The following is a 72089-nucleotide window of genomic DNA, read 5'->3' on the forward strand; positions in this document are numbered from 1 at the left end:
AATTGGAATTCGTAGTTCGGCTGATTTTAGAGGAATATTTGCACGTTTCAAAAATGGAAAATTAGAAACTTTTCTGCTGAAAACCACACAATGGATTCCTTAGGAAGAAAATACAAGTTACTGGTAAGTACGCTTAGAACTACTTTTCAGGGTCAATGCTGGTCTAAAAGATGCAGCTCTGGGTTCTCTCCTGATAACAGGTGAGTAAATCGGATCTCGTAGTTCGGCTGATTTTAGAGGAATATTTGTACCTTTCAAAAATGGACACTTAGAAACGTTTCTGGTGATAACCACACAATGGTTGCCTATGGAAGGAAATACAAGTTACTGGTAAGTATGCTTAGAATTACTTTCCAGGGTCAGTGCTGGGCTAAAAGATGCAGCCCTGGGTTCTCTCCTGATAACAGGTTAGTAAATCGGAATTCGTAGTTCGACGGATTTTGGAGGAATATTTGTACGTTTCAAAAATGGACACTTAGAAACTTTTCTGCTGAAACACACACATTGGATTCCAATGGAAGGAAATACAAGTTACTGGTAAGTACGCTTAGAATTACATTTCAGGGTCAGTGCTAGGCTAAAAGATGCAGCACTGGGTTCTCTCCTGAAAACAGGTGATTAAATCGGAATTCGTAGTTCGGCTGATTTTAGAGGAATATTTGTACGTTTCAAAAATGGACAATTAGAAACTTTTCAGCTGAAAACCACACAATGGATTCATATGGAAGAAAATACAAGTTACTGGCAAGTATGCTTAGAATTACTTTTCAGGGTCAGTGCTGGGCTCAAAGAGGCAGCACTGGGTTCTCTCCTGATAACAGGTGAGTAAATCGGAATTCGTAGTTCGGCTGATTTTAGAGGAATATTTGTACGTTTCAAAAATGGACACTTGGAAACTTTTCTGCTGAAAACCACACAATGGATTCTTATGGAAGGAAAGACAAGTTACTGGTAAGTTCGCTTAGGATTACTTTTCAGGGTCAGTGCTGGGCTAAATAATGCAGCACTGGGTTCTCTCCTGACAACAATTGAGTAAATCGGAATTCGTAGTTTGAATAATTTTAAAGGAATATTTGGACGTTTCAAAAATGGACACTTAGAAACTTTTCTGCTGAAAACCACAGAATGGTTTCCTATGGAAGGAAATACAAGTTACTGGTAAGTACGCTTAAAATTAATTTTCAGGGTCAGTGCTGAGCTAAAAGATGTAGCACTGGGTTCTCTCCTGATAACAGAAGAGTAAATTGGAATTCGTAGTTAGGCTGATTTTAGAGGAATATTTGTACGTTTCAAAAATGGACACTTAGAATATTTTCTGGAGAAAACCACACAATGGATTCCTATGGAAGGAAATACAAGTTACTGGTAAGTACGCTTAGAATTACTTTTCAGGGTCAGTGCTGGGCTAAAAGATGCAGCACTGGGTTCTCTCCTGATAGCAGGTGAATAAATCGGAATTCGTACTTCGGCTGATTTTAGAGGAATATATGTACATTTCAAAAATGGTCACTTAGAAAGTTTTCTGCTGAAAACCACACAATGGAATACTATGGAAGTAAATACAAGGTACTGGTAAGTACGCTTCGAATTACTTTTCAGGGTCAGTGCTGGGCTAACTGATGCAGCACTGGATCCTCTCCTGACAACAATTGAGTAAATCGGAATTCGTAGTTTGGCTGATTTTAGAGGAATATTTGTACTTTTCAAAAATGGACAGTTGGAAACTTTTCTGCTGAAAACCACAGAATGGTTTCCTATGGAAGGAAATACAAGTTACTGGTAAGTACGCTTAAAATTACTTTTCAGGGTCAGTGCTGGGCTAAAAGATGCAGCACAGGGTTCTCTCCTAATAACAGGTGAGTAAATCGGAATTCGTAGTTCGACTGATTTTGGAGGAATATTTGTACGTTTCAAAAATGGACGTTTAGAAACTTTTCTGCTGAAAACCACACAATGGATTCCCATGGAAGGAAATACAATTTACTGGTAAGTACGCTTAGAATTACTTTTCAGGGTCAGTGCTGGGCTAAATGATGCAGCACTGGGTTCTCTCCTGACAACAATTGAGTAAATCGGAATTTGTAGTTCGAATAATTTTAGAGGAATATTTGGACGTTTCAAAAATGGACACTTAGAAACTTTTCTGCTGAAAACCACAGAATGGTTTCCTATGGAAGGAAATACAAGTTACTGGTAAGTACGCTTAAAATTACTTTTCAGGGTCAGTGCTGGGCTAAAAGATGCAGCACAGGGTTCTCTCCTAATAACAGGTGAGTAAATCGGAATTCTTAGTTCGGCTGATTTTAGAGGAATATTTGTACGTTTCAAAAATGGACACTTGGAAACTTTTTTGGTGAAAACCACACAATGGATTCTTATGGTAAGAAAAACAAGTTACTGGGAAGTACGCTTAGGATTACTTTTCAGGGTCATTGCTAGGCTAAAAAATGCAGCACTGAGTTCTCTCCTGATAACAGGTGAGTAAATCGGAATTCGTAGTTCGACTGATTTTGGAGGAATATTTGTACGTTTCAAAAATGGACGTTTAGAAACTTTTCTGCTGAAAACCACACAATGGATTCCCATGGAAGGAAATACAATTTACTGGTAAGTACGCTTAGAATTACTTTTCAGGGTCAGTGCTGGGCTAAATGATGCAGCACTGGGTTCTCTCCTGACAACAATTGAGTAAATCGGAATTCGTAGTTCGGCTGATTTTAGAGGAATATTTATACTTTTCAAAAATGGACTCTTGGAAACTTTTCTGGTGAAAACCACACAATGGATTCCTATGAAAGGATTTACAAGTTACTGGTAAGTACGCTTACATTTACTTTTCAGGGTCAGTGCTGAGCTAAAAGATGTAGCACTGGGTTCTCTCCTGATAACAGAAGAGTAAATTGGAATTCGTAGTTCGGCTGATTTTAGAGGAATATTTGTACGTTTCAAAAATGGACACTTAGAATATTTTCTGGAGAAAACCACACAATGGATTCCTATGGAAGGAAATACAAGTTACTGGTAAGTACGCTTAGAATTACTTTTCAGGGTCAGTGCTGGGCTAAAAGATGCAGCACTGGGTTCTCTCCTGATAGCAGGTGAATAAATCGGAATTCGTACTTCGGCTGATTTTAGAGGAATATATGTACATTTCAAAAATGGTCACTTAGAAAGTTTTCTGCTGAAAACCACACAATGGAATACTATGGAAGTAAATACAAGGTACTGGTAAGTACGCTTCGAATTACTTTTCAGGGTCAGTGCTGGGCTAACTGATGCAGCACTGGATCCTCTCCTGACAACAATTGAGTAAATCGGAATTCGTAGTTTGGCTGATTTTAGAGGAATATTTGTACTTTTCAAAAATGGACAGTTGGAAACTTTTCTGCTGAAAACCACACAATGGATTCTTATGGTAAGAAAGACAAGTTACTGGTAAGTACGCTTAGGATTACTTTTCAGGGTCAGTGCTAGGCTAAAAAATGCAGCACTGGGTTCTCTCCTGATAACAGGTGAGTAAATCGGAATTCGTAGTTCGACTGATTTTGGAGGAATATTTGTACGTTTCAAAAATGGACGTTTAGAAACTTTTCTGCTGAAAACCACACAATGGATTCCCATGGAAGGAAATACAATTTACTGGTAAGTACGCTTAGAATTACTTTTCAGGGTCAGTGCTGGGCTAAATGATGCAGCACTGGGTTCTCTCCTGACAACAATTGAGTAAATCGGAATTTGTAGTTCGAAAAATTTTAGAGGAATATTTGGACGTTTCAAAAATGGACACTTAGAAACTTTTCTGCTGAAAACCACAGAATGGTTTCCTATGGAAGGAAATACAAGTTACTGGTAAGTACGCTTAAAATTACTTTTCAGGGTCAGTGCTGGGCTAAAAGATGCAGCACAGGGTTCTCTCCTAATAACAGGTGAGTAAACCGGAATTCTTAGTTCGGCTGATTTTAGAGGAATATTTGTACGTTTCAAAAATGGACACTTGGAAACTTTTTTGGTGAAAACCACACAATGGATTCCTATGAAAGGATTTATAAGTTACTGGTAAGTACGCTTAGATTTACTTTTCAGGGTCAGTGCTGAGCTAAAAGATGTAGCACTGGGTTCTCTTCTGACAACAATTGAGTAAATCGGAATTCGTAGTTCGGCTGATTTTGGAGGAATATTTGTACGTTTCAAAAATGGACACTTAGAATATTTTCTGGAGAAAACCACACAATGGATTCCTATGGAAGGAAATACAAGTTACTGGTAAGAACGCTTAGAATTACTTTTCAGGGTCAGTGCTGGGCTAAAAGATGCAGCACTGCGTTCTCTCATGATAGCAGGTGAATAAATCGGAATTCGTTGTTCGGCTGATTTTAGAGGAATATATGTACGTTTCAAAAATGGTCACTTAGAAAGTTTTCTGCTGAAAACCACACAATGGATTACTATGGAAGGAAATACAAGGTACTGGTAAGTACGCTTCGAATTTCTTTCCAGGGTCAGCGCTGTGCTAAAAGATGCAGCACTGGGTTCTCTCCTGATAACAGGTGAGTAAATCGAAATTTGGAGTTCAGATGATTTTAGAGGATTATTTGTACGTTTCAAAAATGGACACTTAGAAACTTAACTGCTGAAAACTACACAATGGATTCCTATGGAAGGAATTACAAGTTACTGGTAAGTACGCTTAGAATTACTTTCCAGGGTCAGTGCTGGGCTAAAAGATGCAGCACTGGGTTCTCTCCTGATAACAGGTGAGTAAATTGGAATTCATAGTTCGACTGATTTTAGAGAAATATTTGTACGTTTCAAAAATGGCCACTTAGAAACTTTTCTGCTGAAAACCACACAATGTAATCCTAAGGAAGGAAATACAAGTTACTGGTAAGTACGCTTAGAATTACTTTCCAGAGTCAGTGCTGGGCTAAAAGATGCAGCACTGGGTTCTCTCCTGATAACAGGTGAGTAAATTGGAATTCATAGTACGACTGATTTTAGAGAAATATTTGTACGGTTCAAAAATGGCCACTTAGAAACTTTTCTGCTGAAAACCACACAATGTAATCCTAAGGAAGGAAATACAAGTTACTGGTAAGTACGCTTAGAATTACTTTCCAGAGTCAGTGCTGGGCTAAAAGATGCAGCACTGGGTTCTCTCCTGATAACAGGTGAGTAAATCGGAATTCGTAGTTTGGCTGATTTTAGAGGAATATTTGACGTTTCAAAAATGGACACTTGGAAACTTTTCTGGTGAAAACCACACAATGGATTCCTATGAAAGGATTTATAAGTTACTGGTAAGTACGCTTAGATTTACTTTTCAGGGTCAGTGCTGAGCTAAAGGATGTAGCACTGGGTTCTCTCCTGATAACAGGTGAGTAAATCAGAATTCGTAGTTCGGCTGATTTTAGAGGAATATTAGTAAGTTTCAAAAATGGACACTTGGAAACTTTTCTGGTGAAAACCACACAATGGATTCCTATGAAAGGATTTACAAGTTACTGATAAGTATGCTTAAATTTACTTTTCAGGGTCAGTGCTGAGCTAAAAGATGTAGCACTGGGTTCTCTCCTGATAACAGAAGAGTAAATTGGAATTCGTAGTTCGGCTGATTTTAGAGGAATATTTGTACGTTTCAAAAATGGACACTTAGAATATTTTCTGGAGAAAACCACACAATGGATTCCTATGGAAGGAAATACAAGTTACTGGTAAGTACGCTTAGAATTACTTTTCAGGGTCAGTGCTGGGCTAAAAGATGCAGCACTGGGTTCTCTCCTGATAGCAGGTGAATAAATCAGAATTCGTACTTCGGCTGATTTTAGAGGAATATATGTACATTTCAAAAATGGTCACTTAGAAAGTTTTCTGCTGAAAACTACACAATGGATTACTGTGGAAGGAAATACAAGGTACTGGTAAGTACGCTTCGAATTGCTTTCCAGTGTCAGCGCTGGGCTAAAAGATGCAGCACTGGGTTTTCTCCTGATAACAGGTGAGTAAATCGGAATTCGTAGTTCGGCTGACTTTAGAGGAATATTTGTACGTTTCAAAAAAGGACACTTGGAAACTTTTCTGGTGAAAACCACACAATGGATTCCTATGAAAGAATTCATAAGTTAATGGTAAGTACGCTTAGAATTACTTTTCAGGGTCAGTGCTGGTCTGAAAGTTGCAGCACTGGGTTCTCTCCTGATAACAGGTGAGTAAATCGAAATTTGGAGTTCGGCTGATTTTAGAGGAATATTTGTATGTTTCAAAAATGGACACTTAGAAACTTAACTGCTGAAAACTACACAATGGATTCCTATGGAAGGAAATACAAGTTACTGGTAAGTACGCTTAGAATTACTTTCCAGGGTCAGTGCTGGGCTAAAAGATGTAGCACTGGGTTCTCTCCAGATGACAGGTGATTAAATTGGAATTCGTAGTTCGACTTATTTTAGAGGAATATTTGTACGTTTCAAAAATGGACACTTAAAAACTTTTTTGCTGAAAACCACACAATGGATTCCTATGGAAGGAAATACAAGTTACTGGTAAGTACGCTTAGAATTACTTTCTAGGGTCAGTGCTGGGCTAAAAGATGCAGCCCTGGGTTCTCTCCTGATAACAGGTGAGTAAATAGGAATTCTTAGTTCGGCTGACTTTAGAGGAATATTTGTACATTTCAAAAAAGGACACTTGGAAACTTTTTTGGTGAAAACCACACAATGGATTCTTATGGTAAGAAAAACAAGTTACTGGGAAGTACGCTTAGGATTACTTTTCAGGGTCAGTGCTAGGCTAAAAAATGCAGCACTGGGTTCTCTCCTGATAACAGGTGAGTAAATCGGAATTCGTAGTTCGACTGATTTTGGAGGAATATTTGTACGTTTCAAAAATGGACGTTTAGAAACTTTTCTGCTGAAAACCACACAATGGATTTCCATGGAAGGAAATACAATTTACTGGTAAGTACGCTTAGAATTACTTTTCAGGGTCAGTGCTGGGCTAAATGATGCAGCACTGGGTTCTCTCCTGACAACAATTGAGTAAATCGGAATTTGTAGTTCGAATAATTTTAGAGGAATATTTGGACGTTTCAAAAATGGACACTTAGAAACTTTTCTGCTGAAAACCACAGAATGGTTTCCTATGGAAGGAAATACAAGTTACTGGTAAGTACGCTTAAAATTACTTTTCAGGGTCAGTGCTGGGCTAAAAGATGCAGCACAGGGTTCTCTCCTAATAACAGGTGAGTAAATCGGAATTCTTAGTTCGGCTGATTTTAGAGGAATATTTGCACGTTTCAAAAATGGACACTTGGAAACTTTTTTGGTGAAAACCACACAATGGATTCCTATGAAAGGATTTATAAGTTACTGGTAAGTACGCTTAGATTTACTTTTCAGGGTCAGTGCTGAGCTAAAAGATGTAGCCCTGGGTTCTCTCCTGACAACAATTGAGTAAATCGGAATTCGTAGTTCGGCTGATTTTGGAGGAATATTTGTACGTTTCAAAAATGGACACTTAGAATATTTTCTGGAGAAAACCACACAATGGATTCCTATGGAAGGAAATACAAGTTACTGGTAAGAACGCTTAGAATTACTTTTCAGGGTCAGTGCTGGGCTAAAAGATGCAGCACTGCGTTCTCTCATGATAGCAGGTGAATAAATCGGAATTCGTTGTTCGGCTGATTTTAGAGGAATATATGTACGTTTCAAAAATGGTCACTTAGAAAGTTTTCTGCTGAAAACCACACAATGGATTACTATGGAAGGAAATACAAGGTACTGGTAAGTACGCTTCGAATTGCTTTCCAGGGTCAGCGCTGTGCTAAAATATGCAGCACTGGGTTCTCTCCTGATAACAGGTGAGTAAATCGAAATTTGGAGTTCAGATGATTTTAGAGGATTATTTGTACGTTTCAAAAATGGACACTTAGAAACTTAACTGCTGAAAACTACACAATGGATTCCTATGGAAGGAATTACAAGTTACTGGTAAGTACGCTTAGAATTACTTTCCAGGGTCAGTGCTGGGCTAAAAGATGCAGCACTGGGTTCTCTCCTGATAACAGGTGAGTAAATTGGAATTCATAGTTCGACTGATTTTAGAGAAATATTTGTACGTTTCAAAAATGGCCACTTAGAAACTTTTCTGCTGAAAACCACACAATGTAATCCTAAGGAAGGAAATACAAGTTACTGGTAAGTACGCTTAGAATTACTTTCCAGAGTCAGTGCTGGGCTAAAAGATGCAGCACTGGGTTCTCTCCTGATAACAGGTGAGTAAATTGGAATTCATAGTACGACTGATTTTAGAGAAATATTTGTACGTTTCAAAAATGGCCACTTAGAAACTTTTCTGCTGAAAACCACACAATGTAATCCTAAGGAAGGAAATTCAAGTTACTGGTAAGTACGCTTAGAATTACTTTCCAGAGTCAGTGCTGGGCTAAAAGATGCAGCACTGGGTTCTCTCCTGATAACAGGTGAGTAAATCGGAATTCGTAGTTTGGCTGATTTTAGAGGAATATTTGACGTTTCAAAAATGGACACTTGGAAACTTTTCTGGTGAAAACCACACAATGGATTCCTATGAAAGGATTTATAAGTTACTGGTAAGTACGCTTAGATTTACTTTTCAGGGTCAGTGCTGAGCTAAAAGATGTAGCACTGGGTTCTCTCCTGATAACAGGTGAGTAAATCAGAATTCGTAGTTCGGCTGATTTTAGAGGAATATTAGTAAGTTTCAAAAATGGACACTTGGAAACTTTTCTGGTGAAAACCACACAATGGATTCCTATGAAAGGATTTACAAGTTACTGATAAGTATGCTTAAATTTACTTTTCAGGGTCAGTGCTGAGCTAAAAGATGTAGCACTGGGTTCTCTCCTGATAACAGAAGAGTAAATTGGAATTCGTAGTTCGGCTGATTTTAGAGGAATATTTGTACATTTCAAAAATGGACACTTAGAATATTTTCTGGAGAAAACCACACAATGGATTCCTATGGAAGGAAATACAAGTTACTGGTAAGTACGCTTAGAATTACTTTTCAGGGTCAGAGCTGGGCTAAAAGATGCAGCACTGGGTTCTCTCCTGATAGCAGGTGAATAAATCAGAATTCGTACTTCGGCTGATTTTAGAGGAATATATGTACATTTCAAAAATGGTCACTTAGAAAGTTTTCTGCTGAAAACCACACAATGGATTACTATGGAAGGAAATACAAGGTACTGGTAAGTACGCTTCGAATTGCTTTCCAGGGTCAGCGCTGGGCTAAAAGATGCAGCTCTGGGTTCTCTCCTGATAACAGGTGAGTAAATCGGAATTCGTAGTTCGACTTATTTTAGAGGAATATTTGTACGTTTAAAAAATGGACACTTAAAAACTTTTTTGCTGAAAACCACACAATGGATTCCTATGGAAGGAAATACAAGTTACTGGTAAGTACGCTTAGAATTACTTTCTAGGGTCAGTGCTGGGCTAAAAGATGCAGCCCTGGGTTCTCTTCTGATAACAGGTGAGTAAATAGGAATTCTTAGTTCGGCTGACTTTAGAGGAATATTTGTACGTTTCAAAAAAGGACACTTGGAAACTTTTCTGGTGAAAACCACACAATGGATTCCTATGAAAGGATTCATAAGTTAATGGTAAGTACGCTTAGAATTACTTTTCAGGGTCAGTGATGGGCTAAAAGTTGCAGCACTGGGTTCTCTCCTGATAACAGGTGAGTAAATCGAAATTTGGAGTTCGGCTGATTTTAGAGGAATATTTGTACGTTTCAAAAATGGACACTTAGAAACTTAACTGCTGAAAACTACACAATGGATTCCTATGGAAGGAAATACAAGTTACTGGTAAGTACGCTTAGAATTACTTTCCAGGGTCAGTGCTGGGCTAAAAGATGCAGCACTGGGTTCTCTCCAGATGACAGGTGATTAAATTGGAATTCGTAGTTCGACTTATTTTAGAGGAATATTTGTACGTTTCAAAAATGGAAAATTAGAAACTTTTCTGCTGAAAACCACACAATGGATTCCTTAGGAAGAAAATACAAGTTACTGGTAAGTACGCTTAGAATTGCTTTTCAGGGTCAGTGCTGGGCTAATAGATGCAGCACTGGGTTCTCTCCTGATAACAAGTGACTAAATAGGAATTTGTAGTTCGGCTGATTTTAGAAGAATATTTGTAAGTTTCAAAAATGGACACTTAGAAACGTTTCTGGTGAAAACCACACAATGGTTTCCTATGGAAGGAAATACAAGTTACTGGTAAGTACGCTTAGAATTACTTTTCAGGGTCAGTGCTGGGCTAAAAGATGCAGCACTGGGTTCTCTCCTGATAACAGGTGAGTAAATCAGAATTCGAAGTTCGGCTGATATTAGAGGAATATTTGTACGTTTCAAAAATGGACACTTGGAAACTTTTCTGGTGAAAACTACTCAATGGATTCCTATGGAAGGAAATACAAGTTACTTGTAAGTACGCTTAGAACTACTTTTCAGGGTCAATGCTGGTCTAAAAGATGCAGCTCTGGGTTCTCTCCTGATAACAGGTGAGTAAATCGGATCTCGTAGTTCGGCTGATTTTAGAGGAATATTTGTACCTTTCAAAAATGGACACTAAGAAACGTTTCTGGTGATAACCACACAATGGTTGCCTATGGAAGGAAATACAAGTTACTGGTAAGTATGCTTAGAATTACTTTCCAGGGTCAGTGCTGGGCTAAAAGATGCAGCCCTGGGTTCTCTCCTGATAACAGGTTAGTAAATCGGAATTCGTAGTTCGACGGATTTTGGAGGAATATTTGTACGTTTCAAAAATGGACACTTAGAAACTTTTCTGTTGAAACACACACATTGGATTCCAATGGAAGGAAATACAAGTTACTGGTAAGTACGCTTAGAATTACATTTCAGGGTCAGTGCTAGGCTAAAAGATGCAGCACTGGGTTTTCTCCTGAAAACAGGTGATTAAATCGGAATTCGTAGTTCGGTTGATTTTAGAGGAATATTTGTACGTTTCAAAAATGGACAATTAGAAACTTTTCAGCTGAAAACCACACAATGGATTCATATGGAAGAAAATACAAGTTACTGGCAAGTATGCTTAGAATTACTTTTCAGGGTCAGTGCTGGGCTCAAAGAGGCAGCACTGGGTTCTCTCCTGATAACAGGTGAGTAAATCGGAATTCGTAGTTCGGCTGATTTTAGAGGAATATTTGTACGTTTCAAAAATGGATACTTGGAAACTTTTCTGGTGAAAACCACACAATGGATTCCTATGAAAGGATTTATAAGTTACTGGTAAGTACGCTTAGATTTACTTTTCAGGGTCAGTGCTGAGCTAAAAGATGTAGCACTGGGTTCTCTCCTGACAACAATTGAGTAAATCGGAATTCGTAGTTCGGCTGATTTTGGAGGAATATTTGTACGTTTCAAAAATGGACAATTAGAAACTTTTCAGCTGAAAACCACAGAATGGATTCATATGGAAGAAAATACAAGTTACTGGCAAGTATGCTTAGAATTACTTTTCAGGGTCAGTGCTGGGCTCAAAGAGGCAGCACTGGGTTCTCTCCTGATAACAGGTGAGTAAATCGGAATTCGTAGTTCGGCTGATTTTAGAGGAATATTTGTACGTTTCAAAAATGGACACTTGGAAACTTTTCTGCTGAAAACCACACAATGGATTCTTATGGAAGGAAAGACAAGTTACTGGTAAGTTCGCTTAGGATTACTTTTCAGGGTCAGTGCTGGGCTAAATAATGCAGCACTGGGTTCTCTCCTGACAACAATTGAGTAAATCGGAATTCGTAGTTCGAATAATTTTAAAGGAATATTTGGACGTTTCAAAAATGGACACTTAGAAACTTTTCTGCTGAAAACCACAGAATGGTTTCCTATGGAAGGAAATACAAGTTACTGGTAAGTACGCTTAAAATTACTTTTCAGGGTCAGTGCTGGGCTAAAAGATGCAGCACAGGGTTCTCTCCTAATAACAGGTGAGTAAATCGGAATTCTTAGTTCGGCTGATTTTAGAGGAATATTTGTACGTTTCAAAAATGGACACTTGGAAACTTTTCTGGTGAAAACCACACAATGGATTCCTATGAAAGGATTTATAAGTTACTGGTAAGTATGCTTAGATTTACTTTTCAGGGTCAGTGCTGAGCTAAAAGATGTAGCACTGGGTTCTCTCCTGACAACAATTGAGTAAATCGGAATTCGTAGTTCGGCTGATTTTGGAGGAATATTTGTACGTTTCAAAAATGGACACTTAGAATATTTTCTGGAGAAAACCACACAATGGATTCCTATGGAAGGAAATACAAGTTACTGGTAAGAACGCTTAGAATTACTTTTCAGGGTCAGTGCTGGGCTAAAAGATGCAGCACTGCGTTCTCTCATGATAGCAGGTGAATAAATCGGAATTCGTTGTTCAGCTGATTTTAGAGGAATATATGTACGTTTCAAAAATGGTCACTTAGAAAGTTTTCTGCTGAAAACCAAACAATGGATTACTATGGAAGGAAATACAAGGTACTGGTAAGTACGCTTCGAATTGCTTTCCAGGGTCAGCGCTGTGCTAAAAGATGCAGCACTGGGTTCTCTCCTGATAACAGGTGAGTAAATTGGAATTCATAGTTCAGCTGATTTTAGAGGATTATTTGTACGTTTCAAAAATGGCCACTTAGAAACTTTTCTGCTGAAAACCACACAATGTAATCCTAAGGAAGGAAATACAAGTTACTGGTAAGTACGCTTAGAATTACTTTCCAGAGTCAGTGCTGGGCTAAAAGATGCAGCACTGGGTTCTCTCCTGATAACAGGTGAGTAAATCGGAATTCGTAGTTTGGCTGATTTTAGAGGAATATTTGACGTTTCAAAAATGGACACTTGGAAACTTTTCTGGTGAAAACCACACAATGGATTCCTATGAAAGGATTTATAAGTTACTGGTAAGTACGCTTAGATTTACTTTTCAGGGTCAGTGCTGAGCTAAAAGATGTAGCACTGGGTTCTCTCCTGATAACAGGTGAGTAAATCAGAATTCGTAGTTCGGCTGATTTTAGAGGAATATTTGTAAGTTTCAAAAATGGACATTGGAAACTTTTCTGGTGAAAACCACACAATGGATTCCTATGAAAGGATTTACAAGTTACTGGTAAGTACGCTTAAATTTACTTTTCAGGGTCAGTGCTGAGCTAAAAGATGTAGCACTGTGTTCTCTCCTGATAACAGAAGAGTAAATTGGAATTCGTAGTTCGGCTGATTTTAGAGGAATATTTGTACGTTTCAAAAATGGACACTTAGAATATTTTCTGGAGAAAACCAAACAATGGATTCCTATGGAAGGAAATACAAGTTACTGGTAAGTACGCTTAGAATTACTTTTCAGGGTCAGTGCTTGGCTAAAAGATGCAGCACTGGGTTCTCTCCTGATAACAAGTGAGTAAATCGGAATTCGTAGTTCGGCTGATTTTAGAGGAATATTTGTACGTTTCAAAAATGGACACTTGGAAACTTTTCTGGTGAAAACCAAACAATGGATTCCTATGAAAGGATTTACAAGTTACTGGTAAGTACGCTTAAATTTACTTTTCAGGGTCAGTGCTGAGCTAAAAGATGTAGCACTGGGTTCTCTCCTGATAACAGAAGAGTAAATTGGAATTCGTAGTTCGACTGATTTTAGAGGAATATTTGTACGTTTCAAAAATGGACACTTAGAATCTTTTCTGCTGAAAACCACACAATGGATTCCTATGGAAGGAAATACAAGTTACTAGTAAGTACGCTTAGAATTACTTTTCAGGGTCAGTGCTGGGCTAAAAGATGCAGCACTGGGTTCTCTCCTGATAGCAGGTGAATGAATCAGAATTCGTACTTCGGCTGACTTTAGAGGAATATTGGTACGTTTCAAAAAAGGACACTTGGAAACCTTTCTGGTGAAAACCACACAATGGATTCCTATGAAAGGATTCATAAGTTAATGGTAAGTACGCTTAGAATTACTTTTCAGGGTCAGTGCTGGTCTAAAAGTTGCAGCACTGGGTTCTCTCCTGATAACAGGTGAGTAAATCGAAATTTGGAGTTCGGCTGATTTTAGAGGAATATTTGTACGTTTTAAAAATGGACACTTAGAAACTTAACTGCTGAAAACTACACAATGGATTCCTATGGAAGGAAATACAAGTTACTGGTAAGTACGCTTAGAATTACATTCCAGGGTCAGTGCTGGGCTAAAAGATGCAGCACTGGGTTCACTCCAGATGACAGGTGATTAAATTGGAATTCGTAGTTCGACTTATTTTAGAGGAATATTTGTACGTTTCAAAAATGGATGTGAGAAGTTGGCCTGATGTATGATGTCACTAGTTCTAGTGTACACCTTATATCAGTCCAAATACCCTTATGGTGATTGGTTGTAAAGTCAACTTTATAGACCAGCTATCCTAGTGGTAGCATGGACAAGAGCAGTCTTAGGCTAAACTCTGAATGGCATGTGAAGCCAGCTGTGATACCATATATAATCCCTTGAATACCAAATGAAAGGACACCACAACAGATATATATATAAAATAAAGTGTATTTATTCTAGACAAACCCTCAGCACTCTTTATGAGATTAGAGGTAAGTACAACACAGTCTTATTTATGCATACATTAAGTCACACAGGTAAGTAATACAGTTAGGCCCTAGGGGCCACGCAAACCATATACTAAGTAAGTGGTATAAGGGCCACTGTCACGGAAATAGGATAGGCCTAGGCCTAGGGAATCTCTGGGGCTACACTATACTACCAAAGGTTAGGAAGTGGGAGGCCCACGGGATTCAGGTGCAGAGTGGAAACACTCACGCGTAATGCGTAAAAGTCAATAGCAATAGTACAGTTTAGAAATAGATAGATTTAGGACACTTCCGGAGTAGCTAGGAAGTCTAGACTTGAAAACTAGACACTAGGATAGTCACTATCCTGATGAGCACCGGAGTACCCAAGTTACCTAGCCCACAGGCTGCGGGTGCATAGGGGTGAAGTTGCGTCGGGTTTCGTCGTCAACTCCTATGGATGCCTGAAGAAAGATGCTGACAGGCAGTCAGTGAAGAGTGTCCGGTGGATCCCAAGGCTGGGATCAAGAAGAGAGGAGACCTGCAAGCAGAAGGGACAGAGTCAAGGTCGCTAGCCAGTGACCACGTGGAACCAGGAAGGAACCAGGCGATGTCGTGAAGATTGCAGGTGAAGTTGAAGCTTGTCGCTGCAGCCACGAGGACCAGGAAGCGTCGAGGACGACCAGGACCAGGAGGCGAGCTGTCCCACGAAGGCTCTTGCTGTCGGCGGCGTCGAAGTTGGACTAGGACTCACCAAGCCTTGGCAAGCGGAACCCACAAAGAACTGAGGACTTGCTTCTGGTGCAGACCAGGAAGGTCTGGGGTGCTTCTTCTTTGCAGAGAAGCGGGAGCCAGTCTGGAGGAGCCAAACCAGCACTGAAGATTTCAGGGTGCGTTGTCTCAAAGGCCACTAGCCAGCGGGCAAGCAACTGGACAGACGCGGCAAGCAGGAAAATGCAGAAGGGCCCCACGCAGGACTCGTGGAGTGTGGGGGGCTGGTCTTCGGTGCAGATGGTGCTTGGGGTTGGGGCTTCTCAATCCCCGGTGCACAACTTCGAGGGTGCCTCAGAAGCTGCGCTTGAAGATACTAGCCACTTTTCCCAGGTAGCCGGTCCCACGTCTCTCGTCACCTCCACGGATCTCAGCACGGCTGTGGATGTGGATCAGGTCTCGGCGAAGTCTGGAAGTCAAGGCTCTGGTCGGGCTCTGCAGTCGGTCCCTCGTAGAACTTGGGCAAAGCAAAGGGTAGTCTCTTGATGGTGCTTGTTTGCACAGGGTAGCCACTCCTTGGCCACAAGGGAGATTCTTCAGTCTTCTTCTTTTTCGTCGAATGTCGAAGGTCCAGAGTTTCTGTTCAAGTTTGCAGGTTCAGGATAATCTAAAGTCTTGAGGCCCAACTCCCACTCTTATACTAATCTGGGGGGCTGGGATACCTTCTAGGTCACGCCTTATGGGTGGGACCTGGGAGGGGGTGGTTACACCCACTTCCCTTTGTCCAGTTTCGTGCCAGAGCTGGGGCTGGAGTGCCCCAGCGCCGGTTTGAACTGGACTATGCAAGGAACACCTTGTGTGCCCCAGGCATGTCTCATTCCTTTCAGCCCACCCTGCCCCAATACACTAAAGGCTGTCTGGGGAGGTGCTAGCACCTCCCCAAGCAGGAAACCTATTGTCCAGGCCTCCCTGGCTGGGATCACCCCCAGCTACAGGAGGTCAGACTTGTGTCGTGGCAGCAGCATCCATTTTGTGATGCTGAGGCTTTGGTCAGAGGCTAACAGTAAAGTATGATTTTAACATGTCTTTCCCTCTAGAAGGGGGGAATAATATCCTCATGTCCAGAAATGGTATGGGGGTATTATTCCAAAGTGTTAGACACCTTACACGACATGTTTTGATAAAGCCAAACCATAGTTACCATAACCGTTTAAGATTATAAGGCACTTTAAGAGTATATGGTAGGCTATATCATAGAACAGCTATAAGGACATGGTTCCGAAAGCTGCAGACAGGCTCAGCTCATGCTAGAGCACCATCTCACATGTTACCAAGCACTCTGCCTCCAGGATTGTTAAGGCCTGCCATAGGAGTGACTGATAGGTACACATGTGTCTATATATAAGGGTAGATATAGGCATACTATATTTAAGCAAGGGGTGATTACACGACCTTGCCCCAGCTGAGTGATCAGCCAGTTGTGTCTGATTGGAAGGCCAGACCAGGGGTGGCATAATACATGCTGCAGCCCCTGGGAGGCCTAGGGTACACCCATGCCCTGGGTACCTAGGGTACACTGTACAGGGTCCAATAAGGTGATCCTTACCAATTGGTTATGTACCTAGGGTACATGGAGTCCATTTTAAAGAGAGAGCAGACAGCCTGAGACCCTGAATGGCAGGATCTCAGGCCAACTAAGTCGAAAAACCAGCTAGACACTAGGCAAAAAGTTGGGGGTAACCATAGTCAGATATCCACCTTCCTACACAACCCCCCCCAAACAAAAGGAGATAAGGCTGGCCTTGACAAGGTAAGCCTCTATTGCCTAAGTGGCCATATAAGGAAGAACCAGCACTGGCATGGTTACCCCCTGTCTCATGGTCCACTAAGCAATCCCTCATCCTAAAGGTATCATAGGGTCTCCACCATAGGGAATCTCTACCTTTGGGGTGTCTTCGCAAAGTAAAAGGCTGGTGTTGAGATGGAGTACTGAAGTGAGTGTCCTCAAAGTGAGGCCTCAGCTTCCTCCAATCATCCTCCACCATGGATGCCTTTCTTTCTTTCACTGAGTTGCACTGTGCTCTCAGGGTCAGCCTCTGGCTACCTAAAGCTGGAGGCTGGGTCCCTTTTGTGGGCTTACTGGAGGGACAGGTCAGGTTTGGGGCCCTAAGGTCCCAGGTTTGCCTGTGCCCAACAGAATCCCTTGGGGGGAGGTCCCTAACTACCTGTAAAGGGGATCCCTCAGGAATGTTTTTACCCATCACCTGGCTAGGGCTACTAGCCAGGCAATCCTCATTCTTTTGATGGGGGGGTTCTTGTGGACAGGGGCCCTCTTGGGGTCCACTGGCCTCCCTGACCTCTGCAGCCCTGGGCTGACTGAGGCAGGGTAGAGAGAGGCAGGCTACCTGCACCAGACTGGGTCCCACCTTGGAAGGGGCCACTGACATCAGAGGCTCTGCCAGGCCAGGCCTGGCTACCTCTGGGGCAGTTCCTTCACAAGGGGTGAGGTCAGTTCCCTGAGGAGGCTGAACTTTTCCTAATGTCTGGGGAGAGGGAGACTTTTCTTCCTCCGCACTACTCTCTGTTTGTGTGGAGTGATCCATAGTTTCAGGCTTCACTAAACCTATGTCAGTCTGAGTATGGGCTGAGACCATTACAGCCTTGCCAACCTTTTCAGGGATGCACTCAGTTTGGGTTTGAGCTGTGACTGTCACAGCTCTGCCAGTCTCTACAGGGAAGTCTGTCTTTGCCTGGGCTGTGGCTACCACTGCCCTTCCAACCTTTTCAGGGAGGAAATCTACTTGGACAGGGGTTGTGGCTGGCACAACCCCACTACCCTTTTGTGAAAGGCCTACCATTTTAGAATGGGTGTCTTGTTCAACTTCAGCCCAAGCTGAGAGTTCTAAGTCATTCCCCAGTAAGCAGTCCACAGGCAAGGTTGGAGACACTGCTACCCTTTTAGGGCCAGTGACCCCTCCCCAGCTGAGACATACCTCTGCCATGGGATGACTGTTCTGTTTGCCATCAATGTTAGTTACCTGGTATGAGAAACCAGGCAAAAGCTGCTCAGAGGGAACTAGCCTATGGGCCACCATAGTGATGCTAGCTCCAGTGTCTCTGTAGGCCTCAGCTTTTCTACCATTGATGTAGGGCTCCTGTCTGTACCTACCCAAAGTGTTGGGACAGGCAGTGAAGTTGGCAAACCCCATGCCACCACAAGCTACAAGAGTAGCTGCTGTAGGGGAATTGGCTAAGCCAGGGTCCCCCTGTGTTCCCCAAGAAAACCCAACCAAATTTTTGGGGGCACTCCCACCACCTGGGGGATTACTGCTGACTGTTTTAGGTGGTGTGACAGGAGTAGTTGGAGGAACAGTTTTGTTTTTAGCCTTTGGGCAACTGCTGTCAGTTTTCCAATGCCCAGGAGCTTTACACTCATGGCAGTAAGGCTTTTTAACTGTGGTAGAGGAGGGAGCTTGGGACCCACCACCCTGTGTGGAGTTTTGGGGCCCTGAGGAAGATTTCTCTTTTGTTTTATCCCCACCCTTCTCTTGAGGCTTGGTGGTATCTTTCTTTTGGTCACCACCCTGATTTTTAGGCCTAATCCTGGTCCTGACCCATTTATCTGCCCTCTTTCCCAATTCTTGGGGAGAGGTCAAATCTGAGTCTACCAGGTGTTGATGGAGAAGCTGGTTCTGACAATTACTAAGGATCTGCTCCCTCATAATCAAGTTGTACAATCCTGTATAGTCCTGCACCTTGCTGCCAGTTAACCAACCTTCCAAAGCCTTAGTGGCACAATCCACAAAATCAGACCAGTCCTGTGTCTGTGTCTTCTGGGTGTCTCTGAACAACAACCTATATTGCTCAGTGGTTAAGCCAAACCCATCTATCAGAGCACTCTTCAGGACTTTGTAATTGTTAACATCCTCATCACTGACTGTGAGGAGCTTGTCTCTACCTTTGTCAGAAAAGGAGAGCCACAAGATAGCTGCCCACTGACTCTGGGGTACCTGCTGTACTTTGCAGGCCCTCTCCAAAGCAGTCATCCACTTGTGGATGTCATCCCCATTCTGATATGGGGCACTATCTTGCTTAGGTTTCTATGGTCATAAGACCTATCCCTATCTCTAGGAATGTTGCTGCCACCAGTGGGTTCTGACCCACACAATTTTTGCTCTCTAGCCAGAGCAAGCTTCTCCTTGGCAAGGGCAAGTTCTTCCCTCTGAATCCTCAGATTAGCTTCCCTCATTCTGGCTTCATGCTCCTTTCTCTCAGGGGAAGTCATTCCCCTGTGAGAGGAAGCATTAGAGATGCTAGAGACATGGGAGTGGATGGATTCCCTTGAAGGGGATCTGTCCCTCCTGCTTCTCTGTGTAAGCCTACTTGGGGGTCTGTATGGGGGGACCCCATGCAAACTCCCATGTAAGATTAGGTTAGCCTGGCTAAGTCTTCCTACTTGGCCCTGGCTGTCTACCTCTTCATCTGAAGTCCCATCTGACTCCTCTGTGGTGGGTAGACCCTTATCTACAGCTATGGCACCATACTTGGCAGCTCTTTCAGCATCATAGGCCTCCAGAAGCTCCACTAGCTGTCTAAGGGTAGGGTTGGAACCCTGTTTTAATCTCCTGGAGGTACACAGTTGTCTCATCTCCTGGAAAGTGAATGCATCATATCTAGAGGGAACCTGTCTAGGATTCTCCTCTCCTGAGGGAGCATCAGTGTGATCTCCATTCAGGGACATGATTCTAGTGAGGGTGTGGTGTGTGCACCTACCTACACTAGTTGTATCTACTAAACCTCTCTAGTAGTTGTAGTCAGGGTGTGTTACTCCCTTCAACCTACAACTACTAAGTCCAGTAGGACTTAAGTATTATAATCTATGTTATATGTACCTAGACAATATCTGTGTGATCTTTCAATTTAGTATCTTAAGATTACAATGGTATTACAACAGCAAGCTCAGATCCCATCGCTGCCACCAATGTGAGAAGTTGGCCTGATGTATGATGTCCCTAATTCTAGTGTACACCTTATATCAGTCCAAATACCCTTATGGTGATTGGTTGTAAAGTCAACCTTATAGACCAGCTATCCTAGTGGTAGCATGGACAAGAGCAGTCTTAGGCTAAACTCTGAATGGCATGTGAAGCCAGCTGTGATACCATATATAATCCCTTGAATACCAAATGAAAGGACACCACAACAGATATATATATAAAATAAAGTGTATTTATTCTAGACAAACCCTCAGCACTCTTTATGAGATTAGAGGTAAGTACAACACAGTCTTATTTATGCATACATTAAGTCACACAGGTAAGTAATACAGTTAGGCCCTAGGGGCCACGCAAACCATATACTAAGTAAGTGGTATAAGGACCACTGTCACGGAAATAGGATAGGCCTAGGCCTAGGGAATCGCTGGGGCTACACTATACTACCAAAGGTTAGGAAGTGGGAGGCCCACGGGATTCAGGTGCAGAGTGGAAACACTCACGCGTAATGCGTAAAAGTCAATAGCAATAGTACAGTTTAGAAATAGATAGATTTAGGACACTTCCGGAGTAGCTAGGAAGTCGAGACTTGAAAACTAGACACTAGGATAGTCACTATCCTGATGAGCACCGGAGTACCCAAGTTACCTAGCCCACAGGCTGCGGGTGCATAGGGGTGAAGTTGCGTCGGGTTTCGTCGTCGACTCCTATGGATGCCTGAAGAAAGATGCTGACAGGCAGTCAGTGAAGAGTGTCCGGTGGATCCCAAGGCTGGGATCAAGAAGAGAGGAGACCTGCAAGCAGAAGGGACAGAGTCAAGGTCGCTAGCCAGTGACCAAGTGGAACCAGGAAAGAACCAGGCGATGTCGTGAAGATTGCAGGTGAAGGTGAAGCTTCTCGCTGCAGCCACGAGGACCAGGAAGCGTCAAGGACAACCAGGACCAGGAGGCGAGCTGTCCCACAAAGGCTCTTGCTGTCGGCGGCGTCGAAGTTGGACTAGGACTCACCAAGCCTTGGCAAACGGAACCCATGAAGAACGGAGGACTTGCTTCTGGTGCAGACCAGGAAGGTCTGGGGTGCTTCTTCTTTGCAGAGAAGCGGGAGCCAGTCTGGAGGAGCCAAACCAGCGCTGAAGATTTCAGGGTGCGTCGTCTCAAAGGCCACTAGCCAGCGGGCAAGCAACCGGACAGACGCGGCAAGCAGGAAAATGCAGAAGGGCCCCACGCAGGACTCGTGGAGTGTGGGGGGCTGGTCTTCGGTGCAGATGGTGCTTGGGGTTGGGGGTTCTCAATCCCCGGTGCACAACTTCGAGGGTGCCTCAGAAGCTGCGCTTGAAGATACTAGCCACTTTTCCCAGGTAGCCGGTCCCACGTCTCTCGTCGCCTCCACGGATCTCAGCACGGCTGTGGATGTGGATCAGGGTCGGAGAAGTCTGGAAGTCAAGGCTCTGGTCGGGCTCTGCAGTCGGTCCCTCGTAGAACTTGGGCAAAGCAAAGGGTAGTCTCTTGATGGTGCCTGTTTGCACAGGGTAGCCACTCCTTGGCCACAAGGGAGATTCTTCAGTCTTCTTCTTTCGTCGAATGTCGAAGGTCCAGAGTTTCTGTTCAAGTTTGCAGGTTCAGGATAATCTAAAGTCTTGAGGCCCAACTCCCACTCTTATACTAATCTGGGGGTCTGGGATACCTGCTAGGTCACGCCTTATGGGTGGGACCTGGGAGGGGGTGGTTACACCCACTTCCCTTTGTCCAGTTTCGTGCCAGAGCTGGGGCTGGAGTGCCCCAGCGCCGGTTTGAACTGGACTATGCAAGGAACACCTTGTGTGCCCCAGGCATGTCTCATTCCTTTCAGCCCAGCCTGCCCCAATACACTAAAGGCTGTCTGGGGAGGTGCTAGCACCTCCCCAAGCAGGAAACCTATTGTCCAGGCCTCCCTGGCTGGGATCACTCCCAGCTACAGGAGGTCAGACTTGTGTCGTGGCAGCAGCATCCATTTTGTGATGCTGAGGCTTTGGTCAGAGGCTAACAGTGAAGTATGATTTTAACATGTCTTTCCCTCTAGAAGGGGGGAATAATATCCTCATGTCCAGAAATGGTATGGGGGTATTATTCCAAAGTGTTAGACACCTTACACGACATGTTTTGATAAAGCCAAACCATAGTTACCATAACCGTTTAAGATTATAAGGCACTTTAAGAGTATATGGTAGGCTATATCATAGAACAGCTATAAGGACATGGTTCCGAAAGCTGCAGACAGGCTCAGCTCATGCTAGAGCACCATCTCACATGTTACCAAGCACTCTGCCTCCAGGATTGTTAAGGCCTGCCATAGGAGTGACTGATAGGTACACATGTGTCTATATATAAGGGTAGATATAGGCATACTATATCTAAGCAAGGGGTGATTACCTGACCTTGCCCCAGCTGAGTGATCAGCCAGTTGTGTCTGATTGGAAGGCCAGACCAGGGGTGGCATAATACATGCTGCAGCCCCTGGGAGGCCTAGGGTACACCTATGCCCTGGGTACCTAGGGTACACTGTACAGGGTCCAATAAGGTGATCCCTACCAATTGGTTATGTACCTAGGGTACATGGAGTCCATTTTAAAGAGAGAGCAGACAGCCTGAGACCCTGAATGGCAGGATCTCAGGCCAACTAAGTCGAAAAACCAGCTAGACACTAGGCAAAAAGTTGGGGGTAACCATAGTCAGATATCCACCTTCCTACAATGGACACTTAAAAACTTTTTTGCTGAAAACCACACAATGGATTCCTATGTAAGGAAATACAAGTTACTGGTAAGTACGCTTAGAATTACTTTCTAGGGTCAGTGCTGGGCTAAAAGATGCAGCCCTGGGTTCTCTCCTGATAACAGGTGAGTAAATAGGAATTCTTAGTTCGGCTGACTTTAGAGGAATATTTGTACGTTTCAAAAAAGGACACTTGGAAACTTTTCTGGTGAAAACAACACAATGGATTCCTATGAAAGGATTCATAAGTTAATGGTAAGTACGCTTAGAATTACTTTTCAGGGTCAGTGCTGGGCTAAAAGTTGCAGCACTGGGTTCTCTCCTGATAACAGGTGAGTAAATCGAAATTTGGAGTTCGGCTGATTTTAGAGGAATATTTGTACGTTTCAAAAATGGAAACTTAGAAACTTAACTGCTGAAAACTACACAATGGATTCCTATGGAAGGAAATACAAGTTACTGGTAAGTACGCTTAGAATTACTTTTCAGGGTCAGTGCTGGGCTAAAAGTTGCAGCACTGGGTTCTCTCCTGATAACAGGTGAGTAAATCGAAATTTGGAGTTCGGCTGATTTTAGAGGAATATTTGTACGTTTCAAAAATGGACACTTAGAAACTTAACTGCTGAAAACTACACAATGGATTCCTATGGAAGGAAATACAAGTTACTGGTAAGTACGCTTAGAATTACTTTCCAGGGTCAGTGCTGGGCTAAAAAATGCAGCACTGGGTTCTCTCCAGATGACAGGTGATTAAATTGGAATTCGTAGTTCGACTTATTTTAGAGGAATATTTGTACGTTTCAAAAATGGAAAATTAGAAACTTTTCTGCTGAAAACCACACAATGGATTCCTTAGGAAGAAAATACAAGTTACTGGTAAGTACGCTTAGAATTGCTTTTCAGGGTCAGTGCTGGGCTAATAGATGCAGCACTGGGTTCTTTCCTGATAACAAGTGACTAAATAGGAATTTGTAGTTCGGCTGATTTTAGAAGAATATTTGTAAGTTTCAAAAATGGACACTTAGAAACGTTTCTGGTGAAAACCACACAATGGTTTCCTATGGAAGGAAATACAAGTTACTGGTAAGTACGCTTAGAATTACTTTTCAGGGTCAGTGCTGGGCTAAAAGATGCAGCACTGGGTTCTCTCCTGATAACAGGTGAGTAAATCCGAATTCAAAGTTCGGCTGATTTTAGAGGAATATTTGTACATTTCAAAAATGGACACTTGGAAACTTTTCTGGTGAAAACTACTCAATGGATTCCTATGGAAGGAAATACAAGTTACTTGTAAGTACGCTTAGAACTACTTTTCAGGGTCAATGCTGGGCTAAAAGATGCAGCTCTGGGTTCTCTCCTGATAACAGGTGAGTAAATCGGAATTCGTAGTTCGGCTGATTTTAGAGGAATATTTGTACCTTTCAAAAATGGACACTTAGAAACATTTCTGGTGATAACCACACAATGGTTGCCTATGGAAGGAAATACAAGTTACTGGTAAGTATGCTTAGAATTACTTTCCAGGGTCAGTGCTGGGCTAAAAGATGCAGCCCTGGGTTCTCTCCTGATAACAGGTTAGTAAATCGGAATTCGTAGTTCGACGGATTTTGGAGGAATATTTGTACGTTTCAAAAATGGACACTTAGAAACTTTTCTGCTGAAACACACACAATGGATTCCAATGGAAGGAAATACAAGTTACTGGTAAGTACGCTTCGAATTACATTTCAGGGTCAGTGCTAGGCTAAAAGATGCAGCACTGGGTTCTCTCCTGAAAACAGGTGATTAAATCGGAATTCGTAGTTCGGCTGATTTTAGAGGAATATTTGTAAGTTTCAAAAATGGACAATTAGAAACTTTTCAGCTGAAAACCACACAATGGATTCATATGGAAGAAAATACAAGTTACTGGCAAGTATGCTTAGAATTACTTTTCAGGGTCAGTGCTGGGCTCAAAGAGGCAGCACTGGGTTCTCTCCTGATAACAGGTGAGTAAATCGGAATTCGTAGTTCGGCTGATTTTAGAGGAATATTTGTACGTTCCAAAAATGGACACTTGGAAACTTTTCTGCTGAAAACCACACAATGGATTCTTATAGAAGGAAAGACAAGTTACTGGTAAGTTCGCTTAGGATTACTTTTCAGGGTCAGTGCTAGGCTAAAAAATGCAGCACTGGGTTCTCTCCTGATAATAGGTGAGTAAATCGGAATTCGTAGTTCGACTGATTTTGGAGGAATATTTGTACGTTTCAAAAATGGACATTTAGAAACTTTTCTGGTGAAAACCACACAATGGATTCCCATGGAAGGAAATACAATTTACTGGTAAGTACGCTTAGAATTACTTTTCAGGGTCAGTGCTGGGCTAAATGATGCAGCACTGGGTTCTCTCCTGACAACAATTGAGTAAATCGGAATTCGTAGTTCGACTAATTTTAGAGGAATATTTGGACGTTTCAAAAATGGACACTTAGAAACTTTTCTGCTGAAAACCACAGAATGGTTTCCTATGGAAGGAAATACAAGTTACTGGTAAGTACGCTTAAAATTACTTTTCAGGGTCAGTGCTGGGCTAAAAGATGCAGCACAGGGTTCTCTCCTGATAACAGGTGAGTAAATCGGAATTCGTAGTTCGGCTGGTTTTAGAGGAATATTTGTACTTTTCAAAAATGGACACTTGGACACTTTTCTGGTGAAAACCACACAATGGATTCCTATGAAAGGATTTATAAGTTACTGGTAAGTACGCTTAGATTTACTTTTCAGGGTCAGTGCTGAGCTAAAAGATCTAGCACTGGGTTCTCTCCTGATAACAGAAGAGTAAATCGGAATTCGTAGTTCAGCTGATTTTAGAGGAATATTTGTACGTTTCAAAAATGGACACTTGGAATATTTTCTGGAGAAAACCACACAATGGATTCCTATGGAAGGAAATACAAATTACTGGTAAGTATGCTTAGAATTACTTTTCAGGGTCAGTGCTGGGCTAAAAGATGCAGCACTGCGTTCTCTCATGATAGCAGGTGAATAAATCGAAATTCGTAGTTCGGCTGATTTTAGAGGAATATATGTACGTTTCAAAAATGGTCACTTAGAAAGTTTTCTGCTGAAAACCACACAATGGATTACTATGGAAGGAAATACAAGGTACTGGTAAGTACGCTTCGAATTGCTTTCCAGGGTCAGCGCTGGGCTAAAAGATGCAGCACTGGGTTCTCTCCTGATAACAGGTGAGTAAATCGAAATTTGGAGTTCGGCTGATTTTAGAGGATTATTTGTACGTTTCAAAAATGGACACTTAGAAACTTAACTGCTGAAAACTACACAATGGATTCCTATGGAAGGAAATACAAGTTACTGGTAAGTACGTTTAGAATTACTTTACAGGGTCAGTGCTGGGCTAAAAGATGCAGCACTGGGTTCTCTCCTGATAACAGGTGAGTAAATTGGAATTCATAGTTCGACTGATTTTAGAGAAATATTTGTATGTTTCAAAAATGGCCACTTAGAAACTTTTCTGCTGAAAACCACACAATGGAATCCTAAGGAAGGAAATACAAGTTACTGGTAAGTACGCTTAGAATTACTTTCCAGAGTCAGTGCTGGGCTAAAAGATGCAGCACTGGGTTCTCTCCTGATAACAGAAGAGTAAATCGGAATTCGTAGTTCGGCTGATTTTAGAGGAATATTTGTACGTTTCAAAAATGGACACTTGGAATATTTTCTGGAGAAAACCACACAATGGATTCCTATGGAAGGAAATACAAGTTACTGGTAAGTATGCTTAGAATTACTTTTCAGGGTCAGTGCTGGGCTAAAAGATGCAGCACTGCATTCTCTCATGATAGCAGGTGAATAAATCGGAATTCGTAGTTCGGCTGATTTTAGAGGAATATATGTACGTTTCAAAAATGGTCACTTAGAAAGTTTTCTGCTAAAAAACAGACAATGGATTACTATGGAAGGAAATACAAGGTACTGGTAAGTACGCTTCGAATTGCTTTCCAGGGTCAGCGCTGGGCTAAAAGATGCAGCACTGGGTTCTCTCCTGATAACAGGTGAGTAAATCGAAATTTAGAGTTCGGCTGATTTTAGAGGATTATATGTACGTTTCAAAAATGGACACTTAGAAACTTAACTGCTGAAAACTACACAATGGATTCCTATGGAAGGAAATACAAGTTACTGGTAAGTACGCTTAGAATTACTTTCCAGGGTCAGTGCTGGGCTAAAAGATGCAGCACTGGGTTCTCTCGTGATAACAGGTGAGTAGATTGGAATTCATAGTTCGGCTGATTTTAGAGAAATATTTGTACGTTTCAAAATTGGACACTTAGAAACTTTTCATTCGAAAACCACACAATGGACATCTACGGAAAGAAAAATACAGGTTACTGGTAAGTACGCTTAGAATAACTTTTCAGGGTGAGTGCTGGGCTAAAATATGCAGCACTGGGATCTCTCCTGAAAACAGGTGAGTAAATCGGAATTTGTAGTTCGGCTGATTTTAGAGGAATATTTGTATGTTTCAAAAATGGCCACTTAGAAACTTTTCAGCTGAAAACAACAAGATGGAGTCCTATGGAATGAGATACAAGTTACTGGTAAGTACACTTAGATGTACTTTCCAGGGTCAGTGCTGGGCTAAAAGATGCAGCACTGGGTTCTCTCCTGATAAAAGGTGAGTAAATTGGAATTCATAGTTCGACTGATTTTAGAGAAATATTTGTATGTTTCAAAAATGGCCACTTAGAAACTTTTCTGCTGAAAACCACACAATGGAATCCAAACGAAGGAAATACAAGGTACTGGTAAGTACGCTTCGAATTGGTTTCCACGGTCAGCGCTGGGCTAAAAGATACAGCACTTGGTTATCTCCTGATAAAAGGTGAGTAAATCAGAATTCGTAGTTCGGCTGATTTTAGAGGAATATTTGTACGTTTCAAAAATGGACACTTGGAAACCTTTCTGGTGAAAACAACACAAGTTATTCCTATGAAATGATTCACAAGTTAATGGTAAGTATGCTTAGAATTACTTTTCAGGGTCAGTGCTGGGCTAAAAGATGCAGCACTGGGTTCTCTCCTGATAACAGGTGAGTAAATAGGAATTCTTAGTTCGGCTGATTTTAGAGGAATATTTGTACGTTTCAAAAATGGACAATTAGAAACTTTTCTGCTGAAAACCACACAATGGATTCCTTAGGAAGGAAAAACAAGTTACTGGTAAGTACGCTTAGAATTGCTTTTCAGGGTCAGTGCTGGGCTAAAAGATGCAGCACTGGGTTCTCTCCTGATAACAGATGAGTAAATCGGAATTCGTGGTTCGGCTGATTTTAGAGGAATATTTGTACGTTTCAAAAATGGACACTTGGAAACTTTTCTGGTGAAAACCACTCAATGGATTCCTATGGAAGGAAATACAAGTTACTTGTAAGTGCGCTTAGAATTACTTTTCAGGGTCAATGCTGGGCTAAAAGATGCAGCTCTGGGTTCTCTCCTGATAACAGGTGAGTAAATCGGAATTCGTAGTTCGGCTGATTTTAGAGGAATATTTGTACCTTTCAAAAATGGACACTTAGAAACGTTTCTGGTGATAACCACACAATGGTTGCCTATGGAAGGAAATACAAGTTACTGGTAAGTATGCTTAGAATTACTTTCCAGGGTCAGTGCTGGGCTAAAAGATGCAGCCCTGGGTTCTCTCCTGATAAGAGGTTAGTAAATCGGAATTCGCAGGTCGTTGGATTTTGGCGGAATATTTGTACGTTTCAAAAATGGACAATTCGAAACTTTTCAGCTGAAAACCACACAATGGATTCATATGGAAGAAAATACAAGTTACTGGTAAGTACGCTTAGGATTACTTTTCAGGGTCAGTGCTAGGCTAAAAAATGCAGCACTGGGTTCTCTCCTGATGACAGGTGAGTAAATCGGAATTCGTAGTTCGACTGATTTTGGAGGAATATATGTACGTTTCAAAATGGACATTTAGAAACTTTTCTGCTGAAAACCACACAATGGATTCCCATGGAAGGAAATACAAGTTACTGGTAAGTACGCTTAGAATTACTTTTCAGGGTCAGTGCTGGGCTAAATGATGCAGCACTGCGTTCTCTCATGATAGCAGGTGAATAAATCGGAATTCGTAGTTCGGCTGATTTTAGAGGAATATATGTACGTTTCAAAAATGGTCACTTAGAAAGTTTTCTGCTGAAAACCACACAATGGATTACTATGGAAGGAAATACAAGTTACTGGTAAGTATGCTTAGATTTACTTTTCAGGGTCAGTGCTGAGCTAAAAGATGTAGCACTGGGTTCTCTCCTGATAACAGGTGAGTAAATCAGAATTCGTAGTTCGGCTGATTTTAGAGCAATATTTGTACGTTTCAAAAATGGACACTTGGAAACTTTTCTGGTGAAAACCACACAATGGATTCCTATGAAAGGATTTACAAGTTACTGGTAAGTACGCTTAAATTTACTTTTCAGGGTCAGTGCTGAGCTAAAAGATGTAGCACTGGGTTCTCTCCTGATAACAGAAGAGTAAATTGGAATTCGTAGTTCGGCTGATTTTAGAGGAATATTTGTACGTTTCAAAAATGGACACTTAGAATATTTTCTGGAGAAAACCACACAATGGATTCCTATGGAAGGAAATAAAAGTTACTGGTAAGTACGCTTAGAATTACTTTCCAGAGTCAGTGCTGGGCTAAAAGATGCAGCACTGGGTTCTCTCCTGATAACAGGTGAGTAAATCGGAATTCGTAGTTTGGCTGATTTTAGAGGAATATTTGTACGTTTCAAAAATGGACACTTGATAACTTTTCTGGTGAAAACCACACAAAGATTCCTATGAAAGGATTTATAAGTTACTGGTAAGTACGCTTAAATTTACTTTTCAGGGTCAGTGCTGAGCTAAAAGATGTAGCACTGGGTTCTCTCCTGATAACAGGTGAGTAAATCGGAATTCATAGTTCGACTGACTTTAGAGGAATATTTGTACGTTTCAAAAATGGACACTTGGAAACTTTTCTGGTGAAAACCACACAATGGATTCCTATGAAAGGATTTACAAGTTACTGGTAAGTACGCTTAAATTTACTTTTCAGGGTCAGTGCTGAGCTAAAAGATGTAGCACTGGGTTCTCTCCTGATAACAGAAGAGTAAATTGGAATTCGTAGTTCGGCTGATTTTAGAGGAATATATGTACATTTCAAAAATGGACACTTAGAATATTTTCTGGAGAAAACCACACAATGGATTCATATGGAAGGAAATAAAAGTTACTGGTAAGTACACTTAGAATTACTTTTCAGGGTCAGTGCTGGGCTAAAAGATGCAGCACTGGGTTCTCTCCTGATAACAGGTGAGTAAATCGGAATTCGTAGTTCGGCTGATTTTAGAGGAATATTTGTACGTTTCAAAAATGGACACTTGGAAACTTTTCTGGTGAAAACCACACAATGGATTCCTATGAAAGGATTTACAAGTTACTGGTAAGTACGCTTAAATTTACTTTTCAGGGTCAGTGCTGAGCTAAAAGATGTAGCACTGGGTTCTCTCCTGATAACAGAAGAGTAAATTGGAATTCGTAGTTCGGCTGATTTTAGAGGAATATTTGTACGTTTCAAAAATGGACACTTAGAATATTTTCTGGATAAAACCACACAATGGATTCCTCTGGAAGGAAATACAAGTTACTGGTAAGTACGCTTAGAATTACTTTTCAGGGTCAGTGCTGGGCTAAAAGATGCAGCACTGGGTTCTCTCCTGATAACAGGTGAGTAAATCGGAATTCGTAGTTCGGCTGATTTTAGAGGAATATTTGTACGTTTCAAAAATGGACACTTGGAAACTTTTCTGGTGAAAACCACACAATGGATTCCTATGAAAGGATTTACAAGTTACTGGTAAGTACGCTTAAATTTACTTTTCAGGGTCAGTGCTGAGCTAAAAGATGTAGCACTGGGTTCTCTCCTGATAACAGAAGAGTAAATTGGAATTCGTAGTTCGGCTGATTTTAGAGGAATATTTGTATGTTTCAAAAATGGACACTTAGAATATTTTCTGGAGAAAACCACACAATGGATTCCTATGGAAGGAAATACAAGTTACTGGTAAGTACGCTTAGAATTAATTTTCAGGGTCATTGCTGGGCTAAAAGATGCAGCACTGGGTTCTCTCCTGATAGCAGGTGAATAAATCGGAATTCGTACTTCGGCTGATTTTAGAGGAATATATGTACATTTAAAAAATGGTCCCTTAGAAAGTTTTCTGCTGAAAACTACACAATGGATTACTATGGAAGGAAATACAAGGTATTGGTAAGTACGCTTCGAATTGCTTTCCAGGGTCAGCGCTGGGCTAAAAGATGCAGCACTGGGTTCTCTCCTGATAACAGGTGAGTAAATCGAAATTTGGAGTTCGGCTGATTTTAGAGGATTATTTGTACGTTTCAAAAATGGACACTTAGAAACTTAACTGCTGAAAACTACACAATGGATTCCTATGGAAGGAAATACAAGTTACTGGTAAGTACGCTTAGAATTACTTTCCAGAGTCAGTGCTGGGCTAAAAGATGCAGCACTGGCTTCTCTCCTGATAACAGAAGAGTAAATCGGAATTCGTAGTTCGACTGATTTTAGAGGAATATTTGTACGTTTCAAAAATGGACACTTGGAATATTTTCTGGAGAAAACCACACAATGGATTCCTATGGAAGGAAACACAAGTTACTGGTAAGTATGCTTAGAATTACTTTTCAGGGTCAGTGCTGGGCTAAAAGATGCAGCACTGCATTCTCTCATGATAGCAGGTGAATAAATCGGAATTCGTAGTTCGGCTGATTTTAGAGGAATATATGTACGTTTCAAAAATGGACACTTAGAAACTTAACTGCTGAAAACTACACAATGGATTCCTATGGAAGGAAATACAAGTTACTGGTAAGTACGCTTCGAATTGCTTTCCAGGGTCAGCGCTGGGCTAAAAGATGCAGCACTGGGTTCTCTCCTGATAACAGGTGAGTAAATCGAAATTTGGAGTTCGGCTGATTTTAGAGGATTATTTGTACGTTTCAAAAATGGACACTTAGAAACTTAACTGCTGAAAACTACACAATGGATTCCTATGGAAGGAAATACAAGTTACTGGTAAGTACGCTTAGAATTACTTTCCAGGGTCAGTGCTGGGCTAAAAGATGCAGCACTGGGTTCTCTCCTGATAACAGGTGAGTAGATTGGAATTCATAGTTCGGCTGATTTTAGAGAAATATTTGTACGTTTCAAAATTGGACACTTAGAAACTTTTCATTCGAAAACCACACAATGGACATCTACGGAAAGAAAAATACAGGTTACTGGTAAGTACGCTTAGAATGACTTTTCAGGGTGAGTGCTGGGCTAAAATATGCAGCACTGGGATCTCTCCTGAAAACAGGTGAGTAAATCGGAATTTGTAGTTCGGCTGATTTTAGAGGAATATTTGTATGTTTCAAAAATGGCCACTTAGAAACTTTTCAGCTGAAAACAACAAGATGGAGTCCTATGGAATGAGATACAAGTTACTGGTAAGTACACTTAAATGTACTTTCCAGGGTCAGTGCTGGGTTAAAAGATGCAGCACTGGGTTCTCTCCAGATAACAGGTGAGTAAATTGGAATTCATCGTTCGACTGATTTTAGAGAAATATTTGTATGTTTCAAAAATGGGCACTTAGAAACTTTTCTGCTGAAAACCACACAATGGAATCCAAACGAAGGAAATACAAGGTACTGGTAAGTACGCTTCAAATTGGTTTCCACGGTCAGCGCTGGGCTAAAAGATACAGCACTTGGTTCTCTCCTGATAAAAGGTGAGTAAATCGGAATTCGTAGTTTGGCTGATTTTAGAGGAATATTTGTACGTTTCAAAAATGGAAACTTTTTTGCTGAAAACCACACAATGGATTCCTATGGAAGGAAATACAAGTTACTGGTATGTATGCTTAGAATTACTTTCTAGGGTCAGTGCTGGGCTAAAAGATGCAGCCCTGGGTTCTCTCCTGATAACAGGTGACTAAATAGGAATTCTTAGTTCGGCTGACTTTAGAGGAATATTTGTAAGTTTCAAAAAAGGACACTTGGAAACTTTTCTGGTGAAAACCACACAATGGATTCCTATGAAAGGATTCATAAGTTAATGGTAAGTACGCTTAGAATTACTTTCCAGGGTCAGTACTGGGGCTAAAAGATGCAGCACTGGGTTCTCTCCAGATGACAGGTGATTAAATTGGAATTCGTAGTTCGACTTATTTTAGAGGAATAATTGTACGTTTCAAAAATGGAAAATTAGAAACTTTTCTGCTGAAAACCACACAATGGATTCCTTAGGAAGAAAATACAAGTTACTGGTAAGTACGCTTAGAATTGCTTTTCAGGGTCAGTGCTGGGCTAATAGATGCAGCACTGGGTTCTCTCCTGATAACAAGTGACTAAATAGGAATTTGTAGTTCGGCTGATTTTAGAAGAATATTTGTAAGTTTCAAAAATGGACACTTAGAAACGTTTCTGGTGAAAACCACACAATGGTTTCCTATGGAAGGAAATACAAGTTACTGGTAAGTACGCTTAGAATTACTTTTCAGGGTCAGTGCTGGGCTAAAAGATGCAGCACTGGGTTCTCTCCTGATAACAGGTGAGTAAATCAGAATTCGAAGTTCGGCTGATTTTAGAGGAATATCTGTACGTTTCAAAAATGGACACTTGGAAACTTTTCTGGTGAAAATTACTCAATGGATTCCTATGGAAGGAAATACAGGTTACTTGTAAGTACGCTTAGAACTACTTTTCAGGGTCAATGCTGGGCTAAAAGATGCAGCTCTGGGTTCTCTCCTGATAACAGGTGAGTAAATCGGAATTCGTAGTTCGGCTGATTTTATAGGAATATTTGTACCTTTCAAAAATGGACACTTAGAAACGTTTCTGGTGATAACCACACAATGGTTGCCTATGGAAGGAAATACAAGATACTGGTAAGTATGCTTAGAATTACTTTCCAGGGTCAGTGCTGGGCTAAAAGATGCAGCCCTGGGTTCTCTCCTGATAACAGGTTAGTAAATCGGAATTCGTAGTTCGAGGGATTTTGGAGGAATATTTGTACGTTTCAAAAATGGACACTTAGAAACTTTTCTGCTGAAACACACACAAAGGATTCCAATGGAAGGAAATACAAGTTACTGGTAAGTACGCTTAGAATTACATTTCAGGGTCAGTGCTAGGCTAAAAGATGCAGCACTGGGTTCTCTCCTGAAAACAGGTGATTAAATCGGAATTCATAGTTCGGCTTATTTTAGAGGAATATTTGTACGTTTCAAAAATGGACAATTAGAAACTTTTCAGCTGAAAACCACACAATGGATTCATATGGAAGAAAATACAAGTTACTGGCAAGTATGCTTAGAATTACTTTTCAGGGTCAGTGCTGGGCTCAAAGAGGCAGCACCGGGTTCTCTCCTGATAACAGGTGAGTAAATCGGAATTCGTAGTTCGGCTGATTTTAGAGGAATATTTGTACGTTTCAAAAATGGACACTTGGAAACTTTTTTGCTGAAAACCACACAATGGTTTCTTATGGAAGGAAAGACAAGTTACTGGTAAGTACGCTTAGGATTACTTTTCAGGGTCAGTGCTAGGCTAAAAAATGCAGCACTGGGTTCTCTCCTGATAACAGGTCAGTAAATCGGAATTCGTAGTTCGACCGATTTTGGAGGAATATATGTACGTTTCAAAAATGGACATTTAGAAACTTTTCTGCTGAAAACCACACAATGGATTCCCATGGAAGGAAATACAAGTTACTGGTAAGTACGCTTAGAATTACTTTTCAGGGTCAGTGCTGGGCTAAATGATGCAGCACTGGGTTCTCTCCTGACAACAATTGAGTAAATCGGAATTCGTGGTTCGACTAATTTTAGAGGAATATTTGGACGTTTCAAAAATGGACACCTAGAAACTTTTCTGCTGAAAACCACAGAATGGTTTCCTATGGAAGGAAATACAAGTTACTGGTAAGTACGCTTAAATTTACTTTTCAGGGTCAGTGCTGGTCTAAAAGATGCAGCACAGGGTTCTCTCCTGATAACAGGTGAGTAAATCGGAATTCTTAGTTCGGCTGATTTTAGAGGAATATTTGTACGTTTCAAAAATGGACACTTGGAAACTTTTCTGGTGAAAACCACACAATGAATTCCTATGAAAGGATTTATAAGTTACTGGTAAGTACGCTTACATTTACTTTTCAGGGTTAGTGCTGAGCTAAAAGATGTAGCACTGGGTTCTCTCCTGATAACAGAAGAGTAAATCGGAATTCGTAGTTCGGCTGATTTTAGAGGAATATTTGGACGTTTCAAAAATGGACACCTAGAAACTTTTCTGCTGAAAACCACAGAATGGTTTCCTATGGAAGGAAATACAAGTTACTGGTAAGTACGCTTAAATTTACTTTTCAGGGTCAATGCTGGTCTAAAAGATGCAGCACAGGGTTCTTTCCTGGTAACAGGTGAGTAAATCGGAATTCTTAGTTCGGCTGATTTTAGAGGAATATTTGTACGTTTCAAAAATGGACACTTGGAAAATTTTCAGGAGAAAACCACACAATGGATTCCTATGGAAGGAAATACAAGTTAATGGTCAGTACGCTTAGAATTACTTTTCAGGGTCAGTGCTGGGCTAAAAGATGCAGCACTGCGTTCTCTCATGATAGCAGGTGAATAAATCGGAATTCGTAGTTCGGCTGATTTTAGAGGAATATATGTACGTTTCAAAAATGGACACTTAGAAACTTTTCTGCTGAAAACCACACAATGGATTACTATGGAAGGAAATACAAGGTACTGGTAAGTACGCTTCGAATTGCTTTCCAGGGTCAGCGCTGGGCTAAAAGATGCAGCACTGGGTTCTCTCCTGATAACAGGTGAGTAAATCGAAATTTGGAGTTCGGCTGATTTTAGAGGATTATTTGTACGTTTCAAAAATGGACACTTAGAAACTTAACTGCTGAAAACTACACAATGGATTCCTATGGAAGGAAATACAAGTTACTGGTAAGTACGCTTAGAATTACTTTCCAGGGTCAGTGCTGGGCTAAAAAATGCAGCACTGGGTTCTCTCCTGATAACAGGTGGGTAAATTGGAATTCATAGTTCGACTGATTTTAGAGAAATATTTGTACGTTTCAAAAATGGACAATTAGAAACTTTTCAGCTGAAAACCACACAATGGATTCATATGGAAGAAAATACAAGTTACTGGTAAGTACGCTTAGAATTACATTTCAGGGTCAGTGCTAGGCTAAAAGATGCAGCACTGGGTTCTCTCCTGAAAACAGGTGATTAAATCGGAATTCGCAGTTCAGCTGATTTTAGAGGAATATTTGTACGTTTCAAAAATGGACAATTAGAAACTTTTCAGCTGAAAACCACACAATGGATTCATATGGAAGAAAATACAAGTTACTGGCAAGTATGCTTAGAATTACTTTTCAGGGTCAGTGCTGGGCTCAAAGAGGCAGCCCTGGGTTCTCTCCTGATAACAGGTTAGTAAATCGGAATTCGCAGTTCGACGGATTTTGGATCAATATTTGTACGTTTCAGAAATGGACACTTAGAAACTTTTCTGCTGAAACACACACAATGGATTCCAATGGAAGGAAATACAAGTTACTGGTAAGTACGCTTAGAATTACATTTCAGGGTCAGTGCTAGGCTAAAAGATGCAGCACTGGGTTCTCTCCTGAAAACAGGTGATTAAATCGGAATTCGTAGTTCGGCTGATTTTAGAGGAATATTTGTACGTTTCAAAAATGGACAATTAGAAACTTTTCAGCTGAAAACCACACAATGGATTCATATGGAAGAAAATACAAGTTACTGGCAAGTATGCTTAGAATTACTTTTCAGGGTCAGTGCTAGGCTCAAAGAGGCAGCACCGGGTTCTCTCCTGATAACAGGTGAGTAAATCGGAATTTGTAGTTCGGCTGATTTTAGAGGAATATTTGTACGTTTCAAAAATGGACACTTGGAAACTTTTCTGCTGAAAACCACACAATGGTTTCTTATGGAAGGAAAGACAAGTTACTGGTAAGTACGCTTAGGATTACTTTTCAGGGTCAGTGCTAGGCTAAAAAATGCAGCACTGGGTTCTCTCCTGATAACAGGTGAGTAAATCGGAATTCGTAGTTCGGCTGATTTTAGAGGAATATGTGTACGTTTCAAAAATGGACACTTGGAAACTTTTCTGCTGAAAACCACACAATGGTTTCTTATGGAAGGAAAGACAAGTTACTGGTAAGTACGCTTAGGATTACTTTTCAGGGTCAGTGCTAGGCTAAAAATTGCAGCACTGGGTTCTCTCCTGATAACAGGTGAGTAAATCGGAATTCGTAGTTCGACTGATTTTGGAGGAATATATGTACGTTTCAAAATGGACATTTAGAAACTTTTCTGCTGAAAACCACACAATGGATTCCCATGGAAGGAAATACAAGTTACTGGTAAGTACGCTTAGAATTAATTTTCAGGGTCAGTGCTGGGCTAAATGATGCAGCACTGGGTTCTCTCCTGACAACAATTGAGTAAATCGGAATTCGTGGTTCGACTAATTTTAGAGGAATATTTGGACGTTTCAAAAATGGACACCTAGAAACTTTTCTGCTGAAAACCACAGAATGGTTTCCTATGGAAGGAAATACAAGTTACTGGTAAGTACGCTTAAATTTACTTTTCAGGGTAAGTGCTGAGCTAAAAGATGTAGCACTCGGTTCTCTCCTGATAACAGAAGAGTAAATCGGAATTCTTAGTTCGGCTGATTTTAGAGGAATATTTGTACGTTTCAAAAATTGACACTTGGAATATTTTCAGGAGAAAACCACACAATGGATTCCTATGGAAGGAAATACAAGTTACTGGTCAGTACGCTTAGAATTACTTTTCAGGGTCAGTGCTGGGCTAAAAGATGCAGCACTGCGTTCTCTCATGATAGCAGGTGAATAAATCGGAATTCGTAGTTCGGCTGATTTTAGAGGAATATATGTACGTTTCAAAAATGGTCACTTAGAAAGTTTTCTGCTGAAAACCACACAATGGATTCCTATGGAAGGAAATACAAGTTACTGGTAAGTACGCTTAGAATTACTTTCCAGGGTCAGTGCTGGGCTAAAAGATGCAGCCCTGGGTTCTCTCCTGATAACAGGTTAGTAAATCGGAATTCGCAGTTCGACGGATTTTGGAGGAATATTTGTACGTTTCAAAAATGGACACTTAGAAACTTTTCTGCTGAAAATTACACAATGGATTCCTATGGAAGGAAATACAAGTTACTGGTAAGTACGCTTAGAATTACATTTCAGGGTCAGTGCTAGGCTAAAAGATGCAGCACTGGGTTCTCTCCTGAAAACAGGTGATTAAATCGGAATTCGTAGTTCGGCTGATTTTAGAGGAATATTTGTACGTTTCAAAAATGGACAATTAGAAACTTTTCAGCTGAAAACCACACAATGGATTCATATGGAAGAAAATACAAGTTACAGGCAAGTATGCTTAGAATTACTTTTCAGGGTCAGTGCTGGGCTCAAAGAGGCAGCACCGGGTCCTCTCCTGATAACAGGTGAGTAAATCGGAATTCGTAGTTCGACTGATTTTGGAGGAATATATGTACGTTTCAAAATGGACATTTAGAAACTTTTCTGCTGAAAACCACACAATGGATTCCCATGGAAGGAAATACAAGTTACTGGTAAGTACGCTTAGAATTAATTTTCAGGGTCAGTGCTGGGCTAAATGATGCAGCACTGGGTTCTCTCCTGACAACAATTGAGTAAATCGGAATTCGTGGTTCGACTAATTTTAGAGGAATATTTGGACGTTTCAAAAATGGACACCTAGAAACTTTTCTGCTGAAAACCACAGAATGGTTTCCTATGGAAGGAAATACAAGTTACTGGTAAGTACGCTTAAATTTACTTTTCAGGGTAAGTGCTGAGCTAAAAGATGTAGCACTCGGTTCTCTCCTGATAACAGAAGAGTAAATCGGAATTCTTAGTTCGGCTGATTTTAGAGGAATATTTGTACGTTTCAAAAATTGACACTTGGAATATTTTCAGGAGAAAACCACACAATGGATTTCTATGGAAGGAAATACAAGTTACTGGTCAGTACGCTTAGAATTACTTTTCAGGGTCAGTGCTGGGCTAAAAGATGCAGCACTGCGTTCTCTCATGATAGCAGGTGAATAAATCGGAATTCATAGTTCGGCTGATTTTAGAGGAATATATGTACGTTTCAAAAATGGTCACTTAGAAATTTTTCTGCTGAAAACCACACAAAGGATTACTATGGAAGGAAATACAAGGTACTGGTAAGTACGCTTCAAATTGCTTTCCAGGGTCAGCGCTGGGCTAAAAGATGCAGCACTGGGTTCTCTCCTGATAACAGGTGAGTAAATCAAAATTTGGAGTTCGGCTGATTTTAGAGGATTATTTGTACGTTTCAAAAATGGACACTTAGAAACTTAACTGCTGAAAACTACATAATGGATTCCTATGGAAGGAAATACAAGTTACTGGTAAGTACGCTTAGAATTACTTTTCAGGGTCAGTGCTAGGCTAAAAGATGCAGCACTGTGTTCTCTCCTGAAAACAGGTATTTAAATCGGAATTCGTAGTTCGGCTGATTTTAGAGGAATATTTGTACGTTTCAAAAATGGACATTTAGAAACTTTTCAGCTGAAAACCACACAATGGATTCATATGGAAGAAAATACAAGTTACTGGCAAGTATGCTTAGAATTACTTTTCAGGGTCAGTGCTGGGCTCAAAGAGGCAGCACCGGGTTCTCTCCTGATAACAGGTGAGTAAATCGGAATTCGTAGTTCGGCTGATTTTAGAGGAATATTTGTACGTTTCAAAAATGGACACTTGGAATCTTTTCTGCTGAAAACCACACAATGGTTTCTTATGGAAGGAAAGACAAGTTACTGGTAAGTACGCTTAGGATTACTTTTCAGGGTCAGTGCTAGGCTAAAAAATGCAGCACTGGGTTCTCTCCTGATAACAGGTGAGTAAATCGGAATTCGTAGTTCGAATGATTTTGGAGGAATATATGTACGTTTCAAAAATGGACATTTAGAAACTTTTCTGCTGAAAACCACACAATGGATTCCCATGGAAGGAAATACAAGTTACTGGTTAGTACGCTTAGAATTACTTTTCAGGGTCAGTGCTGGGCTAAATGATGCAGCACTGGGTTCTCTCCTGACAACAATTGAGTAAATCGGAATTCGTGGTTCGACTAATTTTAGAGGAATATTTGGACGTTTCAAAAATGGACACCTAGAAACTTTTCTGCTGAAAACCACAGAATGGTTTCCTATGGAAGGAAATACAAGTTACTGGTAAGTACGCTTAAATTTACTTTTCAGGGTCAGTGCTGGTCTAAAAGATGCAGCACAGGGTTCTCTCCTGATAACAGGTGAGTAAATCGGAATTCTTAGTTCGGCTGATTTTAGAGGAATATTTGTACGTTTCAAAAATGGACACTTGGAAAATTTTCAGGAGAAAACCACACAATGGATTCCTATGGAAGGAAATACAAGTTAATGGTCAGTATGCTTAGAATTACTTTTCAGGGTCAGTGCTGGGCTAAAAGATGCAGCACTGCGTTCTCTCATGATAGCAGGTGAATAAATCGGAATTCGTAGTTCGGCTGATTTTAGAGGAATATATGTACGTTTCAAAAATGGTCACTTAGAAAGTTTTCTGCTGAAAACCACACAATGGATTACTATGGAAGGAAATACAAGGTACTGGTAAGTACGCTTCGAATTGCTTTCCAGGGTCAGCGCTTGGCTAAAAGATGCAGCACTGGGTTCTCTCCTGATAACAGGTGATTAAATCGGAATTCGTAGTTCGGCTGATTTTAGAGGAATATTTGTACGTTTCAAAAATGGACAATTAGACACTTTTCAGCTGAAAACCACACAATGGATTCATATGGAAGAAAATACAAGTTACTGGCAAGTATGCTTAGAATTACTTTTCAGGGTCAGTGCTGGGCTCAAAGAGGCAGCACCGGGTTCTCTCCTGATAACAGGTGAGTAAATCGGAATTCGTAGTTCGGCTGATTTTAGAGGAATATTTGTACGTTTCAAAAATGGACACTTGGAAACTTTTCTGCTGAAAACAACACAATGGTTTCTTATGGAAGGAAAGACAAGTTACTGGTAAGTACGCTTAGGATTACTTTTCAGGGTCAGTGCTAGGCTAAAAAATGCAGCACTGGGTTCTCTCCTGATAACAGGTGAGTAAATCGGAATTCGTAGTTCGACTGATTTTGGAGGAATATATGTACGTTTCAAAAATGGACATTTAGAAACTTTTCTGCTGAAAACCACACAATGGATTCCCATGGAAGGAAATACAAGTTACTGGTAAGTACGTTTAGAATTACTTTTCAGGGTCAGTGCTGGGCTAAATGATGCAGCACTGGGTTCTCTCCTGACAACAATTGAGTAAATCGGAATTCGTGGTTCGACTAATTTTAGAGGAATATTTGGACGTTTCAAAAATGGACACCTAGAAACTTTTCTGCTGAAAACCACAGAATGGTTTCCTATGGAAGGAAATACAAGTTACTGGTAAGTACGCTTAAATTTACTTTTCAGGGTCAGTGCTGGTCTAAAAGATGCAGCACAGGATTCTCTCCTGATAACAGGTGAGTAAATCGGAATTCTTAGTTCGGCTGATTTTAGAGGAGTATTTGTACGTTTCAAAAATGGACACTTGGAAACTTTTCTGGTGAAAACCACACAATGGATTCCTATGAAAGGATTTATAAAATACCGGTAAGTACGCTTACATTTACTTTTCAGGGTCAGTGCTGGTCTAAAAGATGCAGCACAGGGTTCTCTCCTGATAACAGGTGAGTAAATCGGAATTCTTAGTTCGGCTGATTTTAGAGGAATATTTGTACGTTTCAAAAATGGACACTTGGAAAATTTTCAGGAGAAAACCACACAATGGATTCCTATGGAAGGAAATACAAGTTAATGGTCAGTACGCTTAGAATTACTTTTCAGGGTCAGTGCTGGGCTAAAAGATGCAGCACTGCGTTCTCTCATGATTGCAGGTGAATAAATCGGAATTCGTAGTTCGGCTGATTTTAGAGGAATATATGTACGTTTCAAAAATGGTCACTTAGAAAGTTTTCTGCTGAAAACCACACAATGGATTACTATGGAAGGAAATACAAGGTACTGGTAAGTACGCTTCGAATTGCTTTCCAGGGTCAGCGCTGGGCTAAAAGATGCAGCACTGGGTTCTCTCCTGATAACAGGTGAGTAAATCGAAATTTGGAGTTCGGCTGATTTTAGAGGATTATTTGTACGTTTCAAAAATGGACACTTAGAAACTTAACTGCTGAAAACTACACAATGGATTCCTATGGAAGGAAATACAAGTTACTGGTAAGTACGCTTAGAATTACTTTCCAGAGTCAGTGCTGGGCTAAAAGATGCAGCCCTGGGTTCTCTCCTGATAACAGGTTAGTAAATCGGAATTCGCAGTTCGACGGATTTTGGAGGAATATTTGTACGTTTCAAAAATGGACAATTAGAAACTTTTCAGCTGAAAACCACACAATGGATTCATATGGAAGAAAATACAAGTTACTGGCAAGTATGCTTAGAATTACTTTTCAGGGTCAGTGCTGGGCTCAAAGAGGCAGCACCGGGTCCTCTCCTGATAACAGGTGAGTAAATCGGAATTCGTAGTTCGGCTGATTTTAGAGGAATATTTGTACGTTTCAAAAATGGACACTTGGAAACTTTTCTGCTGAAAACCACACAATGGATTCTTATGGAAGGAAAGACAAGTTACTGGTAAGTACGCTTAGGATTACTTTTCAGGGTCAGTGCTAGGCTAAAAAATGCAGCACTGGGTTCTCTCCTGATAACAGGTGAGTAAATCGGAATTCGTAGTTCGACTGATTTTGGAGGAATATATGTACGTTTCAAAAATGGACATTTAGAAACTTTTCTGCTGAAAACCACACAATGGATTCCCATGGAAGGAAATAAAAGTTACTGGTAAGTACGCTTAGAATTACTTTTCAGGGTCAGTGCTGGGCTAAATGATGCAGCACTGGGTTCTCTCCTGACAACAATTGAGTAAATCGGGATTCGTAGTTCGGCTGATTTTAGAGGAATATTTTACGTTTCAAAAATGGACACTTCGAATCTTTTCTGCTGAAAACCACAGAATGGTTTCCTATGGAAGGAAATACAAGTTACTGGTAAGTACGCTTAAATTTACTTTTCAGGGTCAGTGCTGGGCTAAAAGATGCAGCACAGGGTTCTCTCCTGATAACAGGTGAGTAAATCGGAATTCTTAGTTCGGCTGATTTTAGAGGAATATTTGTACGTTTCAAAAATGGACACTTGGAAACTTTTCTGGTGAAAACCACACAATGAATTCCTATGAAAGGATTTATAAGTTACTGGTAAGTACGCTTACATTTACTTTTCAGGGTCAGTGCTGAGCTAAAAGATGTAGCACTGGGTTCTCTCCTGATAACAGAAGAGTAAATCGGAATTCGTAGTTCGGCTGATTTTAGAGGAATATTTGTACGTTTCAAAAATGGACACTTGGAATATTTTCAGGAGAAAACCACACAATGGATTCCTATGGAAGGAAATACAAGTTACTGGTCAGTACGCTTAGAATTACTTTTCAGGGTCAGTGCTGGGCTAAAAGATGCAACACTGCGTTCTCTCATGATAGCAGGTGAATAAATCGGAATTCGTAGTTCGGCTGATTTTAGAGGAATATATGTACGTTCAAAAATGGTCGCTTAGAAAGTTTTCTGCTGAAAACCACACAATGGATTACTATGGAAGGAAATACAAGGTACTGGCAAGTACGCTTCTAATTGCTTTCCAGGGTCAGCGCTGGGCTAAAAGATGCAGCACTGGGTTCTCTCCTGATAACAGGTGAGTAAATCGAAATTTGGAGTTCGACTGATTTTAGAGGATTATTTGTACGTTTCAAAAATGGACACTTAGAAACTTAACTGCTGAAAACTACACAATGGATTCCTATGGAAGGAAATACAAGTTACTGGCAAGTATGCTTAGAATTACTTTTCAGGGTCAGTGCTGGGCTCAAAGAGGCAGCCCTGGGTTCTCTCCTGATAACAGGTTAGTAAATCGGAATTCGCAGTTCGACGGATTTTGGAGGAATATTTGTACGTTTCAAAAATGGACACTTAGAAACTTTTCTGCTGAAACACACACAATGGATTCCAATGGAAGGAAATACAAGTTATTGGTAAGTACGCTTAGAATTACATTTCAGGGTCAGTGCTAGGCTAAAAGATGCAGCACTGGGTTCTCTCCTGAAAACAGGTGATTAAATCGGAATTCGTAGTTCGGCTGATTTTAGAGGAATATTTGTACGTTTCAAAAATGGACAATTAGAAACTTTTCAGCTGAAAACCACACAATGGATTCATATGGAAGAAAATACAAGTTACTGGCAAGTATGCTTAGAATTACTTTTCAGGGTCAGTGCTGGGCTCAAAGAGGCAGCACCGGGTTCTCTCCTGATAACAGGTGAGTAAATCGGAATTCGTAGTTCGGCTGATTTTAGAGGAATATTTGTACGTTTCAAAAACGGACACTTGGAAACTTTTCTGCTGAAAACCACACAATGGTTTCTTATGGAAGGAAAGACAAGTTACTGGTAAGTACGCTTAGGATTACTTTTCAGGGTCAGTGCTAGGCTAAAAAATGCAGCACTGGGTTCTCTCCTGATAACAGGTGAGTAAATCGGAATTCGTAGTTCGACTGATGTTGGAGGAATATATGTACGTTTCAAAAATGGACATTTAGAAACTTTTCTGCTGAAAACCACACAATGGATTCCCATGGAAGGAAATAAAAGTTACTGGTAAGTACGCTTAGAATTACTTTTCAGGGTCAGTGCTGGGCTAAATGATGCAGCACTGGGTTCTCTCCTGACAACAATTGAGCAAATCGGAATTCGTGGTTCGACTAATTTTAGAGGAATATTTGGACGTTTCAAAAATGGACACTTAGAATCTTTTCTGCTGAAAACCACAGAATGGTTTCCTATGGAAGGAAATACAAGTTACTGGTAAGAACGCTTAAATTCACTTTTCAGGGTCAGTGCTGGGCTAAAAGATGCAGCACAGGGTTCTCTCCTGATAACAGGTGAGTAAATCGGAATTCTTAGTTCGGCTGATTTTAGAGGAATATTTGTACGTTTCAAAAATGGACAATTGGAAACTTTTCTGGTGAAAACCACACAATGGATTCCTATGAAAGGATTTATAAGTTACTGGTAAGTACGCTTACATTTACTGTTCAGGGTCAGTGCTGAGCTAAAAGATGTAGCACTGGGTTCTCTCCTGATAACAGAAGAGTAAATCGGAATTCGTAGTTCGTCTGATTTTAGAGGAATATTTGTATGTTTCAAAAATGGACACTTGGAATATTTTCAGGAGAAAACCACACAATGGATTCCTATGGAAGGAAATACAAGTTACTGGTCAGTACGCTTAGAATTACTTTTCAGGGTCAGTGCTGGGCTTAAAGATGCAGCACTGCGTTCTCTCATGATAGCAGGTGAATAAATCGGAATTCGTAGTTCGGCTGATTTTAGAGGAATATATGTACGTTTTAAAAATGGTCACTTAGAAAGTTTTCTGCTGAAAACCACACAATGGATTACTATGGAAGGAAATACAAGGTACTGGTAAGTATGCTTCTAATTGCTTTCCAGGGTCAGCGCTGGGCTAAAAGATGCAGCACTGGGTTCTCTCCTGATAACAGGTTAGTAGATTGGAATTCATAGTTCCACTGATTTTAGAGAAATATTTGTACGTTTCAAAAATGGACACGTAGAAACTTTTCATTCGAAAACCACACAATGGACATCTACGTAAAGAAAAATACAGATTACTGGTAAGTACGCATAGAATGACTTTTCAGGGTGAGTGCTGGGCTAAAATATGCAGCACTGGGATCTCTCCTGAAAACAGGTGAGTAAATCGGAATGTGTAGTTCGGCTGATTTTAGAGGAATATTTGTATGTTTCAAAAATGGCCACTTAGAAACTTTTCAGCTGAAAACCACAAGATGGAGTCCTATGGAATGAGATACAAGTTACTGGTAAGTACACTTAGAATTACTTTCCAGGGTCAGTGCTGGGTTAAAAGATGCAGCACTGGGTTCTCTCCTGATAACAGGTGAGTGAATTGGAATTCATAGTTCGACTGATTTTAGAGAAATATTTGTATGTTTCAAAAATGGCCACTTAGAAACTTTTCTGCAGAAAACCACACAATGGAATCCAAAGGAAGGAAATACAAGGTACTGGTAAGTACGCTTCTAATTGGTTTCCAGGGTCAGCGCTGGGCTAAAAGATGCAGCACTTGGTTCTCTCCTGATAACAGGTGAGTAAATCGGAATTCGTAGTTCGGCTGATTTTAGAGGAATATTTGTACGTTTCAAAAATGGACACTTGGAAACTTTTCTGGTGAAAACCACAAAAGGTATTCCTATGAAAGGATTCACAAGTTAATGGTAAGTACGCTTAGAATTACTTTTTAGGGTCAGTGCTGTGCTAAAAGATTCAGCACTGGGTTCTCTCCTGATAACAGGTGAGTAAATAGGAATTCTTAGTTCGGCTTATTTTAGAGGAATATTTGTAAGTTTCAAAAATGGACAATTAGAAACTTTTCTGCTGAAAACCACACAATGGATTCCTTAGGAAGGAAAAACAAGTTACTGGTAAGTACGCTTAGAATTGCTTTTCAGGGTAAGTGCTGGGCTAAAAGATGCAGCACTGGGTTCTCTCCTGATAACAAGTGACTAAATAGGAATTTGTAGTTCGGCTGATTTTAGAAGAATATTTGTACGTTTCAAAAATAGGCACTTAGAAACGTTAATGGTGAAAACCACACAATGGATGCCTATGGAAGGAAATACAAGTTACTGGTAAGTACGCTTAGCATTACTTTCTAGGGTCAGTGCTGGGCTAAAAGATGCAGCCCTGGGTTCTCTCCTGATAACAGGTGAGTAAATAGGAAATCGTAGTTCGACTAATTTTAGAGGAATATTTTTACGTTTCAAAAATGGACACTTAGAAGCTTTTCTGCTGAAAACCACACAATGGTTTCCTCTGGAAGGAAATACAAGTTACTGGTAAGTACGCTTAGAATTACTTTCCAGGGTCAGTGCTGGGCTAAAAGATGCAGCCCTGGGTTCTCTCCTGATAACAGGTGAGTAAATCGGAATTCGTAGTTCGGCTGATTTTAGAGGAATATTTGTACGTTTCAAAAATAGACAGAAACTTTTCTGCTGAAACACACACAATGGATTCCAATGGAAGGAAATACAAGTTACTGGTAAGTACGCTTAGAATTACATTTCAGGGTCAGTGCTAGGCTAAAAGATGCAGCACTGGGTTCTCTCCTGAAAACAGGTGATTAAATCGGAATTCGTAGTTCGGCTGATTTTAGAGGAATATTTGTACGTTTCAAAAATGGACAATTAGAAACTTTTCAGCTGAAAACCACACAATGGATTCATATGGAAGAAAATACAAGTTACTGGCAAGTATGCTTAGAATTACTTTTCAGAGTCAGTGCTGGGCTCAAAGAGGCAGCACCGGGTTCTCTCCTGATAACAGGTGAGTAAATCGGAATTCGTAGTTCGGCTGATTTTAGAGGAATATTTGTATGTTTCAAAAATGGACACTTGGAAACTTTTCTGCTGAAAACCACACAATGGATTCTTATGGAAGGAAAGACAAGTTACTGGTAAGTACGCTTAGGATTACTTTTCAGGGTCAGATCTAGGCTAAAAAATGCAGCACTGGGTTCTACCCTGATAACAGGTGAGTAAATCGGAATAAGTAGTTCGACTGATTTTGAAGGAATATTTGTACGTTTCAAAAATGGACTTTTAGAAACTTTTCTGCTGAAAACCACACAATGGATTCCCATGGAAGGAAATACAAGTTACTGGTAAGTACGCTTAGAATTACTTTTCAGGGTCAGTGCTGGGCTAAATGATGCAGCACTGGGTTCTCTCCTGACAACAATTGAGTAAATCGGAATTCGTGGTTCGACTAATTTTAGAGGAATATTTGGACGTTTCAAAAATGGACACTTAGTAACTTTTCTGCTGAAAACCACAGAATGGTTTCCTATGGAAGGAAATACAAGTTACTGGTAAGTACGCTTAAATTGACTTTTCAGGGTCAGTGCTGGGCTAAAAGATGCAGCACAGGGTTCTCTCCTGATAACAGGTGAGTAAATCGGAATTCTTAGTTCGGCTGATTTTAGAGGAATATTTGTACGTTTCAAAAATGGACACTTGGAAACTTTTCTGGTGAAAACCACACAATGGATTCCTATGAAAGGATTTATAAGTTACTGGTAAGTACGCTTACATTTACTTTTCAGGGTCAGTGCTGAGCTAAAAGATGTAGCACTGGGTTCTCTCCTGATAACAGAAGAGTAAATCGGAATTCGTAGTTCGGCTGATTTTAGAGGAATATTTGTACGTTTCAAAAATGGACACTTGGAATATTTTCAGGAGAAAACCACACAATGGATTCCTATGGAAGGAAATACAAGTTACTGGTCAGTACGCTTAGAATTACTTTTCAGGGTCAGTGCTGGGCTAAAAGATGCAGCACTGCGTTCTCTCATGATAGCAGGTGAATAAATCGGAATTCGTAGTTCGGCTGATTTTAGAGGAATATATGTACGTTTCAAAAATGGTCACTTAGAAAGTTTTCTGCTGAAAACCACACTATGGATTACTATGGAAGGAAATACAAGGTACTGGTAAGTACGCTTCGAATTGCTTTCCAGGGTCAGCGCTGGGCTAAAAGATGCAGCACTGGGTTCTCTCCTGATAACAGGTGAGTAAATCGAAATTTGGAGTTCGACTGATTTTAGAGGATTATTTGTACGTTTCAAAAATGGACACTTAGAAACTTATCTGCTGAAAACTGCACAATGGATTCCTATGGAAGGAAATACAAGTTACTGGTAAGTACGCTTAGCATTACTTTCCAGGGTCAGTGCTGGGCTAAAAGATGCAGCCCTGGGTTCTCTCCTGATAATAGGTTAGTAAATCAGAATTCGCAGTTCGACGGATTTTAAAGAAATATTTGTACGTTTCAAAAATGGCCACTTATAAACTTTTCTGCTGAAAACCACACAATGGAATCCTAAGGAAGGAAATACAAATTACTGGTAAGTACGCTTAGAATTACTTTCCAGAGTCAGTGCTGGGCTAAAAGATGCAGCACTGGGTTCTCTCCTGATAACAGGTGAGTAAATCGGAATTCATAGTTCGGCTGATTTTAGAGGAATATTTGCACGTTTAAAAAATGGACACTTGGAAACTTTTCTGGTGAAAACCACACAATGGATTCCTATGAAAGTATTCATAAGTTAATGGTAAGTATGCCTAGAATTACTTTTCAGGGTCAGTGCTGGGCTAAAAGATGCAGCACTGGGTTCTCTCCAGATGACAGGTGATTAAATTGGAATTCGTAGTTCGACTTATTTTAGAGGAATATTTGTACGTTTCAAAAATGAAAACTTAAAAACTTTTTTGCTGAAATCCACACAATGGATTCCTATGGAAGGAAATACAAGTTACTGGTAAGTACGCTTAGAATTACTTTCCAGGGTCAGTGCTGGGCTAAAAGATGCAGCACTGGGTTCTCTCCTGATAACAGGTGAGTAAATCGGAATTCGTAGTTCGGCTGATTTTAGAGGAATATTTGTACGTTTCAAAAATGGACACTTGGAAACTTTTCGGGTGAAAACCACACAATGGATGCCTATTGAAGGAAATACAAGTCACTGGTAAGTACGCTTAGCATTACTTTCTAGGGTCAGTGCTGGGCTAAAAGATGCAGCCCTGGGTTCTCTCCTGATAACAGGTGAGTAAATAGGAAATCGTAGTTCGACTAATTTTAGAGGAATATTTTAACGTTTCAAAAATGGACACTTAGAAACTTTTCTGCTGAAAACCACACAATGGTTTCCTATGGAAGGAAATATAAGTTACTGGTAAGTACGCTTAGAATTACTTTTCAGGGTCAGTGCTGGGCTAAAAGATGCAGCACTGGGTTCTCTCCTGATAACAGGTGAGTAAATCGGAATTCGTAGTTCGGCTGATTTTAGAGGAATATTTGTACCTTTCAAAAATGGACACTTAGAAACGTTTCTGGTGATAACCACACAATGGTTGCCTATGGAAGGAAATACAAGTTACTGGTAAGTATGCTTAGAATTACTTTCCAGGGTCAGTGCTGGGCTAAAAGATGCAGCCCTGGGTTCTCTCCTGATAACAGGTTAGTAAATCGGAATTCGCAGTTCGACGGATTTTGGAGGAATATTTGTACGTTTCAAAAATGGACATTTAGAAACTTTTCTGCTGAAAACCACACAATGGATTCCCATGGAAGGAAATACAAGTTACTGGTAAGTACGCTTAGAATTACATTTCAGGGTCAGTGCTAGGCTAAAAGATGCAGCACTGGGTTCTCTCCTGAAAACAGGTGATTACATCGGAATTCGTAGTTCGGCTGATTTTAGAGAAATATTTGTACGTTTCAAAAATGGACAATTAGAAACTTTTTAGCTGAAAACCACACAATGGATTCATATGGAAGAAAATACAAGTTACTGGCAAGTATGCTTAGAATTACTTTTCAGGGTCAGTGCTGGGCTCAAAGAGGCAGAACCGGGTTCTCTCCTGATAACAGGTGAGTAAATCGGAATTCGTAGTTCGGCTGATTTTAGAGGAATATTTGTACGTTTCAAAAATGGACACTTGGAAACTTTTCTGCTGAAAACCACACAATGGATTCTTATGGAAGGAAAGACAAGTTACTGGTAAGTACGCTTAGGATTACTTTTCAGGGTCAGTGCTAGGCTAAAAAATTCAGCACTGGGTTCTCTCCTGATAACAGGTGAGTAAATCGGAATTCGTAGTTCGACTGATTTTGGAGGAATATTTGTACGTTTCAAAAATGGACATTTAGAAACTTTTCTGCTGAAAACCACACAATGGATTCCCATGGAAGGAAATACAAGTTACTGGTAAGTACGCTTAGAATTACTCTTCAGGGTCAGTGCTGGGCTAAAAGATGCAGCTCTGGGTTCTCTCCTGATAACAGGTGAGTAAATCGGAATTCGTAGTTCGGCTGATTTTAGAGGAATATTTGTACCTTTCAAAAATGGACACTTAGAAACGTTTCTGGTGATAACCACACAATGGTTGCCAATGGAAGGAAATACAAGTTACTGGTAAGTATGCTTAGAATTACTTTCCAGGGTCAGTGCTGGGCTCAAAGATGCAGCCCTGGGTTCTCTCCTGATAACAGGTGAGTAAATCGGAATTCGTAGTTCGACTGATTTTGGAGGAATATTTGTACGTTTCAAAAAATGGACATTCAGAAACTTTTCTGCTGAAAACCACACAATGGATTCCCATGGAAGGAAATACAAGTTACTGGTAAGTACGCTTAGAATTACTTTTCAGGGTCAGTGCTGGGCTAAATGATGCAGCACTGGGTTCTCTCCTGACAGCAATTGAGTAAATCGGAATTCGTGGTTCGACTAATTTTAGAGGAATATTTGGACGTTTCAAAAATGGACACTTAGAAACTTTTCTGCTGAAAACCACAGAATGGTTTCCTATGGAAGGAAATACAAGTTACTGGTAAGTACGTTTATAATTACTTTTCAGGGTCAGTGCTGGGCTAAAAGATGCAGCACAGGGTTCTCTCCTGATAACAGGTGAGTAAATCAGAATTCTTAGTTCAGCTGATTTTAGAGGAATATTTGTACGTTTCAAAAATGGATACTTGGAAACTTTTCTGGTGAAAACCACACAATGGATTCCATGAAAGGATTTATAAGTTACTGGTAAGTACGCTTACATTTACTTTTCAGGGTCAGTGCTGAGCTAAAAGATGTAGCACTGGGTTCTCTCCTGATAACAGAAGAGTAAATCGGAATTCGTAGTTCGGGTGATTTTAGAGGGATATTTGTACGTTTCAAAAATGGACACTTGGAAACTTTTCTGGTGAAAACAACACAATGGATTCCTATGAAAGTATTCATAAGTTAATGGTAAGTACGCTTAGAATTACTTTTCAGGGTCAGTGCTGGGCTAAAAGATGCAGCACTGGGTTATCTCCTGATAACAGGTGAGTAAATCGAAATTTGGAGTTCGGCTGATTTTAGAGGAATATTTGTACGTTTCAAAAATGGACACTTAGAAACTTAACTGCTGAAAACTACACAATGGATTCCTATGGAAGGAAATACAAGTTACTGGTAAGTATTGCTAAGAATTACTTTCCAGGGTCAGTGCTGGGCTAAAAGATGCAGCACTGGGTTCTCTCCAGATGACAGGTGATTAAATTGGAATTCGTAGTTCGACTTATTTTAGAGGAATATTTGTACGTTTCAAAAATGGACACTTAAAAACTTTTTTGCTGAAAACCACACAATGGATTCCTATGGAAGGAAATACAAGTTACTGGTAAGTACGCTTAGAATTACTTTCTAGGGTCAGTGCTGGGCTAAAATATGCAGACCTGGGTTCTCTCCTGATAACAGGTGAGTAAATAAGAATTCTTAGTTCGGCTGATTTTAGAGGAATATTTGTACATTTCAAAAATGGACAATTAGAAACTTTTCTGCTGAAAACCACACAATGGATTCCTTAGGAAGGAAATACAAGTTACTGGTAAGTACGCTTAGAATTGCTTTTCAGGGTCAGTGCTGGGCTAAAAGATGCAGCACTGGGCTCTCTCCTGATAACAAGTGACTAAATAGGAATTTGTAGTTCGGCTGATTTTAGAAGAATATTTGTACGTTTCAAAAATAGACACTTAGAAACGTTTCTGGTGAAAACCACACAATGGATGCCTATGGAAGGAAATACAAGTTACTGGTAAGTACGCTTTGCATTACTTTCTAGGGTCAGTGTTGGGCTAAAAGATGCAGCCCTGGGTTCTCTCCTGATAACAGGTGAGTAAATAGGAAATCGTAGTTCGGCTGATTTTAGAGGAATATTTGTACGTTTCAAAAATGGACACTTGGAAACTTTTCTGGTGAAAACCACTCAATGGATTCCTATGGAAGGAAATACAAGTTACTGGTAAGTACGCTTAGAATTACTTTTCAGGGTCAGTGCTGGGCTAAAAGATGCAGCACTGGGTTCTCTCCTGATAACAGGTGAGTAAATCGGAATTCGTAGTTCGGCTGATTTTAGAGGAATATTTGTATGTTTCAAAAATGGACACTTGGAAACTTTTCTGGTGAAAACCACTCAATGGATTCCTATCGAAGGAAATACAAGTTACTTGTAAGTGCGCTTAGAATTACTTTTCAGGGTCAATGCTGGGCTAAAAGATGCAGCTCTGGGTTCTCTCCTGATTACAGGTGAGTAAATCGGAATTCGTAGTTCTGCTGATTTTAGAGGAATATTTGTACCTTTCAAAAATGGACACTTAGAAACGTTTCTGGTGATAACCACACAATGGTTGCCTATGGAAGGAAATACAAGTTACTGGTAAGTATGCTTAGAATTACTTTCCAGGGTCAGTGCTGGGCTAAAACATGCAGCACTGGGTTCTCTCCTGATAACAGGTGAGTAAATCGGAATTCGTAGTTCGACTGATTTTGGAGGAATATTAGTACGTTTCAAAAATGGACACTTAGAAACTTTTCTGCTGAAACACACACAATGGATTTCAATGGAAGGAAATACAAGTTACTGGTAAGTACGCTTAGAATTAAATTTCAGGGTCAGTGCTAGGCTAAAAGATGCAGCACTGGGTTCTCTCCTGAAAACAGGTGATTAAATCGGAATTCGTAGTTCGGCTGATTTTAGAGGAATATTTGTACGTTTCAAAAATGGACAATTAGAAACTTTTCAGCTGAAAACCACACAATGGATTCATATGGAAGAAAATTCAAGTTACTGGCAAGTATGCTTAGAATTACTTTTCAGGGTCAGTGCTGGGCTAAAACATGCAGCACTGGGTTCTCTCCTGATAACAGGTGAGTAAATCCGAATTCGTAGTTCGACTGATTTTGGAGGAATATATGTACGTTTCAAAAATGGACATTTAGAAACTTTTCTGCTGAAAACCACACAATGGATTCCCATGGAAGGAAATAAAAGTTACTGGTAAGTACGCTTAGAATTACTTTTCAGGGTCAATGCTGAGCTAAAATATGTAGCACTGGGTTCTCTCCTGATAACAGAACAGTAAATCGGAATTCGTAGTTCGGCTGATTTTAGAGGAATATTTGTAAGTTTCAAAAATGGACACTTGGAATATTTTCAGGAGAAAACCACACAATGGATTCCTATGGAAGGAAATACAAGTTACTGGTCAGTACGCTTAGAATTACTTTTCAGGGTCAGTGCTGGGCTGAAAGATGCAGCACTGCGTTCTCTCATGATAGCAGGTGAATAAATCGGAATTCGTAGTTCGGCTGATTTTAGAGGAATATTTGTACATTTCAAAAATGGACACTTGGAAACTTTTCTGCTGAAACACACACAATGGATTCCAATGGAAGGAAATACAAGGTACTGGTAAGTACGCTTCGAATTACTTTTCAGGGTCAGTGCTGGGCTAAATGATGCAGCACAGGGTTCTCTCCTGACAACAATTGAGTAAATCGGAATTCGTGGCTCGACTAATTTTAGAGGAATATTTGGACGTTTCAAAAATGGACACTTAGAAATTTTTCTGCTGAAAACCACAGAATGGTTTCCTATGGAAGGAAAAACAAGTTACTGGTAAGTACGCTTAAATTTACTTTTCAGGGTCAGTGCTGGGCTAAAAGATGCAGCACAGGGTTCTCTCCTGATAACAGGTGAGTAAATCAGAATTCTTAGTTCGGCTGATTTTAGAGGAATATTTGTACGTTTCAAAAATGGACACTTGGAAACTTTTCTGGTGAAAACCACACAATGGATTCCTATGAAAGGATTTATAAGTTACTGGTAAGTACGCTTACATTTACTTTTCAGGGTCAATGCTGAGCTAAAATATGTAGCACTGGGTTCTCTCCTGATAACAGAAGAGTAAATCGGAATTCGTAGTTCGGCTGATTTTAGAGGAATATTTGTAAGTTTCAAAAATGGACACTTGGAATATTTTCAGGAGAAAACCACACAATGGATTCCTATGGAAGGAAATACAAGTTACTGGTCAGTACGCTTAGAATTTTTTTTCAGGGTCAGTGCTGGGCTAAAAGATGCAGCACTGCGTTCTCTCATGATAGCAGGTGAATAAATCGGAATTCGTAGTTCGGCTGATTTTAGAGGAATATATGTACGTTTCAAAAATGGTCACTTAGAAAGTTTTCTGCTGAAAACCACACTATGGATTACTATGGAAGGAAATACAAGGCACTGCTAAGTACGCTTCAAATTGCTTTCCAGGGTCAGTGCTGGGCTAAAAGATGCAGCACTGGGTTCTCTCCTGATAACAGGTGAGTAAATCGGAATTCGTAGTGCGGCTGATTTTAGAGGAATATTTGTACGTTTAAAAAATGGACACTTGGAAACTTTTCAGCTGAAAACCACACAATGGATTCCTATGAAAGGATTCATAAGTTAATGGTAAGTACGCTTAGAATTACTTTTCAGGGTCAGTGCTGGGCTAAATGATGCAGCACTGGGTTCTCTCCTGACAACAATTGAGTAAATCGGAATACGTGGTTCGGATCATTTTAGAGGAATATGTGGACGTTTCAAAAATGGACACTTAGAAACTTTTCTGGTGAAAACCACACAATGGTTTCCTATGGAAGGAAATACAAGTTACTGGTAAGTACGCTTAAAATTACTTTTCAGGGTCAGTGCTGGGCTAAAAGATGCAGCACAGGGTTCTCTCCTGATAACTGGTGAGTAAATCAGAATTCTTAGTTCGGCTGATTTTAGAGGAATATTTGTACGTTTCAAAAATGGACACTTGGAAACTTTTCTGGTGAAAACCACCCAATGGATTCCTACGAAAGGATTTATAAGTTACTGGTAAGTACGCTTACATTTACTTTTCAGGGTCAGTGCTGAGCTAAAAGATATAGCACTGGGTTCTCTCCTGATAACAGAAGAGTAAATCGGAATTCGTAGTTCAGCTGATTTTAGAGAAATATTTGTACGTTTCAAAAATGGATACTTGGAAACTTTTCTGGTGAAAACCACACAATGGATTCCATGAAAGGATTTATAAGTTACTGGTAAGTACGCTTACATTTACTTTTCAGGGTCAGTGCTGAGCTAAAAGATGTAGCACTGGGTTCTCTCCTGATAACAGAAGAGTAAATCGGAATTCGTAGTTCGGGTGATTTTAGAGGGATATTTGTACGTTTCAAAAATGGACACTTGGAAACTTTTCTGGTGAAAACAACACAATGGATTCCTATGAAAGTATTCATAAGTTAATGGTAAGTACGCTTAGAATTACTTTTCAGGGTCAGTGCTGGGCTAAAAGATGCAGCACTGGGTTATCTCCTGATAACAGGTGAGTAAATCGAAATTTGGAGTTCGGCTGATTTTAGAGGAATATTTGTACGTTTCAAAAATGGACACTTAGAAACTTAACTGCTGAAAACTACACAATGGATTCCTATGGAAGGAAATACAAGTTACTGGTAAGTATTGCTAAGAATTACTTTCCAGGGTCAGTGCTGGGCTAAAAGATGCAGCACTGGGTTCTCTCCAGATGACAGGTGATTAAATTGGAATTCGTAGTTCGACTTATTTTAGAGGAATATTTGTACGTTTCAAAAATGGACACTTAAAAACTTTTTTGCTGAAAACCACACAATGGATTCCTATGGAAGGAAATACAAGTTACTGGTAAGTACGCTTAGAATTACTTTCTAGGGTCAGTGCTGGGCTAAAATATGCAGCCCTGGGTTCTCTCCTGATAACAGGTGAGTAAATAAGAATTCTTAGTTCGGCTGATTTTAGAGGAATATTTGTACATTTCAAAAATGGACAATTAGAAACTTTTCTGCTGAAAACCACACAATGGATTCCTTAGGAAGGAAAAACAAGTTACTGGTAAGTACGCTTAGAATTGCTTTTCAGGGTCAGTGCTGGGCTAAAAGATGCAGCACTGGGCTCTCTCCTGATAACAAGTGACTAAATAGGAATTTGTAGTTCGGCTGATTTTAGAAGAATATTTGTACGTTTCAAAAATAGACACTTAGAAACGTTTCTGGTGAAAACCACACAATGGATGCCTATGGAAGGAAATACAAGTTACTGGTAAGTACGCTTTGCATTACTTTCTAGGGTCAGTGTTGGGCTAAAAGATGCAGCCCTGGGTTCTCTCCTGATAACAGGTGAGTAAATAGGAAATCGTAGTTCGGCTGATTTTAGAGGAATATTTGTACGTTTCAAAAATGGACACTTGGAAACTTTTCTGGTGAAAACCACTCAATGGATAACTATGGAAGGAAATACAAGTTACTGGTAAGTACGCTTAGAATTACTTTTCAGGGTCAGTGCTGGGCTAAAAGATGCAGCACTGGGTTCTCTCCTGATAACAGGTGAGTAAATCGGAATTCGTAGTTCGGCTGATTTTAGAGGAATATTTGTATGTTTCAAAAATGGACACTTGGAAACTTTTCTGGTGAAAACCACTCAATGGATTCCTATGGAAGGAAATACAAGTTACTTGTAAGTGCGCTTAGAATTACTTTTCAGGGTCAATGCTGGGCTAAAAGATGCAGCTCTGGGTTCTCTCCTGATAACATGTGAGTAAATCGGAATTCGTAGTTCGGCTGATTTTAGAGGAATATTTGTACGTTTCAAAAATGGACACTTAGAAACTTTTCTGCTGAAACACACACAATGGATTCCAATGGAAGGAAATACAAGTTACTGGCAAGTATGCTTAGAATTACTTTTCAGGGTCAGTGCTGGGCTAAAACATGCAGCACTGGGTTCTCTCCTGATAACAGGTGAGTAAATCGGAATTCGTAGTTCGACTGATTTTGGAGGAATATATGTACGTTTCAAAAATGGACATTTAGAAACTTTTCTGCTGAAAACCACACAATGGATTCCCATGGAAGGAAATAAAAGTTACTGGTAAGTACGCTTAGAATTACTTTTCAGGGTCAATGCTGAGCTAAAATATGTAGCACTGGGTTCTCTCCTGATAACAGAACAGTAAATCGGAATTCGTAGTTCGGCTGATTTTAGAGGAATATTTGTAAGTTTCAAAAATGGACACTTGGAATATTTTCAGGAGAAAACCACACAATGGATTCCTATGGAAGGAAATACAAGTTACTGGTCAGTACGCTTAGAATTACTTTTCAGGGTCAGTGCTGGGCTGAAAGATGCAGCACTGCGTTCTCTCATGATAGCAGGTGAATAAATCGGAATTCGTAGTTCGGCTGATTTTAGAGGAATATTTGTACATTTCAAAAATGGACACTTGGAAACTTTTCTGCTGAAACACACACAATGGATTCCAATGGAAGGAAATACAAGGTACTGGTAAGTACGCTTCGAATTACTTTTCAGGGTCAGTGCTGGGCTAAATGATGCAGCACAGGGTTCTCTCCTGACAACAATTGAGTAAATCGGAATTCGTGGCTCGACTAATTTTAGAGGAATATTTGGACGTTTCAAAAATGGACACTTAGAAATTTTTCTGCTGAAAACCACAGAATGGTTTCCTATGGAAGGAAAAACAAGTTACTGGTAAGTACGCTTAAATTTACTTTTCAGGGTCAGTGCTGGGCTAAAAGATGCAGCACAGGGTTCTCTCCTGATAACAGGTGAGTAAATCAGAATTCTTAGTTCGGCTGATTTTAGAGGAATATTTGTACGTTTCAAAAATGGACACTTGGAAACTTTTCTGGTGAAAACCACACAATGGATTCCTATGAAAGGATTTATAAGTTACTGGTAAGTACGCTTACATTTACTTTTCAGGGTCAATGCTGAGCTAAAATATGTAGCACTGGGTTCTCTCCTGATAACAGAAGAGTAAATCGGAATTCGTAGTTCGGCTGATTTTAGAGGAATATTTGTAAGTTTCAAAAATGGACACTTGGAATATTTTCAGGAGAAAACCACACAATGGATTCCTATGGAAGGAAATACAAGTTACTGGTCAGTACGCTTAGAATTTTTTTTCAGGGTCAGTGCTGGGCTAAAAGATGCAGCACTGCGTTCTCTCATGATAGCAGGTGAATAAATCGGAATTCGTAGTTCGGCTGATTTTAGAGGAATATATGTACGTTTCAAAAATGGTCACTTAGAAAGTTTTCTGCTGAAAACCACAGAATGGTTTCCTATGGAAGGAAAAACAAGTTACTGGTAAGTACGCTTAAATTTACTTTTCAGGGTCAGTGCTGGGCTAAAAGATGCAGCACAGGGTTCTCTCCTGATAACAGGTGAGTAAATCAGAATTCTTAGTTCGGCTGATTTTAGAGGAATATTTGTACGTTTCAAAAATGGACACTTGGAAACTTTTCTGGTGAAAACCACACAATGGATTCCTATGAAAGGATTTATAAGTTACTGGTAAGTACGCTTACATTTACTTTTCAGGGTCAATGCTGAGCTAAAATATGTAGCACTGGGTTCTCTCCTGATAACAGAAGAGTAAATCGGAATTCGTAGTTCGGCTGATTTTAGAGGAATATTTGTAAGTTTCAAAAATGGACACTTGGAATATTTTCAGGAGAAAACCACACAATGGATTCCTATGGAAGGAAATACAAGTTACTGGTCAGTATGCTTAGAATTTTTTTTCAGGGTCAGTGCTGGGCTAAAAGATGCAGCACTGCGTTCTCTCATGATAGCAGGTGAATAAATCGGAATTCGTAGTTCGGCTGATTTTAGAGGAATATATGTACGTTTCAAAAATGGTCACTTAGAAAGTTTTCTGCTGAAAACCACACAATGGATTACTATGGAAGGAAATACAAGGTACTGCTAAGTACGCTTCAAATTGCTTTCCAGGGTCAGTGCTGGGCTAAAAGATGCAGCACTGGGTTCTCTCCTGATAACAGGTGAGTAAATCGGAATTCGTAGTGCGGCTGATTTTAGAGGAATATTTGTACGTTTAAAAAATGGACACTTGGAAACTTTTCAGCTGAAAACCACACAATGGATTCCTATGAAAGGATTCATAAGTTAATGGTAAGTACGCTTAGAATTACTTTTCAGGGTCAGTGCTGGGCTAAATGATGCAGCACTGGGTTCTCTCCTGACAACAATTGAGTAAATCGGAATACGTGGTTCGGATCATTTTAGAGGAATATTTGGACGTTTCAAAAATGGACACTTAGAAACTTTTCTGGTGAAAACCACACAATGGTTTCCTATGGAAGGAAATACAAGTTACTGGTAAGTACGCTTAAAATTACTTTTCAGGGTCAGTGCTGGGCTAAAAGATGCAGCACAGGGTTATCTCCTGATAACTGGTGAGTAAATCGGAATTCTTAGTTCGGCTGATTTTAGAGGAATATTTGTACGTTTCAAAAATGGACACTTGGAAACTTTTCTGGTGAAAACCACCCAATGGATTCCTACGAAAGGATTTATAAGTTACTGGTAAGTACGCTTACATTTACTTTTCAGGGTCAGTGCTGAGCTAAAAGATATAGCACTGGGTTCTCTCCTGATAACAGAAGAGTAAATCGGAATTCGTAGTTCAGCTGATTTTAGAGAAATATTTGTACGTTTCAAAAATGGACACTTGGAATATTTTCAGGAGAAAACCACAAAATGGATTCCTATGGAAGAAAATACAAGTTACTGGTCAGTACGCTTAGAATTACTTTTCAGGGTCAGTGCTGGGCTAAAAGATGCAGCACTGCGTTCTCTCATGATAGCAGGTGAATAAATCGGAATTCGTAGTTCGGCTGATTTTAGAGGAATATATGTACGTTTCAAAAATGGTCACTTAGAAAGTTTTCTGCTGAAAACCACACAATGGATTACTATGGAAGGAAATACAAGGTACTGGTAAGTACGCTTCGAATTGCTTTCCAGGGTCAGCGCTGGGCTAAAAGATGCAGCACTCGGTTCTCTCCTGATAACAGGTGAGTAAATTGGAATTCATAGTTCGACTGATTTTAGAGAAATATTTGTACGTTTCAAAAATAGACACTTAGAAACTTTTCTGCTGAAAACCACACAATGGATTCCTATGGAATGAGATACAAGTTACTGGTAAGTACACTTAGAATTACTTTCCAGGGTCAGTGCTGGGTTAAAAGATTCAGCACTGGGTTCTCTCCTGATACCAGGTGAGTAAATTGGAATTCATAGTTCGACTGATTTTAGAGAAATATTTGTATATTTCAAAAATGGCCAGTTAGAAACTTTTCTGCTGAAAACCACACAATGGAATCCTAAGGAAGGAAATACAATGTACTGGTAAGTACGCTTTGAATTGGTTTCCAGGGTCAGCGCTGGGCTAAAAGATGCAGCACTGGGTTCTCTCCTGATAACAGGTGAGTAAATCGGAATTCGTAGTTCGGCTGATTTTAGAGGAATATTTGTATGTTTCAAAAATGGACACTTGGAAACTTTTCTGGTGAAAACCACACAAGGGATTCCTATGAAAGGATTCACAAGTTACTGGTAAGTACGCTTAGAATTACTTTCAAGGGTCAGTGCTGGGCTAAAAGATGCAGCACTGGGTTCTCTCCAGACGACAGGTGATTAAATTGGAATTCGTAGTTTGGCTGATTTTAGAGGAATATATGTACGTTTCAAAAATGGTCACTTAGAAAGTTTTCTGCTGAAAACCACACAATGGATTACTATGGAAGGAAATACAAGGTACTGGTAAGTACGCTTCGAATTGCTTTCCAGGGTCAGCGCTGGGCTAAAAGATGCAGCACTGGGTTCTCTCCTGATAACAGGTGAGTAAATCGGAATTCGTAGTTCGGCTGATTTTAGAGGAATATTTGTACGTTTCAAAAATGGACACTTGGAAACTTTTCTGCTGAAAACCACACAATGGATTCTTATGGAAGGAAAGACAAGTTACTGGTAAGTACGCTTAGGATTACTTTTCAGGGTCAGTGCTAGGCTAAAAAATTCAGCACTGGGTTCTCTCCTGATAACAGGTGAGTAAATCGGAATTCGTAGTTCGACTGATTTTGGAGGAATATTTGTACGTTTCAAAAATGGACATTTAGAAACTTTTCTGCTGAAAACCACACAATGGATTCCCATGGAAGGAAATACAAGTTACTGGTAAGTACGCTTAGAATTACTCTTCAGGGTCAGTGCTGGGCTAAAAGATGCAGCTCTGGGTTCTCTCCTGATAACAGGTGAGTAAATCGGAATTCGTAGTTCGGCTGATTTTAGAGGAATATTTGTACCTTTCAAAAATGGACACTCAGAAACGTTTCTGGTGATAACCACACAATGGTTGCCAATGGAAGGAAATACAAGTTACTGGTAAGTATGCTTAGAATTACTTTCCAGGGTCAGTGCTGGGCTAAAAGATGCAGCCCTGGGTTCTCTCCTGATAACAGGTGAGTAAATCGGAATTCGTAGTTCGACTGATTTTGGAGGAATATTTGTACGTTTCAAAAAATGGACATTCAGAAACTTTTCTGCTGAAAACCACACAATGGATTCCCATGGAAGGAAATACAAGTTACTGGTAAGTACGCTTAGAATTACTTTTCAGGGTCAGTGCTGGGCTAAATGATGCAGCACTGGGTTCTCTCCTGACAGCAATTGAGTAAATCGGAATTCGTGGTTCGACTAATTTTAGAGGAATATTTGGACGTTTCAAAAATGGACACTTAGAAACTTTTCTGCTGAAAACCACAGAATGGTTTCCTATGGAAGGAAATACAAGTTACTGGTAAGTACGTTTATAATTACTTTTCAGGGTCAGTGCTGGGCTAAAAGATGCAGCACAGGGCTCTCTCCTGATAACAGGTGAGTAAATCAGAATTCTTAGTTCAGCTGATTTTAGAGGAATATTTGTACGTTTCAAAAATGGATACTTGGAAACTTTTCTGGTGAAAACCACACAATGGATTCCATGAAAGGATTTATAAGTTACTGGTAAGTACGCTTACATTTACTTTTCAGGGTCAGTGCTGAGCTAAAAGATGTAGCACTGGGTTCTCTCCTGATAACAGAAGAGTAAATCGGAATTCGTAGTTCGGGTGATTTTAGAGGAATATTTGTACGTTTCAAAAATGGACACTTGGAAACTTTTCTGGTGAAAACAACACAATGGATTCCTATGAAAGTATTCATAAGTTAATGGTAAGTACGCTTAGAATTACTTTTCAGGGTCAGTGCTGGGCTAAAAGATGCAGCACTGGGTTATCTCCTGATAACAGGTGAGTAAATCGAAATTTGGAGTTCGGCTGATTTTAGAGGAATATTTGTACGTTTCAAAAATGTACACTTAGAAACTTAACTGCTGAAAACTACACAATGGATTCCTATGGAAGGAAATACAAGTTACTGGTAAGTATTGCTAAGAATTACTTTCCAGGGTCAGTGCTGGGCTAAAAGATGCAGCACTGGGTTCTCTCCAGATGACAGGTGATTAAATTGGAATTCGTAGTTCGACTTATTTTAGAGGAATATTTGTACGTTTCAAAAATGGACACTTAAAAACTTTTTTGCTGAAAACCACACAATGGATTCCTATGGAAGGAAATACAAGTTACTGGTAAGTACGCTTAGAATTACTTTCTAGGGTCAGTGCTGGGCTAAAATATGCAGCCCTGGGTTCTCTCCTGATAACAGGTGAGTAAATAAGAATTCTTAGTTCGGCTGATTTTAGAGGAATATTTGTACATTTCAAAAATGGACAATTAGAAACTTTTCTGCTGAAAACCACACAATGGATTCCTTAGGAAGGAAAAACAAGTTACTGGTAAGTACGCTTAGAATTGCTTTTCAGGGTCAGTGCTGGGCTAAAAGATGCAGCACTGGGCTCTCTCCTGATAACAAGTGACTAAATAGGAATTTGTAGTTCGGCTGATTTTAGAAGAATATTTGTACGTTTCAAAAATAGACACTTAGAAACGTTTCTGGTGAAAACCACACAATGGATGCCTATGGAAGGAAATACAAGTTACTGGTAAGTACGCTTTGCATTACTTTCTAGGGTCAGTGTTGGGCTAAAAGATGCAGCCCTGGGTTCTCTCCTGATAACAGGTGAGTAAATAGGAAATCGTAGTTCGGCTGATTTTAGAGGAATATTTGTACGTTTCAAAAATGGACACTTGGAAACTTTTCTGGTGAAAACCACTCAATGGATTCCTATGGAAGGAAATACAAGTTACTGGTAAGTACGCTTAGAATTACTTTTCAGGGTCAGTGCTGGGCTAAAAGATGCAGCACTGGGTTCTCTCCTGATAACAGGTGAGTAAATCGGAATTCGTAGTTCGGCTGATTTTAGAGGAATATTTGTATGTTTCAAAAATGGACACTTGGAAACTTTTCTGGTGAAAACCACTCAATGGATTCCTATGGAAGGAAATACAAGTTACTTGTAAGTGCGCTTAGAATTACTTTTCAGGGTCAATGCTGGGCTAAAAGATGCAGCTCTGGGTTCTCTCCTGATAACAGGTGAGTAAATCGGAATTCGTAGTTCTGCTGATTTTAGAGGAATATTTGTACCTTTCAAAAATGGACACTTAGAAACGTTTCTGGTGATAACCACACAATGGTTGCCTATGGAAGGAAATACAAGTTACTGGTAAGTATGCTTAGAATTACTTTCCAGGGTCAGTGCTGGGCTAAAACATGCAGCACTGGGTTCTCTCCTGATAACAGGTGAGTAAATCGGAATTCGTAGTTCGACTGATTTTGGAGGAATATTAGTACGTTTCAAAAATGGACACTTAGAAACTTTTCTGCTGAAACACACACAATGGATTCCAATGGAAGTAAATACAAGTTACTGGTAAGTACGCTTAGAATTAAATTTCAGGGTCAGTGCTAGGCTAAAAGATGCAGCACTGGGTTCTCTCCTGAAAACAGGTGATTAAATCGGAATTCGTAGTTCGGCTGATTTTAGAGGAATATTTGTACGTTTCAAAAATGGACAATTAGAAACTTTTCAGCTGAAAACCACACAATGGATTCATATGGAAGAAAATTCAAGTTACTGGCAAGTATGCTTAGAATTACTTTTCAGGGTCAGTGCTGGGCTAAAACATGCAGCACTGGGTTCTCTCCTGATAACAGGTGAGTAAATCGGAATTCGTACTTCGACTGATTTTGGAGGAATATATGTACGTTTCAAAAATGGACATTTAGAAACTTTTCTGCTGAAAACCACAAAATGGATTCCCATGGAAGGAAATAAAAGTTACTGGTAAGTACGCTTAGAATTACTTTTCAGGGTCAATGCTGAGCTAAAATATGTAGCACTGGGTTCTCTCCTGATAACAGAACAGTAAATCGGAATTCGTAGTTCGGCTGATTTTAGAGGAATATTTGTAAGTTTCAAAAATGGACACTTGGAATATTTTCAGGAGAAAACCACACAATGGATTCCTATGGAAGGAAATACAAGTTACTGGTCAGTACGCTTAGAATTACTTTTCAGGGTCAGTGCTGGGCTGAAAGATGCAGCACTGCGTTCTCTCATGATAGCAGGTGAATAAATCGGAATTCGTAGTTCGGCTGATTTTAGAGGAATATTTGTACATTTCAAAAATGGACACTTGGAAACTTTTCTGCTGAAACACACACAATGGATTCCAATGGAAGGAAATACAAGGTACTGGTAAGTACGCTTCGAATTACTTTTCAGGGTCAGTGCTGGGCTAAATGATGCAGCACAGGGTTCTCTCCTGACAACAATTGAGTAAATCGGAATTCGTGGCTCGACTAATTTTAGAGGAATATTTGGACGTTTCAAAAATGGACACTTAGAAATTTTTCTGCTGAAAACCACAGAATGGTTTCCTATGGAAGGAAATACAAGTTACTGGTAAGTACGCTTAAATTTACTTTTCAGGGTCAGTGCTGGGCTAAAAGATGCAGCACAGGGTTCTCTCCTGATAACGGGTGAGTAAATCAGAATTCTTAGTTCGGCTGATTTTAGAGGAATATTTGTACGTTTCAAAAATGGACACTTGGAAACTTTTCTGGTGAAAACCACACAATGGATTCCTATGAAAGGATTTATAAGTTACTGGTAAGTACGCTTACATTTACTTTTCAGGGTCAATGCTGAGCTAAAATATGTAGCACTGGGTTCTCTCCTGATAACAGAAGAGTAAATCGGAATTCGTAGTTCGGCTGATTTTAGAGGAATATTTGTAAGTTTCAAAAATGGACACTTGGAATATTTTCAGGAGAAAACCACACAATGGATTCCTATGGAAGGAAATACAAGTTACTGGTCAGTACGCTTAGAATTTTTTTTCAGGGTCAGTGCTGGGCTAAAAGATGCAGCACTGCGTTCTCTCATGATAGCAGGTGAATAAATCGGAATTCGTAGTTCGGCTGATTTTAGAGGAATATATGTACCTTTCAAAAATGGTCACTTAGAAAGTTTTCTGCTGAAAACCACACAATGGATTACTATGGAAGGAAATACAAGGTACTGCTAAGTACGCTTCAAATTGCTTTCCAGGGTCAGTGCTGGGCTAAAAGATGCAGCACTGGGTTCTCTCCTGATAACAGGTGAGTAAATCGGAATTCGTAGTGCGGCTGATTTTAGAGGAATATTTGTACGTTTAAAAAATGGACACTTGGAAACTTTTCAGCTGAAAACCACACAATGGATTCCTATGAAAGGATTCATAAGTTAATGGTAAGTACGCTTAGAATTACTTTTCAGGGTCAGTGCTGGGCTAAATGATGCAGCACTGGGTTCTCTCCTGACAACAATTGAGTAAATCGGAATACGTGGTTCGGATCATTTTAGAGGAATATTTGGACGTTTCAAAAATGGACACTTAGAAACTTTTCTGGTGAAAACCACACAATGGTTTCCTATGGAAGGAAATACAAGTTACTGGTAAGTACGCTTAAAATTACTTTTCAGGGTCAGTGCTGGGCTAAAAGATGCAGCACAGGGTTCTCTCCTGATAACTGGTGAGTAAATCGGAATTCTTAGTTCGGCTGATTTTAGAGGAATATTTGTACGTTTCAAAAATGGACACTTGGAAACTTTTCTGGTGAAAACCACCCAATGGATTCCTACGAAAGGATTTATAAGTTACTGGTAAGTACGCTTACATTTACTTTTCAGGGTCAGTGCTGAGCTAAAAGATATAGCACTGGGTTCTCTCCTGATAACAGAAGAGTAAATCGGAATTCGTAGTTCAGCTGATTTTAGAGAAATATTTGTACGTTTCAAAAATGGACACTTGGAATATTTTCAGGAGAAAACCACAAAATGGATTCCTATGGAAGAAAATACAAGTTACTGGTCAGTACGCTTAGAATTACTTTTCAGGGTCAGTGCTGGGCTAAAAGATGCAGCACTGCGTTCTCTCATGATAGCAGGTGAATAAATCGGAATTCGTAGTTCGGCTGATTTTAGAGGAATATATGTACGTTTCAAAAATGGTCACTTAGAAAGTTTTCTGCTGAAAACCACACAATGGATTACAATGGAAGGAAATACAAGGTACTGGTAAGTACGCTTCGAATTGCTTTCCAGGGTCAGCGCTGGGCTAAAAGATGCAGCACTGGGTTCTCTCCTGATAACAGGTGAGTAAATTGAAATTTGGAGTTCGGCTGATTTTAGAGGATTATTTGTACGTTTCAAAAATGGACACTTAGAAACTTAACTGCTGAAAACTACACAATGGATTCCTATGGAAGGAAATACAAGTTACTGGTAAGTACGCTTAGAATTACTTTCCAGGGTCAGTGCTGGGCTAAAAGATGCAGCACTCGGTTCTCTCCTGATAACAGGTGAGTAAATTGGAATTCATAGTTCGACTGATTTTAGAGAAATATTTGTACGTTTCAAAAATAGACACTTAGAAACTTTTCTGCTGAAAACCACACAATGGATTCCTATGGAATGAGATACAAGTTACTGGTAAGTACACTTAGAATTACTTTCCAGGGTCAGTGCTGGGTTAAAAGATGCAGCACTGGGTTCTCTCCTGATACCAGGTGAGTAAATTGGAATTCATAGTTCGACTGATTTTAGAGAAATATTTGTATATTTCAAAAATGGCCAGTTAGAAACTTTTCTGCTGAAAACCACACAATGGAATCCTAAGGAAGGAAATACAATGTACTGGTAAGTACGCTTTGAATTGGTTTCCAGGGTCAGCGCTGGGCTAAAAGATGCAGCACTGGGTTCTCTCCAGACGACAGGTGATTAAATTGGAATTCGTAGTTTGGCTGATTTTAGAGGAATATTTGTACGTTTAAAAAATGGACACTTAAAAACTTTTTTGCTGAAAACCACACAATGGATTCCTATGGAAGGAAATACAAGTTACTGGTAAGTATGCTTAGAATTACTTTTCAGGGTCAGTGCTGTGCTAAAAGATGCAGCACTGGGTTCTCGCCTGATTACAAGTGAGTAAATTGGAATTCGTAGTTCGACTTATTTTAGAGGAATATTTGTACATTTCAAAAATGGACACTTGGAAACTTTTCTGGGGAAAACCACACAATGGATTCTTATGGAAAGAAAGACAAGTTACTGGTAAGTACGCTTAGAATTACTTTTCAGGATCAGTGCTGGGCTAAAAGATGCAGCACTTGGTTCTCTCCTGATAACAGGTGAGTAAATCGGAATTCGTAGTTCGGCTGATTTTAGAGGAATATTTGTACCTTTCAAAAATGGACACTTTGAAACGTTTCTGGTGATAACCACACAATGGTTGCCTATGGAAGGAAATACAAGTTACTGGTAAGTATGCTTAGAATTACTTTCCAGGGTCAGTGCTGGGCTAAAAGATACAGCACTGGGTTCTCTCCTGATAACAGGTAGGTAAATCGGAATTCGTAGTTCGACGGATTTTGGAGAAATATTTGTACGTTTCAAAAATGGACACTTAGAAACTTTTCTGCTGAAACCCACACAATGGATTCCAATAGAAGGAAATACAAGTTACTGGTAAGTACGCTTAGAATTACATTTCAGGGTCAGTGCTGGGCTAAAAGATGCAGCACTGGGTTTTTTCCTGAAAACAGGAGATTAAATCGGAATTCGTAGTTCGGCTGATTTTAGAGGAATATTTGTACGTTTCAAAAATGGACACTTGGAAACTTTTCTGCTGAAAACCACACAATGGATTCTTATGGAAGGAAAGACATGTTACTGGTAAGTACGCTTAGGATTATTTTTCAGGGTCAGTGCAAGGCTAAAAGATGCAGCTCTGGGTTTTCTCCTGATAACAGGAGATTAAATCGGAATTCGTAGTTCGGCTGATTTTAGAGGAATATTTGTACGTTTCAAAAATGGACAATTAGAAACTTTTCAGCTGAAAACCACACAATGGATTCATATGGTAGAAAATACAAGTTACTGGCAAGTATGCTTAGAATTACTTTTCAGGGTCAGTGCTGGGCTAAAAGAGGCAGCACTGGGTTCTCTCCTGATAACAGGTGAGTAAATCAGAATTCGTAGTTCGGCTGATTTTAGAGGAATATTTGTACGTTTCAAAAATGGACACTTGGAAACTTTTCTGGTGAAAACCACAAAATGGATTCCTATGAAAGGATTTACAAGTTACTGGTAAGTACGCTTAGAATTACTTTTCAGGGTCAGTGCTGGGCTAAAAGATGTAGAACTGGGTTCTCTCCTAATAACAGGAGAGTAAATCGGAATTCGTAGTTCGGCTGATTTTAGTGGAATATTTGTACTTTTCAAAAATGGACACTTGGAAACTTTTCTGGTGAAAACCACACAACGGATTCTTATGGAAGGAAAGACAAGTTACTGGTAAGTACGCTTAGAATTACTTTTCAGGGTCAGTGCTGGGCTAAAAGATGCAGCACTGGGTTCTCTCCTGATAACAGGTGAGTAAATCGGAATTCGTAGTTCGGCTGATTTTAGAGGAATATTTGTACGTTTCAAAAATGGACACTTGGAAACTTTTCTGGTGAAAACTACACAATGGATTCCTATGAAAGGATTTTCAAGTTACTGGTAAGTACACTTAGAATTACTTTTCAGGGTCAGTGCTGGGTTAAAAGATGTAGCACTGGGTTCTCTCCTGATAACAGGAGAGTAAATCCCAATTCGTAGTTCGGCTGATTTTAGAGGAATATTTGTACTTTTCAAAAATGGACACTTAGAAACTTTTCTGCTGAAAACCACACAATGGATTCCTATGGAAGGAAATACAAGTTACATGTAAGTACGCTTAGAATTACTTTTCAGGGTCAGTGCTGGGCTAAAAGATGCAGCTCTGGGTTCTCTCCTGATAACAGGTGAGTAAATCAGAATTCGTAGTTCGGCTGATTTTAGAGGAATATTTGTACCTTTCAAAAACGGACACTAAGAAACGTTTCTGGTGATAACCACCAATGGTTGCCTATGGAAGGAAATACAAGTTACTGGTAAGTATGCTTAGAATTACTTTCCAGGGTCAGTGCTGGGCTAAAAGATGCAGCCCTGGGTTCTCTCCTCATAACAGGTTAGTAAATCGGTATTCGTTGTTCGACGGATTTTGGAGGAATATTTGTACGTTTCAAAAATGGACACTTAGAAACTTTTCTGCTGAAACCCACACAATGGATTCCAATGGAAGGAAATACAAGTTACTGGTAAGTACGCTTAGAATTACATTTCAGGGTCAGTGCTGGGTTAAAAGATGCAGCACTGGGTTCTCTCCTGAAAACAGGAGATTAAATCGGAATTCGTAGTTCGGCTGATTTTAGAGGAATATTTGTACATTTCAAAAATGGACAATTAGAAACTTTTCAGCTGAAAACCACACAATGGATTCATATGGTAGGAAATACAAGTTACTGGCAAGTATGCTTAGAATTACTTTTCAGGGTCAGTGCTGGGCTAAAAGAGGCAGCACTGGGTTCTCTCCTGATAACAGGTGAGTAAATCGGAATTCGTAGTTCGGCTGATTTTAGAGGAATATTTGTACGTTTCAAAAATGGACACTTGGAAACTTTTCTGGTGAGAACCACAAAATGGATTCCTATGAAAGGAATTACAAGTTACTGGTAAGTACGCTTAGAATTACTTTTCAGGGTCAGTGCTGGGCTAAAAGATGTAGCACTGGGTTCTCTCCTAATAACAGGAGAGTAAATCGGAATTCGTATTTCGGCTGATTTTAGTGGAATATTTGTACTTTTCAAAAATGGACACTTAGAAACTTTTCTGCTGAAAACCACACAATGGATTCTTATGGTAGGAAAGACAAGTTACTGGTAAGTACGCTTAGGATAACTCTTCAGGGTCAGTGCTAGGCTAAATGATGCAGCACTGGGTTCTCTCCTGATAACAGGTGAGTAAATCGGAATTCGTAGTTCGACTGATTTTAGTGGAATATTTGTACTTTTCAAAAATGGACACTTAGAAACTTTTCTGCTGAAAACCACACAATGGATTCTTATGGAAGGAAAGACACGTTACTGGTAAGTACGCTTAGGATTACTTTTCAGGGTCAATGCAAGGCTAAAAGATGCAGCACTAGGTTCTCTCCTGATAACAGGAGATTACATCGGAATTCGTAGTTCGGCTGATTTTAGAGGAATATTTGTACGTTTCAAAAATGGACACTTAGAAACTTTTCTGCTAAAAACTACACAATGGATTCCTATGGAAGGAAATACAAGTTACTGGTAAGTACGCTTAGAATTACTTTTCAGGGTCAGTGTTGGGCTAAAAGATGCAGCACTGGGTTCTCTCCTGATAACAGGTGAGTAAATCGGAATTCATAGTTCGGCTGTTTTAAGAGGAATATTTGTATGTTTCAAAAATGGA

This window comes from Triturus cristatus, chromosome 1_1 (assembly GCF_964204655.1).
Source record: "Triturus cristatus chromosome 1_1, aTriCri1.1, whole genome shotgun sequence".
Taxonomy (NCBI): domain Eukaryota; kingdom Metazoa; phylum Chordata; class Amphibia; order Caudata; family Salamandridae; genus Triturus; species Triturus cristatus.